At 32.2% G+C, this 72089-nt stretch overlaps 4 protein-coding genes across 4 annotated transcripts; all 4 read right to left on the reverse strand.

Annotated features, from left to right (window-relative positions):
- Window positions 1–1076: 1076 nt before the first annotated feature.
- LOC127123104 (alpha-L-arabinofuranosidase 1-like) lies at window positions 1077–4673 on the reverse strand. Its single transcript, XM_051053360.1, has 15 exons — window positions 4506–4673; window positions 4350–4404; window positions 3968–4176; window positions 3759–3880; window positions 3479–3632; window positions 3305–3374; window positions 3025–3170; window positions 2845–2943; window positions 2473–2736; window positions 2256–2327; window positions 2031–2134; window positions 1880–1936; window positions 1588–1783; window positions 1359–1502; window positions 1077–1172 (listed from the first exon to the last, which is right to left on the reverse strand). Exons 1-15 carry the CDS (start codon window positions 4671–4673, stop codon window positions 1077–1079), a joined length of 1956 nt encoding a protein of 651 aa, XP_050909317.1.
- A 5266-nt stretch (window positions 4674–9939) lies between these two features.
- On the reverse strand, window positions 9940–13531 carry LOC127123105 (alpha-L-arabinofuranosidase 1-like). Its single transcript, XM_051053361.1, has 15 exons — window positions 13364–13531; window positions 13208–13262; window positions 12826–13034; window positions 12617–12738; window positions 12337–12490; window positions 12163–12232; window positions 11883–12028; window positions 11703–11801; window positions 11331–11594; window positions 11114–11185; window positions 10894–10997; window positions 10743–10799; window positions 10451–10646; window positions 10222–10365; window positions 9940–10035 (listed from the first exon to the last, which is right to left on the reverse strand). The coding sequence occupies exons 1-15, from the start codon at window positions 13529–13531 to the stop codon at window positions 9940–9942; spliced, it is 1956 nt and encodes a 651-aa protein (XP_050909318.1).
- Window positions 13532–18799: 5268 nt separating this feature from the next.
- LOC127123106 (alpha-L-arabinofuranosidase 1-like) lies at window positions 18800–22391 on the reverse strand. The gene is made up of 15 exons (XM_051053362.1): window positions 22224–22391; window positions 22068–22122; window positions 21686–21894; window positions 21477–21598; window positions 21197–21350; window positions 21023–21092; window positions 20743–20888; window positions 20563–20661; window positions 20191–20454; window positions 19974–20045; window positions 19754–19857; window positions 19603–19659; window positions 19311–19506; window positions 19082–19225; window positions 18800–18895 (listed from the first exon to the last, which is right to left on the reverse strand). The coding sequence occupies exons 1-15, from the start codon at window positions 22389–22391 to the stop codon at window positions 18800–18802; spliced, it is 1956 nt and encodes a 651-aa protein (XP_050909319.1).
- Window positions 22392–27657: 5266 nt separating this feature from the next.
- Window positions 27658–33965, reverse strand: LOC127123107 (alpha-L-arabinofuranosidase 1). The gene is made up of 17 exons (XM_051053363.1): window positions 33951–33965; window positions 33753–33825; window positions 31081–31205; window positions 30925–30979; window positions 30543–30751; window positions 30334–30455; window positions 30054–30207; window positions 29880–29949; window positions 29600–29745; window positions 29420–29518; window positions 29048–29311; window positions 28831–28902; window positions 28612–28715; window positions 28461–28517; window positions 28169–28364; window positions 27940–28083; window positions 27658–27753 (listed from the first exon to the last, which is right to left on the reverse strand). The coding sequence occupies exons 1-17, from the start codon at window positions 33963–33965 to the stop codon at window positions 27658–27660; spliced, it is 2001 nt and encodes a 666-aa protein (XP_050909320.1).
- Window positions 33966–72089: the final 38124 nt, after the last annotated feature.

The raw sequence follows: 72089 nt of genomic DNA on the forward strand, positions 1-72089 counted from the left end.
AAGGAATAGACGCAATTAACAAATATTGAGATACAAAATTCTAAAAAAGGTCCGATCGTTTTTAATATATCATATATTTAATCTTTTTATTTTATTTTCTATTAAAAACAAAACCTTTATAAAAATCCCCAATTTTTCATATTTTGTACAGTAATGTTGTTTTGTTGAGATTAAGCAATATTTATGGATACAAGTTTATATTACTTAAGAATGATTTAGGACATCCGATAAATTATCCATTAATATTTTTTTCTTCTCGTGAGTTCAGTTGGATTAAAATTTAACACGTGGATTCGCATAGGTGGTGATTTTTACTGTTTGTTTTTGAGTTGTATATAAGATTTTTCTCTTTCTTTTGTTGATTTGTTTCTTTTTATTGGATGCTTTTTCCTTTTGTTTTAGTATTGTCGAAAAAGAAAAAATAACACCAACTAAAGAAAGAAGACACCCAAAAACACTCAACAATACCAAACACACCATCACCAAAAGCAACAATCACAGTCAATATATTAAATTACACTTCATACATAGCATTTAAGTTACTTGGAAATTTTATTATTATTATAATTATTATTATTCAAAAATTATATTATTATTATTATTATTATTATTATTATCATCAATGTTATTATTATTATTATTCATATACATGTTATAAACAAAGGATTATTACTCTTGAAATTATTTCAACCAATGTATTTTACTAAATTTGTTTAGAGTTTTATATTTGACATAATTATAATTAGTAAAACACACGTATATTCTATATAAGTCCGATATCTACAGTTTTTGAAGGTAACAAAACTTTCCCTTTCTTTATTTTCAATAACCACATCTCTACGGGTCACCATATTTTAATTTTTATTATATATCTAAAGATTGCAATGTGTTGTTGTCTCCATTTAGTTTTAATGTATCAAACTTTTTTTTGGCTTAAGTACATTTTTTTATTGATTTTGATATTAAAATTCATAAATAAAAAGAAATAGAAATATATAAAATGCATATGGATGGTAAACCGAGAAATACTTTAGGTAATAGAAATAAAAATGTACATATTTATTTCATTTACTCCTTTAAATTAATAAATCAAATGATGTAACTGAATAAGGAGCAAGTTCAACATTCATGTCATTGCTTGCATTTTCAAGTGAAGCTCTTTTGGGTACAATCTGTACATATACAAAATGAAACAAAATCATGTATTAGAATTTTTTTATATATATAATCAATGTTGATTAACCTTAAATTTAAACAACTTATAAAAAATTTAAATTAAAACATAAAAAAATTCATTTCAAAATATTACAATATATATCTATGACAAACTACGTATTTTGTTTAAAAATAAAGTGTACCTTTGTTGGTTCGGTGAAAGAATTTTCATCCATTTTATTTAAAGATGTAAGCATCATTTTTGATGAACCAGATCGTTGCACATTTGATTTTAAATTATTTATTAAAATCTCTAAATTTTCAATTGAGCTTCCAAAGTTTACTACCTGCAATAAGTGCACAATCAAATAATTAATAATTAAATACTTTAAATCAAAATATATTCCTTATAAAAAATTTGAGTTATTTTACCTTGACTTTTAGATAATTTTTCCCATCTTGAGAATTTGTATACTGAATTGCAGAAGCAACAATCGAGCTAGAAGAATTGTAGAGAGTTGAATTAAGAAATATTGCTCCATTAGAATCAATGAAAAATTGTTGGAGCCAATAACTTGGAGTTCCATAATTTTGATAAGTGTTGAATACAATTGCATCTGGTATCCAACTGTTTCATATAAAAATATAAATTAAATAAATCATATATTTATTTACATACATAAATAATAAATAATAAATAAATGATAATAAATTAGAAAATTACTATTTGTCATTTGTGTTTACAAAGAGTGGTGCATAAGCAACCATGCTGACGACATCGCTGTAGAAAATTGAAAAATGATTAAAATTTAACTCAAAAAACACAAACTTTATAAATTAAATATCATAAAATTTTATATATAATAAAATCTAACCTATTTTTTTCAAGTCCAATAAGAAATGCAGCTTCAGCCACAGCTGCATAAAGGCTTCCATTGCCTGCATCTTCCTTCCAAACAGCATACTCACTAACATATGCCTATAAATTGTAATTAATAAAACATGAGCAAATTTATATATCAATAATATTTTACATGCCTATTTTACCTTCTAAAAAAATATAATCATTTTTAAATAAATAATTTTTTTAATAATAAAACCTTTGGACCGGATCGTGGTGCTTTATCGAATTTGGTATACTGGGAAAACATGTCCTTAGAATTTGTATAAATCTAACAATTGAAAAAAGTATTAGTAATAATGTAAGATACTCAACCTAAACTCAAATTTAATAATTATAAATAAATAATAATAATATTAATAGTAATAATAATAAATTGAAAAAACAATTAATAATTAAATCAGCAATATTATTACATGAAAATCATAAAGGTCTGCAGGATGATTTAATGGATATTGAGAACCATCACAATTTGAGATAATTTGAATATCAGGATATCTATCTTTTATAGCTTTATAGAACTCGAGATAATTTCCTTGATAGTTATGTTTACCACAATCTTCATTCCCAACTCCAACATATCTCAAATCAAATGACTTTGGATGTCCCATGGAAGCTCTAAGAGAACCCCATTTTGATTCTGGAGAACCTCTAGCAAACTCAATACCATCTAGAGCTTCCTAATAATTAATGATCAAAAAGTATAAATAACAATTAATTAATTAATTAATTAATTAAAAATATAAATATAATCTAGATAATAAAAAATAATATTAAGGAAATTATACTTGTACAAATGGTGAAATTGCAGACGTATTAATTTCATCATGATGACTAATACCATTATTAAACACCCATATTGGATATGCACCAAGATCCTCTGATAACTGTTTAACAAACAAAAAAATTATTAATTTTTAATTTAATAAAAATACAATTAATATTTAAAAATAGAAAAGAAAAATTACTTGAAGCCCTTCAAAATAACCAAATCCATCATCGGTCCAATACTTCCATATATCATTATAGTGGCCAGGTCTCTCTTCCCATGCTCCAACTGTATCTTTCCATCTAAATGCATATTTAAGGTAATCTCCTTCAACATAACAACCACCTATATAAAAAAATATAATATATATTTATCACTTAATAAAAAATTTAATAAAAAAAAGATGGAAAAGAATAAAAAAATTCCATTAAAAAAATAATTATTCGCAGTGATTCCAACTCAATATTATTGTATCATACCTGGGAATCTAAAAGTTTTTGGCTTTAAATCTGCCACCATTTGAAAAAGGTCATTTCGAAAACCATGACCCTGTTGTGTCCAATAATGATTAATGAGATAAATTCTTATAAAAGAGAAAAAATTAAATAATCTAAGAATAAATAAATATAAATATAATTTTATGCATAATATACCTTATATGTATCTAAAGGCATGGCTGAGATTTGATCTAACCATAATACTCCTTTTTTGTTTGTTGTTATTTGTAGGTTCGAATTGTGATTAGTGCTTTTGGCTTCAAGAATTATTTCCATCTTACTCCACTTTGTAGCATTAACTCCAGAAGCTCTGATGTTGATTCATTAATAACTTAATAATTAGTTTAATTTTGTTTCACAATAATAAAATTAATGAACTTTTATTAATGAACAAGACGTTGTTTCAAAAAATTAATTAAAGAAATAGAATTATAACCTTATTTTGGTTGAAGCTAATTTGACACCATTATCAGATCCAACAAATGAAATTTGTAAATTAATTCGACCAAGTGATCTAACATAGAATACTACTTTATATTTCTTCCCTTCCTCGATATTCTGATTATATAAAACATTGTAAAAAATATTATGAATACCTTTAATTTTTCATATGATAAATAAAATGTTGTATTAATTGATACTCACCATTCCCCAAAAACCAGGATTGGAAATACCAACACCACCACGTGGACAAGATTTTCTATGACAAAGAACATCCATACGTAATGCAATTTTATTACGCTCAAAACAAGAAGAATGTTCCGTTGATACAATAATGGATGATTGATTTTCTCCAATAATTGTCCACGGATAAATATTTGAGGTCCCATTAATGGAACCTTCTGCTTCAAAACCTGAAACATTAATTTACAAAAGATATAATATAATGCAATAGATCTAACAGTTGAAAAAATATTAAAATTGATAAAAAAAAACTAACATAAATTTTCAAAGAAAATACATGAAACTTGTCTCTTATTAGAAAAATAAATTCAAAGGTGAATTTTTTCTGTGAGAATATATATACCTCGATTATTCACAAGTTCTGCCCATAATCCTCCAGCTCCCGCATGATTAATCTCCTGAAAAATATATATTACATCAATGTATTATAAGATAACACTACCAGAGTACTTTATCTGGAATCATTAAATTTATTTAAGTATATTGAACTCTAGTTTACTTCAAAAAATGCTCCAAAAAATGTATCTGGAATAAGCCTTCCAGAACCAGCATCAATTACTAGTTTTGATGTGATCTCATTGGCATTAACACCATAGTGGCATGTAGAAATAACCAAAAACACGCCTAAATATAAAATAAAATAAGTGAGAGAACTTAAGAAAGACATTGTAAATTTGTAATGTATTTTTGTTAATCATTTTCACTCGTATTTATCAAGGAAGAACAATCTATAAATTGAAGATAGTGATAAGGATGATGAGTTGTTAACAATATAATATATAAGTTGGATGTTTTCTATTTTTAAATTAGATTGTTATGTACTAACGTGTAAAATATTCTCATCATACCTCATAATGGATTATTGTGCAACTCTGTCAATAAACAATTAATATATATTATTTTTACATCTATTGCATAAATGGGACATCTTTCCCCATCCATCACTTGTCTTTCAGGTATGAACACGGTACGAACTTAATTCACTATTGGAATATCTTTCCCCTCCTACTAACTCTAACATGTTCTAGACACGGGTCACTGAATCAATTATCGAATGGAACATCTCTCCACTTCCAATATCTCTTACATGAGCTAGACACTCTAATATATATTATATTTCCTTCCCTGGTCACCATTTATCATAGTCAGACTCGATTCATATATGCAAATGTCATTCACTCTCGACTATTTTTGAAAGCTTTGGGCATCTATAAAGCCATAATATTCCTCGCACAGTTCTAAAAAAAATTCCTTCAAAATCGATAGTTCGTCACATATACCAACTAGGGTATTCTCTAGTTCCCTAATATCACATTCTTTACTGACCATTTACAACACATACCGACTAGGGCTTCTATCGTGTCTGAATGTCATGTATCTAGGTTAATTCCCCTTTGTAAACCTAGTTTTATCTCACATTCTTTCACTAGCCTACTAGGGTTCGCATATTAACCAATTAGACCAATAAGAGTCTATACTTTCAAAGCTTATCTAATTATGGTGTATGCTTTTATCGACTTACCTATTAGGGCTTTATTCATGCATATAAATTTTAGTCACAATTAGTCGTGAATGAGGCATAAAAGTATGTTAACACATCCTAAGTACATGTCATTGCACCATAGCCACACAACTAAGGCATACAAGTGAAAATCATCAAAGTTACATAAGGTGTAGTCAGTTACACTAAAGGTGTTGCACTAACTCTTTGTCCTAAAAATATGCAAATTTTAGAGATGGTAACCGATTACACTTTTGGTGTAACCGGTTACACCAACTTGTTGTTTCATAAAAAAAATGAGTTTTCAGGGGTGGTAATTGAATACACCAATAGTGCAATCAGTTACACCTGCAAATGTTTTCTGAATTTCCCAAAATCCATCAATTTTTCATACAAACCACAACTAACATATTACATGCATTAATTCTCATCAATTATAATACATGAAAAATGTTTAGAGGTGAAAACTTGTCATCACTCAACAAGATCATATATTTCACACTCGAGATCTTTATTGCATATGCAAGCTTCATCTATGAACATATGGTGAACACCCTTAACACCTTAGGCCCATCAAGGATTCATGAAATTTTAGATTACCAACATAGATTGCAACAAATTCACAGTAATCATATTCTCCCACATACATGTATCTTTACAGTCTATCAATCCACGTTGCATGAAATTTCCCTAACCCTGACATGCAATTTCCTATAAAGGAATATTCCCCCAAAGTGATAACTACCTAGAACCCCACCTTTAAGCTAATGAAACCTTAGCTTTGAGATTGATGATGATGATCTTGGGTGTTAGAAACTTCCACTATTTTCCTTGCATTCAAGGTTCCAACCAAGATTCTCAAGAGTTTGATGAATTGTGGAAATGATGATGAAAATTTATGATTAAAAGTTTCCTTGTTGCTTTTTCTTCAAGAAACTACAATTTCTTCACATATGCAAGTTGAATTGAAGAAGTTGAGCAAGAACTTTTCCCGTTACTTCCTGAAGGAACTCGCCTCTCCCTCGTCTCTTTATCTATCTTTCTCAAAATTTGATTTAAAAGATAGAATGGAAGTAAAAAAATGAGGGATTCTTATTTCATTTTTCCATAGAGAGTTCACATGCACAAAGATTTAATTACCCTTGTAATCCATTATAATTCACTATTGACAATGTTGATATCTTAATCGTGGTTTAAAAAACTTCATTAGGGTTCATCTCCTCATTAACAAGAGATTAAACCAATAATAGACAATGATCATGTTATTATAGAATGTACGCCATTAAATCCTCCCCCTTAATTAAAATTTTTTCCTCAAATTTAGAGATTTACACGAACAAATGAAGGTACAAATCTTGCATCTCCGATTCCAGTTCCCACGTGGCCTCGTCCGGGTGTGATTCTTCCTAAAGGATTTTAACGATGTGGGTTTATTTCTTCCTTAACTCTTAGATGGCACAATCCATTATACTTCGTGGTTGAGGTTCGAAGAAGAGAACAAATTTTACTCAACCATGTACGGAAAAATAAGTAGAAGCGAATCCATAATGAATTAGGATGAATTGGTAACCCTCTCTTATGGACTTCCCTTATAATTGATCATCTCAAATAGGAATCATTTGGTACACAAATCCTCTAGTTAAATATGAGAATTACATCCATGTCTTGATTGAAACTAAAATAATCAAACCTAGATTGCAACTTCAAATCCAACAACTGACTTTGCCAAATCCTCTCCGTCATGTCACATGTAATACTCGGGTTGATAATTAGGATACAATGCTAATTATAAGTCCATGCAAACTAAAGATCAATATTTTGAAACCTTTCCAATAGCTCTAGCTCTAACACCATCAATTTAGCCATACACATTTCCTTCCTGGGTGGTACTTCAACTAGAAATCATAATTTTTCACATATTCCATCCATCTCCTTTGCCGCATATTCAATTACTTTTGAACAAAGAGCTATTTCAGGATCTTATGACCGGTGTACATTTCAAAATGAAACCCATACAAATAATGGAACCACATCTTGAGTGAAAAAAAATAACAGCTAACTCAAGATCGTGCGACTGATAGTTCTCTTTATGAGGCTTCAACTACTGAGACACATACACTACAACCTAACCATTTTTTATTAGGATACCTCTTTATCCCTCCTATGAAGCATTAGAAAATACTTCATAAGATTGATTAGGATTAGGAATTATTAGAACGGGAGTGGTGGTTTACTTCTTTTTTAACTTAATAAAACTCCGTTTGCACTCTGAATTCCAAGGAAACAAAATGCCTTTTCGAGTGAGTCTAGTCATTGGCAATTCCAATTGAGAAGAGCCTTTGATAAATCTCTGATAATATCCAGGCAGCCCTGAAAAGCTTCTCACCTGAGGAGCGCTCTTGGGTCTCTCCCAATTAATCACAACTTCCACTTTTTGAGAATCCACTACTACACCTCCTTTAGATATGACATGACCAAGAAACATCAATTTGGTCATCCATAAATCAAACTTGCTAACTTTTTCAACAAGTTACTTTTCCTGCAAAACTAATAGAACAATCCTTAAATGCTCCAAGTGGTCTCATGAAGTATGTAAGTAAATTCGGATATCGTTTATAAAGATTACCATAAAATGATTAAGATAACGTTGGAATATACGGTTCATGTAATCCATAAAGACGACGATAACATTAGTCACTCTGAATGGCTTTACAAGGAATTTTTAATGATCATATTGAGTCCTAATTGCATACTTCGGTGTATCAGAACTTTTCACTAAAATTTTATGTAACCCGACCGTAAATCAATCTTTAAGAGAATGCATGATCTTTTCAAGTGATCCTGAAAGTCATTGATCTTGGGTATGGGTATACTTGTTCTTGATGGTAACTTTGTTCAACTGAAGTTAGTCGATGCACAGATGCATCCCATCATCCTTCGTCTTCACGAACATGAACAGAGCTCCCCCCAAAGACACACTCGGCGGATGAAATCTTTATATAACAATCCTTCAAATTAACTCTTTAATTCTCAGAGCTCGATCGGCGACATACGCTACATGACAACAGAAACTAGAGTCGTTCCAAGAACTAGATCAATGGAGAATTCCACTTCTCTTTCAGGAGGTAGAGAAATGACATCCTCGGGGAATACTTCGAGAAAATCACAAACTACTGGAATTTGCAAGACATTCATCTTTTCACTCGAATCCATTGTGAGAATTAAGAGAAAGACTTTTTCTAACTCAAACAAACAATTTTCTAGGTTTACCGTACCTTCCCAAATAAAGAGTTATACCCCAATAGATTGAGTATAACTAATTTGTTAATTCGTCATAATACTAAATAAATAAATAATTTTAAGGAATAGACGCAATTAACAAATATTGAGATACAAAATTCTAAAAAAGGTCCGATCGTTTTTAATATATCATATATTTAATCTTTTTATTTTATTTTCTATTAAAAACAAAACCTTTATAAAAATCCCCAATTTTTCATATTTTGTACAGTAATGTTGTTTTGTTGAGATTAAGCAATATTTATGGATACAAGTTTATATTACTTAAGAATGATTTAGGACATCCGATAAATTATCCATTAATATTTTTTTCTTCTCGTGAGTTCAGTTGGATTAAAATTTAACACGTGGATTCGCATAGGTGGTGATTTTTACTGTTTGTTTTTGAGTTGTATATAAGATTTTTCTCTTTCTTTTGTTGATTTGTTTCTTTTTATTGGATGCTTTTTCCTTTTGTTTTAGTATTGTCGAAAAAGAAAAAATAACACCAACTAAAGAAAGAAGACACCCAAAAACACTCAACAATACCAAACACACCATCACCAAAAGCAACAATCACAGTCAATATATTAAATTACACTTCATACATAGCATTTAAGTTACTTGGAAATTTTATTATTATTATAATTATTATTATTCAAAAATTTATTATTATTATTATTATTATTATTATCATCAATGTTATTATTATTATTATTCATATACATGTTATAAACAAAGGATTATTACTCTTGAAATTATTTCAACCAATGTATTTTACTAAATTTGTTTAGAGTTTTATATTTGACATAATTATAATTAGTAAAACACACGTATATTCTATATAAGTCCGATATCTACAGTTTTTGAAGGTAACAAAACTTTCCCTTTCTTTATTTTCAATAACCACATCTCTACGGGTCACCATATTTTAATTTTTATTATATATCTAAAGATTGCAATGTGTTGTTGTCTCCATTTAGTTTTAATGTATCAAACTTTTTTTTGGCTTAAGTACATTTTTTTATTGATTTTGATATTAAAATTCATAAATAAAAAGAAATAGAAATATATAAAATGCATATGGATGGTAAACCGAGAAATACTTTAGGTAATAGAAATAAAAATGTACATATTTATTTCATTTACTCCTTTAAATTAATAAATCAAATGATGTAACTGAATAAGGAGCAAGTTCAACATTCATGTCATTGCTTGCATTTTCAAGTGAAGCTCTTTTGGGTACAATCTGTACATATACAAAATGAAACAAAATCATGTATTAGAATTTTTTTATATATATAATCAATGTTGATTAACCTTAAATTTAAACAACTTATAAAAAATTTAAATTAAAACATAAAAAAATTCATTTCAAAATATTACAATATATATCTATGACAAACTACGTATTTTGTTTAAAAATAAAGTGTACCTTTGTTGGTTCGGTGAAAGAATTTTCATCCATTTTATTTAAAGATGTAAGCATCATTTTTGATGAACCAGATCGTTGCACATTTGATTTTAAATTATTTATTAAAATCTCTAAATTTTCAATTGAGCTTCCAAAGTTTACTACCTGCAATAAGTGCACAATCAAATAATTAATAATTAAATACTTTAAATCAAAATATATTCCTTATAAAAAATTTGAGTTATTTTACCTTGACTTTTAGATAATTTTTCCCATCTTGAGAATTTGTATACTGAATTGCAGAAGCAACAATCGAGCTAGAAGAATTGTAGAGAGTTGAATTAAGAAATATTGCTCCATTAGAATCAATGAAAAATTGTTGGAGCCAATAACTTGGAGTTCCATAATTTTGATAAGTGTTGAATACAATTGCATCTGGTATCCAACTGTTTCATATAAAAATATAAATTAAATAAATCATATATTTATTTACATACATAAATAATAAATAATAAATAAATGATAATAAATTAGAAAATTACTATTTGTCATTTGTGTTTACAAAGAGTGGTGCATAAGCAACCATGCTGACGACATCGCTGTAGAAAATTGAAAAATGATTAAAATTTAACTCAAAAAACACAAACTTTATAAATTAAATATCATAAAATTTTATATATAATAAAATCTAACCTATTTTTTTCAAGTCCAATAAGAAATGCAGCTTCAGCCACAGCTGCATAAAGGCTTCCATTGCCTGCATCTTCCTTCCAAACAGCATACTCACTAACATATGCCTATAAATTGTAATTAATAAAACATGAGCAAATTTATATATCAATAATATTTTACATGCCTATTTTACCTTCTAAATTAATCATTTTTAAATAAATAATTTTTTTAATAATAAAACCTTTGGACCGGATCGTGGTGCTTTATCGAATTTGGTATACTGGGAAAACATGTCCTTAGAATTTGTATAAATCTAACAATTGAAAAAAGTATTAGTAATAATGTAAGATACTCAACCTAAACTCAAATTTAATAATTATAAATAAATAATAATAATATTAATAGTAATAATAATAAATTGAAAAAACAATTAATAATTAAATCAGCAATATTATTACATGAAAATCATAAAGGTCTGCAGGATGATTTAATGGATATTGAGAACCATCACAATTTGAGATAATTTGAATATCAGGATATCTATCTTTTATAGCTTTATAGAACTCGAGATAATTTCCTTGATAGTTATGTTTACCACAATCTTCATTCCCAACTCCAACATATCTCAAATCAAATGACTTTGGATGTCCCATGGAAGCTCTAAGAGAACCCCATTTTGATTCTGGAGAACCTCTAGCAAACTCAATACCATCTAGAGCTTCCTAATAATTAATGATCAAAAAGTATAAATAACAATTAATTAATTAATTAATTAATTAAAAATATAAATATAATCTAGATAATAAAAAATAATATTAAGGAAATTATACTTGTACAAATGGTGAAATTGCAGACGTATTAATTTCATCATGATGACTAATACCATTATTAAACACCCATATTGGATATGCACCAAGATCCTCTGATAACTGTTTAACAAACAAAAAAATTATTAATTTTTAATTTAATAAAAATACAATTAATATTTAAAAATAGAAAAGAAAAATTACTTGAAGCCCTTCAAAATAACCAAATCCATCATCGGTCCAATACTTCCATATATCATTATAGTGGCCAGGTCTCTCTTCCCATGCTCCAACTGTATCTTTCCATCTAAATGCATATTTAAGGTAATCTCCTTCAACATAACAACCACCTATATAAAAAAATATAATATATATTTATCACTTAATAAAAAATTTAATAAAAAAAAGATGGAAAAGAATAAAAAAATTCCATTAAAAAAATAATTATTCGCAGTGATTCCAACTCAATATTATTGTATCATACCTGGGAATCTAAAAGTTTTTGGCTTTAAATCTGCCACCATTTGAAAAAGGTCATTTCGAAAACCATGACCCTGTTGTGTCCAATAATGATTAATGAGATAAATTCTTATAAAAGAGAAAAAATTAAATAATCTAAGAATAAATAAATATAAATATAATTTTATGCATAATATACCTTATATGTATCTAAAGGCATGGCTGAGATTTGATCTAACCATAATACTCCTTTTTTGTTTGTTGTTATTTGTAGGTTCGAATTGTGATTAGTGCTTTTGGCTTCAAGAATTATTTCCATCTTACTCCACTTTGTAGCATTAACTCCAGAAGCTCTGATGTTGATTCATTAATAACTTAATAATTAGTTTAATTTTGTTTCACAATAATAAAATTAATGAACTTTTATTAATGAACAAGACGTTGTTTCAAAAAATTAATTAAAGAAATAGAATTATAACCTTATTTTGGTTGAAGCTAATTTGACACCATTATCAGATCCAACAAATGAAATTTGTAAATTAATTCGACCAAGTGATCTAACATAGAATACTACTTTATATTTCTTCCCTTCCTCGATATTCTGATTATATAAAACATTGTAAAAAATATTATGAATACCTTTAATTTTTCATATGATAAATAAAATGTTGTATTAATTGATACTCACCATTCCCCAAAAACCAGGATTGGAAATACCAACACCACCACGTGGACAAGATTTTCTATGACAAAGAACATCCATACGTAATGCAATTTTATTACGCTCAAAACAAGAAGAATGTTCCGTTGATACAATAATGGATGATTGATTTTCTCCAATAATTGTCCACGGATAAATATTTGAGGTCCCATTAATGGAACCTTCTGCTTCAAAACCTGAAACATTAATTTACAAAAGATATAATATAATGCAATAGATCTAACAGTTGAAAAAATATTAAAATTGATAAAAAAAAACTAACATAAATTTTCAAAGAAAATACATGAAACTTGTCTCTTATTAGAAAAAAAAATTCAAAGGTGAATTTTTTCTGTGAGAATATATATACCTCGATTATTCACAAGTTCTGCCCATAATCCTCCAGCTCCCGCATGATTAATCTCCTGAAAAATATATATTACATCAATGTATTATAAGATAACACTACCAGAGTACTTTATCTGGAATCATTAAATTTATTTAAGTATATTGAACTCTAGTTTACTTCAAAAAATGCTCCAAAAAATGTATCTGGAATAAGCCTTCCAGAACCAGCATCAATTACTAGTTTTGATGTGATCTCATTGGCATTAACACCATAGTGGCATGTAGAAATAACCAAAAACACGCCTAAATATAAAATAAAATAAGTGAGAGAACTTAAGAAAGACATTGTAAATTTGTAATGTATTTTTGTTAATCATTTTCACTCGTATTTATCAAGGAAGAACAATCTATAAATTGAAGATAGTGATAAGGATGATGAGTTGTTAACAATATAATATATAAGTTGGATGTTTTCTATTTTTAAATTAGATTGTTATGTACTAACGTGTAAAATATTCTCATCATACCTCATAATGGATTATTGTGCAACTCTGTCAATAAACAATTAATATATATTATTTTTACATCTATTGCATAAATGGGACATCTTTCCCCATCCATCACTTGTCTTTCAGGTATGAACACGGTACGAACTTAATTCACTATTGGAATATCTTTCCCCTCCTACTAACTCTAACATGTTCTAGACACGGGTCACTGAATCAATTATCGAATGGAACATCTCTCCACTTCCAATATCTCTTACATGAGCTAGACACTCTAATATATATTATATTTCCTTCCCTGGTCACCATTTATCATAGTCAGACTCGATTCATATATGCAAATGTCATTCACTCTCGACTATTTTTGAAAGCTTTGGGCATCTATAAAGCCATAATATTCCTCGCACAGTTCTAAAAAAAATTCCTTCAAAATCGATAGTTCGTCACATATACCAACTAGGGTATTCTCTAGTTCCCTAATATCACATTCTTTACTGACCATTTACAACACATACCGACTAGGGCTTCTATCGTGTCTGAATGTCATGTATCTAGGTTAATTCCCCTTTGTAAACCTAGTTTTATCTCACATTCTTTCACTAGCCTACTAGGGTTCGCATATTAACCAATTAGACCAATAAGAGTCTATACTTTCAAAGCTTATCTAATTATGGTGTATGCTTTTATCGACTTACCTATTAGGGCTTTATTCATGCATATAAATTTTAGTCACAATTAGTCGTGAATGAGGCATAAAAGTATGTTAACACATCCTAAGTACATGTCATTGCACCATAGCCACACAACTAAGGCATACAAGTGAAAATCATCAAAGTTACATAAGGTGTAGTCAGTTACACTAAAGGTGTTGCACTAACTCTTTGTCCTAAAAATATGCAAATTTTAGAGATGGTAACCGATTACACTTTTGGTGTAACCGGTTACACCAACTTGTTGTTTCATAAAAAAAATGAGTTTTCAGGGGTGGTAATTGAATACACCAATAGTGCAATCAGTTACACCTGCAAATGTTTTCTGAATTTCCCAAAATCCATCAATTTTTCATACAAACCACAACTAACATATTACATGCATTAATTCTCATCAATTATAATACATGAAAAATGTTTAGAGGTGAAAACTTGTCATCACTCAACAAGATCATATATTTCACACTCGAGATCTTTATTGCATATGCAAGCTTCATCTATGAACATATGGTGAACACCCTTAACACCTTAGGCCCATCAAGGATTCATGAAATTTTAGATTACCAACATAGATTGCAACAAATTCACAGTAATCATATTCTCCCACATACATGTATCTTTACAGTCTATCAATCCACGTTGCATGAAATTTCCCTAACCCTGACATGCAATTTCCTATAAAGGAATATTCCCCCAAAGTGATAACTACCTAGAACCCCACCTTTAAGCTAATGAAACCTTAGCTTTGAGATTGATGATGATGATCTTGGGTGTTAGAAACTTCCACTATTTTCCTTGCATTCAAGGTTCCAACCAAGATTCTCAAGAGTTTGATGAATTGTGGAAATGATGATGAAAATTTATGATTAAAAGTTTCCTTGTTGCTTTTTCTTCAAGAAACTACAATTTCTTCACATATGCAAGTTGAATTGAAGAAGTTGAGCAAGAACTTTTCCCGTTACTTCCTGAAGGAACTCGCCTCTCCCTCGTCTCTTTATCTATCTTTCTCAAAATTTGATTTAAAAGATAGAATGGAAGTAAAAAAATGAGGGATTCTTATTTCATTTTTCCATAGAGAGTTCACATGCACAAAGATTTAATTACCCTTGTAATCCATTATAATTCACTATTGACAATGTTGATATCTTAATCGTGGTTTAAAAAACTTCATTAGGGTTCATCTCCTCATTAACAAGAGATTAAACCAATAATAGACAATGATCATGTTATTATAGAATGTACGCCATTAAATCCTCCCCCTTAATTAAAATTTTTTCCTCAAATTTAGAGATTTACACGAACAAATGAAGGTACAAATCTTGCATCTCCGATTCCAGTTCCCACGTGGCCTCGTCCGGGTGTGATTCTTCCTAAAGGATTTTAACGATGTGGGTTTATTTCTTCCTTAACTCTTAGATGGCACAATCCATTATACTTCGTGGTTGAGGTTCGAAGAAGAGAACAAATTTTACTCAACCATGTACGGAAAAATAAGTAGAAGCGAATCCATAATGAATTAGGATGAATTGGTAACCCTCTCTTATGGACTTCCCTTATAATTGATCATCTCAAATAGGAATCATTTGGTACACAAATCCTCTAGTTAAATATGAGAATTACATCCATGTCTTGATTGAAACTAAAATAATCAAACCTAGATTGCAACTTCAAATCCAACAACTGACTTTGCCAAATCCTCTCCGTCATGTCACATGTAATACTCGGGTTGATAATTAGGATACAATGCTAATTATAAGTCCATGCAAACTAAAGATCAATATTTTGAAACCTTTCCAATAGCTCTAGCTCTAACACCATCAATTTAGCCATACACATTTCCTTCCTGGGTGGTACTTCAACTAGAAATCATAATTTTTCACATATTCCATCCATCTCCTTTGCCGCATATTCAATTACTTTTGAACAAAGAGCTATTTCAGGATCTTATGACCGGTGTACATTTCAAAATGAAACCCATACAAATAATGGAACCACATCTTGAGTGAAAAAATAATAACAGCTAACTCAAGATCGTGCGACTGATAGTTCTCTTTATGAGGCTTCAACTACTGAGACACATACACTACAACCTAACCATTTTTTATTAGGATACCTCTTTATCCCTCCTATGAAGCATTAGAAAATACTTCATAAGATTGATTAGGATTAGGAATTATTAGAACGGGAGTGGTGGTTTACTTCTTTTTTAACTTAATAAAACTCCGTTTGCACTCTGAATTCCAAGGAAACAAAATGCCTTTTCGAGTGAGTCTAGTCATTGGCAATTCCAATTGAGAAGAGCCTTTGATAAATCTCTGATAATATCCAGGCAGCCCTGAAAAGCTTCTCACCTGAGGAGCGCTCTTGGGTCTCTCCCAATTAATCACAACTTCCACTTTTTGAGAATCCACTACTACACCTCCTTTAGATATGACATGACCAAGAAACATCAATTTGGTCATCCATAAATCAAACTTGCTAACTTTTTCAACAAGTTACTTTTCCTGCAAAACTAATAGAACAATCCTTAAATGCTCCAAGTGGTCTCATGAAGTATGTAAGTAAATTCGGATATCGTTTATAAAGATTACCATAAAATGATTAAGATAACGTTGGAATATACGGTTCATGTAATCCATAAAGACGACGATAACATTAGTCACTCTGAATGGCTTTACAAGGAATTTTTAATGATCATATTGAGTCCTAATTGCATACTTCGGTGTATCAGAACTTTTCACTAAAATTTTATGTAACCCGACCGTAAATCAATCTTTAAGAGAATGCATGATCTTTTCAAGTGATCCTGAAAGTCATTGATCTTGGGTATGGGTATACTTGTTCTTGATGGTAACTTTGTTCAACTGAAGTTAGTCGATGCACAGATGCATCCCATCATCCTTCGTCTTCACGAACATGAACAGAGCTCCCCCCAAAGACACACTCGGCGGATGAAATCTTTATATAACAATCCTTCAAATTAACTCTTTAATTCTCAGAGCTCGATCGGCGACATACGCTACATGACAACAGAAACTAGAGTCGTTCCAAGAACTAGATCAATGGAGAATTCCACTTCTCTTTCAGGAGGTAGAGAAATGACATCCTCGGGGAATACTTCGAGAAAATCACAAACTACTGGAATTTGCAAGACATTCATCTTTTCACTCGAATCCATTGTGAGAATTAAGAGAAAGACTTTTTCTAACTCAAACAAACAATTTTCTAGGTTTACCGTACCTTCCCAAATAAAGAGTTATACCCCAATAGATTGAGTATAACTAATTTGTTAATTCGTCATAATACTAAATAAATAAATAATTTTAAGGAATAGACGCAATTAACAAATATTGAGATACAAAATTCTAAAAAAGGTCCGATCGTTTTTAATATATCATATATTTAATCTTTTTATTTTATTTTCTATTAAAAACAAAACCTTTATAAAAATCCCCAATTTTTCATATTTTGTACAGTAATGTTGTTTTGTTGAGATTAAGCAATATTTATGGATACAAGTTTATATTACTTAAGAATGATTTAGGACATCCGATAAATTATCCATTAATATTTTTTTCTTCTCGTGAGTTCAGTTGGATTAAAATTTAACACGTGGATTCGCATAGGTGGTGATTTTTACTGTTTGTTTTTGAGTTGTATATAAGATTTTTCTCTTTCTTTTGTTGATTTGTTTCTTTTTATTGGATGCTTTTTCCTTTTGTTTTAGTATTGTCGAAAAAGAAAAAATAACACCAACTAAAGAAAGAAGACACCCAAAAACACTCAACAATACCAAACACACCATCACCAAAAGCAACAATCACAGTCAATATATTAAATTACACTTCATACATAGCATTTAAGTTACTTGGAAATTTTATTATTATTATAATTATTATTATTCAAAAATTATATTATTATTATTATTATTATTATTATCATCAATGTTATTATTATTATTATTCATATACATGTTATAAACAAAGGATTATTACTCTTGAAATTATTTCAACCAATGTATTTTACTAAATTTGTTTAGAGTTTTATATTTGACATAATTATAATTAGTAAAACACACGTATATTCTATATAAGTCCGATATCTACAGTTTTTGAAGGTAACAAAACTTTCCCTTTCTTTATTTTCAATAACCACATCTCTACGGGTCACCATATTTTAATTTTTATTATATATCTAAAGATTGCAATGTGTTGTTGTCTCCATTTAGTTTTAATGTATCAAACTTTTTTTTGGCTTAAGTACATTTTTTTATTGATTTTGATATTAAAATTCATAAATAAAAAGAAATAGAAATATATAAAATGCATATGGATGGTAAACCGAGAAATACTTTAGGTAATAGAAATAAAAATGTACATATTTATTTCATTTACTCCTTTAAATTAATAAATCAAATGATGTAACTGAATAAGGAGCAAGTTCAACATTCATGTCATTGCTTGCATTTTCAAGTGAAGCTCTTTTGGGTACAATCTGTACATATACAAAATGAAACAAAATCATGTATTAGAATTTTTTTATATATATAATCAATGTTGATTAACCTTAAATTTAAACAACTTATAAAAAATTTAAATTAAAACATAAAAAAATTCATTTCAAAATATTACAATATATATCTATGACAAACTACGTATTTTGTTTAAAAATAAAGTGTACCTTTGTTGGTTCGGTGAAAGAATTTTCATCCATTTTATTTAAAGATGTAAGCATCATTTTTGATGAACCAGATCGTTGCACATTTGATTTTAAATTATTTATTAAAATCTCTAAATTTTCAATTGAGCTTCCAAAGTTTACTACCTGCAATAAGTGCACAATCAAATAATTAATAATTAAATACTTTAAATCAAAATATATTCCTTATAAAAAATTTGAGTTATTTTACCTTGACTTTTAGATAATTTTTCCCATCTTGAGAATTTGTATACTGAATTGCAGAAGCAACAATCGAGCTAGAAGAATTGTAGAGAGTTGAATTAAGAAATATTGCTCCATTAGAATCAATGAAAAATTGTTGGAGCCAATAACTTGGAGTTCCATAATTTTGATAAGTGTTGAATACAATTGCATCTGGTATCCAACTGTTTCATATAAAAATATAAATTAAATAAATCATATATTTATTTACATACATAAATAATAAATAATAAATAAATGATAATAAATTAGAAAATTACTATTTGTCATTTGTGTTTACAAAGAGTGGTGCATAAGCAACCATGCTGACGACATCGCTGTAGAAAATTGAAAAATGATTAAAATTTAACTCAAAAAACACAAACTTTATAAATTAAATATCATAAAATTTTATATATAATAAAATCTAACCTATTTTTTTCAAGTCCAATAAGAAATGCAGCTTCAGCCACAGCTGCATAAAGGCTTCCATTGCCTGCATCTTCCTTCCAAACAGCATACTCACTAACATATGCCTATAAATTGTAATTAATAAAACATGAGCAAATTTATATATCAATAATATTTTACATGCCTATTTTACCTTCTAAATTAATCATTTTTAAATAAATAATTTTTTTAATAATAAAACCTTTGGACCGGATCGTGGTGCTTTATCGAATTTGGTATACTGGGAAAACATGTCCTTAGAATTTGTATAAATCTAACAATTGAAAAAAGTATTAGTAATAATGTAAGATACTCAACCTAAACTCAAATTTAATAATTATAAATAAATAATAATAATATTAATAGTAATAATAATAAATTGAAAAAACAATTAATAATTAAATCAGCAATATTATTACATGAAAATCATAAAGGTCTGCAGGATGATTTAATGGATATTGAGAACCATCACAATTTGAGATAATTTGAATATCAGGATATCTATCTTTTATAGCTTTATAGAACTCGAGATAATTTCCTTGATAGTTATGTTTACCACAATCTTCATTCCCAACTCCAACATATCTCAAATCAAATGACTTTGGATGTCCCATGGAAGCTCTAAGAGAACCCCATTTTGATTCTGGAGAACCTCTAGCAAACTCAATACCATCTAGAGCTTCCTAATAATTAATGATCAAAAAGTATAAATAACAATTAATTAATTAATTAATTAATTAAAAATATAAATATAATCTAGATAATAAAAAATAATATTAAGGAAATTATACTTGTACAAATGGTGAAATTGCAGACGTATTAATTTCATCATGATGACTAATACCATTATTAAACACCCATATTGGATATGCACCAAGATCCTCTGATAACTGTTTAACAAACAAAAAAATTATTAATTTTTAATTTAATAAAAATACAATTAATATTTAAAAATAGAAAAGAAAAATTACTTGAAGCCCTTCAAAATAACCAAATCCATCATCGGTCCAATACTTCCATATATCATTATAGTGGCCAGGTCTCTCTTCCCATGCTCCAACTGTATCTTTCCATCTAAATGCATATTTAAGGTAATCTCCTTCAACATAACAACCACCTATATAAAAAAATATAATATATATTTATCACTTAATAAAAAATTTAATAAAAAAAAGATGGAAAAGAATAAAAAAATTCCATTAAAAAAATAATTATTCGCAGTGATTCCAACTCAATATTATTGTATCATACCTGGGAATCTAAAAGTTTTTGGCTTTAAATCTGCCACCATTTGAAAAAGGTCATTTCGAAAACCATGACCCTGTTGTGTCCAATAATGATTAATGAGATAAATTCTTATAAAAGAGAAAAAATTAAATAATCTAAGAATAAATAAATATAAATATAATTTTATGCATAATATACCTTATATGTATCTAAAGGCATGGCTGAGATTTGATCTAACCATAATACTCCTTTTTTGTTTGTTGTTATTTGTAGGTTCGAATTGTGATTAGTGCTTTTGGCTTCAAGAATTATTTCCATCTTACTCCACTTTGTAGCATTAACTCCAGAAGCTCTGATGTTGATTCATTAATAACTTAATAATTAGTTTAATTTTGTTTCACAATAATAAAATTAATGAACTTTTATTAATGAACAAGACGTTGTTTCAAAAAATTAATTAAAGAAATAGAATTATAACCTTATTTTGGTTGAAGCTAATTTGACACCATTATCAGATCCAACAAATGAAATTTGTAAATTAATTCGACCAAGTGATCTAACATAGAATACTACTTTATATTTCTTCCCTTCCTCGATATTCTGATTATATAAAACATTGTAAAAAATATTATGAATACCTTTAATTTTTCATATGATAAATAAAATGTTGTATTAATTGATACTCACCATTCCCCAAAAACCAGGATTGGAAATACCAACACCACCACGTGGACAAGATTTTCTATGACAAAGAACATCCATACGTAATGCAATTTTATTACGCTCAAAACAAGAAGAATGTTCCGTTGATACAATAATGGATGATTGATTTTCTCCAATAATTGTCCACGGATAAATATTTGAGGTCCCATTAATGGAACCTTCTGCTTCAAAACCTGAAACATTAATTTACAAAAGATATAATATAATGCAATAGATCTAACAGTTGAAAAAATATTAAAATTGATAAAAAAAAACTAACATAAATTTTCAAAGAAAATACATGAAACTTGTCTCTTATTAGAAAAAAAAATTCAAAGGTGAATTTTTTCTGTGAGAATATATATACCTCGATTATTCACAAGTTCTGCCCATAATCCTCCAGCTCCCGCATGATTAATCTCCTGAAAAATATATATTACATCAATGTATTATAAGATAACACTACCAGAGTACTTTATCTGGAATCATTAAATTTATTTAAGTATATTGAACTCTAGTTTACTTCAAAAAATGCTCCAAAAAATGTATCTGGAATAAGCCTTCCAGAACCAGCATCAATTACTAGTTTTGATGTGATCTCATTGGCATTAACACCATAGTGGCATGTAGAAATAACCAAAAACACGCCTAAATATAAAATAAAATAAGTGAGAGAACTTAAGAAAGACATTGTAAATTTGTAATGTATTTTTGTTAATCATTTTCACTCGTATTTATCAAGGAAGAACAATCTATAAATTGAAGATAGTGATAAGGATGATGAGTTGTTAACAATATAATATATAAGTTGGATGTTTTCTATTTTTAAATTAGATTGTTATGTACTAACGTGTAAAATATTCTCATCATACCTCATAATGGATTATTGTGCAACTCTGTCAATAAACAATTAATATATATTATTTTTACATCTATTGCATAAATGGGACATCTTTCCCCATCCATCACTTGTCTTTCAGGTATGAACACGGTACGAACTTAATTCACTATTGGAATATCTTTCCCCTCCTACTAACTCTAACATGTTCTAGACACGGGTCACTGAATCAATTATCGAATGGAACATCTCTCCACTTCCAATATCTCTTACATGAGCTAGACACTCTAATATATATTATATTTCCTTCCCTGGTCACCATTTATCATAGTCAGACTCGATTCATATATGCAAATGTCATTCACTCTCGACTATTTTTGAAAGCTTTGGGCATCTATAAAGCCATAATATTCCTCGCACAGTTCTAAAAAAAATTCCTTCAAAATCGATAGTTCGTCACATATACCAACTAGGGTATTCTCTAGTTCCCTAATATCACATTCTTTACTGACCATTTACAACACATACCGACTAGGGCTTCTATCGTGTCTGAATGTCATGTATCTAGGTTAATTCCCCTTTGTAAACCTAGTTTTATCTCACATTCTTTCACTAGCCTACTAGGGTTCGCATATTAACCAATTAGACCAATAAGAGTCTATACTTTCAAAGCTTATCTAATTATGGTGTATGCTTTTATCGACTTACCTATTAGGGCTTTATTCATGCATATAAATTTTAGTCACAATTAGTCGTGAATGAGGCATAAAAGTATGTTAACACATCCTAAGTACATGTCATTGCACCATAGCCACACAACTAAGGCATACAAGTGAAAATCATCAAAGTTACATAAGGTGTAGTCAGTTACACTAAAGGTGTTGCACTAACTCTTTGTCCTAAAAATATGCAAATTTTAGAGATGGTAACCGATTACACTTTTGGTGTAACCGGTTACACCAACTTGTTGTTTCATAAAAAAAATGAGTTTTCAGGGGTGGTAATTGAATACACCAATAGTGCAATCAGTTACACCTGCAAATGTTTTCTGAATTTCCCAAAATCCATCAATTTTTCATACAAACCACAACTAACATATTACATGCATTAATTCTCATCAATTATAATACATGAAAAATGTTTAGAGGTGAAAACTTGTCATCACTCAACAAGATCATATATTTCACACTCGAGATCTTTATTGCATATGCAAGCTTCATCTATGAACATATGGTGAACACCCTTAACACCTTAGGCCCATCAAGGATTCATGAAATTTTAGATTACCAACATAGATTGCAACAAATTCACAGTAATCATATTCTCCCACATACATGTATCTTTACAGTCTATCAATCCACGTTGCATGAAATTTCCCTAACCCTGACATGCAATTTCCTATAAAGGAATATTCCCCCAAAGTGATAACTACCTAGAACCCCACCTTTAAGCTAATGAAACCTTAGCTTTGAGATTGATGATGATGATCTTGGGTGTTAGAAACTTCCACTATTTTCCTTGCATTCAAGGTTCCAACCAAGATTCTCAAGAGTTTGATGAATTGTGGAAATGATGATGAAAATTTATGATTAAAAGTTTCCTTGTTGCTTTTTCTTCAAGAAACTACAATTTCTTCACATATGCAAGTTGAATTGAAGAAGTTGAGCAAGAACTTTTCCCGTTACTTCCTGAAGGAACTCGCCTCTCCCTCGTCTCTTTATCTATCTTTCTCAAAATTTGATTTAAAAGATAGAATGGAAGTAAAAAAATGAGGGATTCTTATTTCATTTTTCCATAGAGAGTTCACATGCACAAAGATTTAATTACCCTTGTAATCCATTATAATTCACTATTGACAATGTTGATATCTTAATCGTGGTTTAAAAAACTTCATTAGGGTTCATCTCCTCATTAACAAGAGATTAAACCAATAATAGACAATGATCATGTTATTATAGAATGTACGCCATTAAATCCTCCCCCTTAATTAAAATTTTTTCCTCAAATTTAGAGATTTACACGAACAAATGAAGGTACAAATCTTGCATCTCCGATTCCAGTTCCCACGTGGCCTCGTCCGGGTGTGATTCTTCCTAAAGGATTTTAACGATGTGGGTTTATTTCTTCCTTAACTCTTAGATGGCACAATCCATTATACTTCGTGGTTGAGGTTCGAAGAAGAGAACAAATTTTACTCAACCATGTACGGAAAAATAAGTAGAAGCGAATCCATAATGAATTAGGATGAATTGGTAACCCTCTCTTATGGACTTCCCTTATAATTGATCATCTCAAATAGGAATCATTTGGTACACAAATCCTCTAGTTAAATATGAGAATTACATCCATGTCTTGATTGAAACTAAAATAATCAAACCTAGATTGCAACTTCAAATCCAACAACTGACTTTGCCAAATCCTCTCCGTCATGTCACATGTAATACTCGGGTTGATAATTAGGATACAATGCTAATTATAAGTCCATGCAAACTAAAGATCAATATTTTGAAACCTTTCCAATAGCTCTAGCTCTAACACCATCAATTTAGCCATACACATTTCCTTCCTGGGTGGTACTTCAACTAGAAATCATAATTTTTCACATATTCCATCCATCTCCTTTGCCGCATATTCAATTACTTTTGAACAAAGAGCTATTTCAGGATCTTATGACCGGTGTACATTTCAAAATGAAACCCATACAAATAATGGAACCACATCTTGAGTGAAAAAATAATAACAGCTAACTCAAGATCGTGCGACTGATAGTTCTCTTTATGAGGCTTCAACTACTGAGACACATACACTACAACCTAACCATTTTTTATTAGGATACCTCTTTATCCCTCCTATGAAGCATTAGAAAATACTTCATAAGATTGATTAGGATTAGGAATTATTAGAACGGGAGTGGTGGTTTACTTCTTTTTTAACTTAATAAAACTCCGTTTGCACTCTGAATTCCAAGGAAACAAAATGCCTTTTCGAGTGAGTCTAGTCATTGGCAATTCCAATTGAGAAGAGCCTTTGATAAATCTCTGATAATATCCAGGCAGCCCTGAAAAGCTTCTCACCTGAGGAGCGCTCTTGGGTCTCTCCCAATTAATCACAACTTCCACTTTTTGAGAATCCACTACTACACCTCCTTTAGATATGACATGACCAAGAAACATCAATTTGGTCATCCATAAATCAAACTTGCTAACTTTTTCAACAAGTTACTTTTCCTGCAAAACTAATAGAACAATCCTTAAATGCTCCAAGTGGTCTCATGAAGTATGTAAGTAAATTCGGATATCGTTTATAAAGATTACCATAAAATGATTAAGATAACGTTGGAATATACGGTTCATGTAATCCATAAAGACGACGATAACATTAGTCACTCTGAATGGCTTTACAAGGAATTTTTAATGATCATATTGAGTCCTAATTGCATACTTCGGTGTATCAGAACTTTTCACTAAAATTTTATGTAACCCGACCGTAAATCAATCTTTAAGAGAATGCATGATCTTTTCAAGTGATCCTGAAAGTCATTGATCTTGGGTATGGGTATACTTGTTCTTGATGGTAACTTTGTTCAACTGAAGTTAGTCGATGCACAGATGCATCCCATCATCCTTCGTCTTCACGAACATGAACAGAGCTCCCCCCAAAGACACACTCGGCGGATGAAATCTTTATATAACAATCCTTCAAATTAACTCTTTAATTCTCAGAGCTCGATCGGCGACATACGCTACATGACAACAGAAACTAGAGTCGTTCCAAGAACTAGATCAATGGAGAATTCCACTTCTCTTTCAGGAGGTAGAGAAATGACATCCTCGGGGAATACTTCGAGAAAATCACAAACTACTGGAATTTGCAAGACATTCATCTTTTCACTCGAATCCATTGTGAGAATTAAGAGAAAGACTTTTTCTAACTCAAACAAACAATTTTCTAGGTTTACCGTACCTTCCCAAATAAAGAGTTATACCCCAATAGATTGAGTATAACTAATTTGTTAATTCGTCATAATACTAAATAAATAAATAATTTTAAGGAATAGACGCAATTAACAAATATTGAGATACAAAATTCTAAAAAAGGTCCGATCGTTTTTAATATATCATATATTTAATCTTTTTATTTTATTTTCTATTAAAAACAAAACCTTTATAAAAATCCCCAATTTTTCATATTTTGTACAGTAATGTTGTTTTGTTGAGATTAAGCAATATTTATGGATACAAGTTTATATTACTTAAGAATGATTTAGGACATCCGATAAATTATCCATTAATATTTTTTTCTTCTCGTGAGTTCAGTTGGATTAAAATTTAACACGTGGCTTCGCATAGGTGGTGATTTTTACTGTTTGTTTTTGAGTTGTATATAAGATTTTTCTCTTTCTTTTGTTGATTTGTTTCTTTTTATTGGATGCTTTTTCCTTTTGTTTTAGTATTGTCGAAAAAGAAAAAATAACACCAACTAAAGAAAGAAGACACCCAAAAACACTCAACAATACCAAACACACCATCACCAAAAGCAACAATCACAGTCAATATATTAAATTACACTTCATACATAGCATTTAAGTTACTTGGAAATTTTATTATTATTATAATTATTATTATTCAAAAATTCTATATTATTATTATTATTATTATTATCATCAATGTTATTATTATTATTATTCATATACATGTTATAAACAAAGGATTATTACTCTTGAAATTATTTCAACCAATGTATTTTACTAAATTTGTTTAGAGTTTTATATTTGACATAATTATAATTAGTAAAACACACGTATATTCTATATAAGTCCGATATCTACAGTTTTTGAAGGTAACAAAACTTTCCCTTTCTTTATTTTCAATAACCACATCTCTACGGGTCACCATATTTTAATTTTTATTATATATCTAAAGATTGCAATGTGTTGTTGTCTCCATTTAGTTTTAATGTATCAAACTTTTTTTGGCTTAAGTACATTTTTTTATTGATTTTGATATTAAAATTCATAAATAAAAAGAAATAGAAATATATAAAATGCATATGGATGGTAAACCGAGAAATACTTTAGGTAATAGAAATAAAAATGTACATATTTATTTCATTTACTCCTTTAAATTAATAAATCAAATGATGTAACTGAATAAGGAGCAAGTTCAACATTCATGTCATTGCTTGCATTTTCAAGTGAAGCTCTTTTGGGTACAATCTGTACATATACAAAATGAAACAAAATCATGTATTAGAATTTTTTTATATATATAATCAATGTTGATTAACCTTAAATTTAAACAACTTATAAAAAATTTAAATTAAAACATAAAAAAATTCATTTCAAAATATTACAATATATATCTATGACAAACTACGTATTTTGTTTAAAAATAAAGTGTACCTTTGTTGGTTCGGAGAAAGAATTTTCATCCATTTTATTTAAAGATGTAAGCATCATTTTTGATGAACCAGATCGTTGCACATTTGATTTTAAATTATTTATTAAAATCTCTAAATTTTCAATTGAGCTTCCAAAGTTTACTACCTGCAATAAGTGCACAATCAAATAATTAATAATTAAATACTTTAAATCAAAATATATTCCTTATAAAAAATTTGAGTTATTTTACCTTGACTTTTAGATAATTTTTCCCATCTTGAGAATTTGTATACTGAATTGCAGAAGCAACAATCGAGCTAGAAGAATTGTAGAGAGTTGAATTAAGAAATATTGCTCCATTAGAATCAATGAAAAATTGTTGGAGCCAATAACTTGGAGTTCCATAATTTTGATAAGTGTTGAATACAATTGCATCTGGTATCCAACTGTTTCATATAAAAATATAAATTAAATAAATCATATATTTATTTACATACATAAATAATAAATAATAAATAAATGATAAGAAATTAGAAAATTACTATTTGTCATTTGTGTTTACAAAGAGTGGTGCATAAGCAACCATGCTGACGACATCGCTGTAGAAAATTGAAAAATGATTAAAATTTAACTCAAAAAACACAAACTTTATAAATTAAATATCATAAAATTTTATATATAATAAAATCTAACCTATTTTTTTCAAGTCCAATAAGAAATGCAGCTTCAGCCACAGCTGCATAAAGGCTTCCATTGCCTGCATCTTCCTTCCAAACAGCATACTCACTAACATATGCCTATAAATTGTAATTAATAAAACATGAGCAAATTTATATATCAATAATATTTTACATGCCTATTTTACCTTCTAAATAATCATTTTTAAATAAATAATTTTTTTAATAATAAAACCTTTGGACCGGATCGTGGTGCTTTATCGAATTTGGTATACTGGGAAAACATGTCCTTAGAATTTGTATAAATCTAACAATTGAAAAAAGTATTAGTAATAATGTAAGATACTCAACCTAAACTCAAATTTAATAATTATAAATAAATAATAATAATATTAATAGTAATAATAATAAATTGAAAAAACAATTAATAATTAAATCAGCAATATTATTACATGAAAATCATAAAGGTCTGCAGGATGATTTAATGGATATTGAGAACCATCACAATTTGAGATAATTTGAATATCAGGATATCTATCTTTTATAGCTTTATAGAACTCGAGATAATTTCCTTGATAGTTATGTTTACCACAATCTTCATTCCCAACTCCAACATATCTCAAATCAAATGACTTTGGATGTCCCATGGAAGCTCTAAGAGAACCCCATTTTGATTCTGGAGAACCTCTAGCAAACTCAATACCATCTAGAGCTTCCTAATAATTAATGATCAAAAAGTATAAATAACAATTAATTAATTAATTAATTAATTAAAAATATAAATATAATCTAGATAATAAAAAATAATATTAAGGAAATTATACTTGTACAAATGGTGAAATTGCAGACGTATTAATTTCATCATGATGACTAATACCATTATTAAACACCCATATTGGATATGCACCAAGATCCTCTGATAACTGTTTAACAAACAAAAAAATTATTAATTTTTAATTTAATAAAAATACAATTAATATTTAAAAATAGAAAAGAAAAATTACTTGAAGCCCTTCAAAATAACCAAATCCATCATCGGTCCAATACTTCCATATATCATTATAGTGGCCAGGTCTCTCTTCCCATGCTCCAACTGTATCTTTCCATCTAAATGCATATTTAAGGTAATCTCCTTCAACATAACAACCACCTATATAAAAAAAATATAATATATATTTATCACTTAATAAAAAATTTAATGAAAAAAGATGGAAAAGAATAAAAAAATTCCATTAAAAAAATAATTATTCGCAGTGATTCCAACTCAATATTATTGTATCATACCTGGGAATCTAAAAGTTTTTGGCTTTAAATCTGCCACCATTTGAAAAAGGTCATTTCGAAAACCATGACCCTGTTGTGTCCAATAATGATTAATGAGATAAATTCTTATAAAAGAGAAAAAATTAAATAATCTAAGAATAAATAAATATAAATATAATTTTATGCATAACATACCTTATATGTATCTAAAGGCATGGCTGAGATTTGATCTAACCATAATACTCCTTTGTTGTTTGTTGTTATTTGTAGGTTCGAATTGTGATTAGTGCTTTTGGCTTCAAGAATTATTTCCATCTTACTCCACTTTGTAGCATTAACTCCAGAAGCTCTGATTTTGATTCATTAATAACTTACTAATTAGTTTAATTTTGTTTCACAATAATAAAATTAATGAACTTTTATTAATGAACAAGACGTTTTTTCAAAAAATTAATTAAAGAAATAGAATTATAACCTTATTGTGGTTGAAGCTAATTTGACACCATTATCAGATCCAACAAATGAAATTTGTAAATTAATTCGACCAAGTGATCTAACATAGAATACTACTTTATATTTCTTCCCTTCCTCGATATTCTGATTATATAAAACATTGTAAAAAATATTATGAATACCTTTAATTTTTCATATGATAAATAAAATGTTGTATTAATTGATACTCACCATTCCCCAAAAACCAGGATTGGAAATACCAACACCACCACGTGGACAAGATTTTCTATGACAAAGAACATCCTTACGTAATGCAATTTTTATACGCTCAAAACAAGAAGAACGTTCCGTTGATACAATAATGGATGATTGATTTTCTCCAATAATTGTCCACGGATAAATATTTGAGGTCCCATTAATGGAACCTTCTGCTTCAAAACCTGAAACATTAATTTACAAAAGATATAATATAATGCAATGGATCTAACAGTTGAAAAAATATTAAAATGGAAAAAAAATTACTAACATAAATTTTCAAAGAAAATACATGAAATTTGTCTCTTATTAGAAAAATAAATTCAAAGGTGAATTTTTTCTGTGAGAATATATATACCTCGATTATTCACAAGTTCTGCCCATAATCCTCCAGCTCCCGCATGATTAATCTCCTGAAAAATATATATTACATCAATGTATTATAAGATAACACTACCAGAGTACTTTATCTGGAATCATTAAATTTATTAAAGTATATTGAACTGTAGTTTACTTCAAAAAATGCTCCAAAAAATGTATCTGGAATAAGCCTTCCAGAACCAGCATCAATTACTAGTTTTGATGTGATCTCATTGGCATTAACACCATAGTGCCATGTAGAAATAACCAAAAACACGCCTAAATATAAATTAAAATAAGTGAGAGAACTTAAGAAAGACATTGTAAATTTGTAATGTATTTTTGTTAATCATTTTCACTCGTATTTATCATGGAAGAACAATCTATAAATTGAAGATAGTGATAAGGATAATGAGTTGTTAACAATATAATATATAAGTTGGATGTTTTCTATTTTTAAATTAGATTGTTATGTACTAACGTGTAAAATATTCTCATCATACCTCATAATGGATTATTGTGCAACTCTGTCAATAAACAATTAATATATATTATTTTTACATCTATTGCATAAATGGGACATCTTTCCCCATCCATCACTTGTCTTTCAGGTATGAACACGGTACGAACTTAATTCACTATTGGAATATCTTTCCCCTCCTACTACCTCTAACATGTTCTAGACACGGGTCACTGAATCAATTATCGAATGGAACATCTCTCCACTTCCAATATCTCTTACATGAGCTTGACACTCTAATATATATTATATTTCCTTCCTTGGTCACCATTTATCATAGTCAGACTCGATTCATATATGCAAATGTCATTCACTCTCGACTATTTTTGAAAGCTTTGGGCATCTATAAAGCCATAATATTCCTCGCACAGTTCTAAAAAAAATTCTTTAAAATCGATAGTTCGTCACATATACCAACTAGGGTATTCTCTAGTTCCCTAATATCACATTCTTTACCGACCATTTACAACACATACCGACTAGGGCTTCTATCGTGTCTGAATGTCATGTATCTAGGTTAATTCCCCTTTGTAAACCTAGTTTTATCTCACATTCTTTCACTAGCCTACTAGGGTTCGCATATTAACCAATTAGACCAATAAGAGTCTATACTTTCAAAGCTTATCTAATTTTGGTGTATGCTTTTATCGACTTACCTATTAGGGCTTTATTCATGCATATAAATTTTAGTCACAATTAGTCGTGAATGAGGCATAAAAGTATGTTAACACATCCTAAGTACATGTCATTGCACCATAGCCACACAACTAAGGCATACAAGTGAAAATCATCAAAGTTACATAAGGTGTAGTCAGTTACACTAAAGGTGTTGCACTAACTCTTTGTCCCAAAAATATGCAAATTTTAGAGATGGTAACCGATTACACTTTTGGTGTATCCGGTTACACCAACTTGATGTTTCATAAAAAAAAATGAGTTTTCAGGGGTGGTAATTGAATACACCAATAGTGCAATCAGTTACACCTGCAAATGTTTTCTAAATTTCCCAAAATCCATCAATTTTTCATACAAACCACAACTAACATATTACATGCATTAATTCTCATCAATTATAATACATGAAAAATGTTTAGAGGTGAAAACTTGTCATCACTCAACAAGATCATATATTTCACACTCGAGATCTTTATTGCATATGCAAGCTTCATCTATGAACATATGGTGAACACCCTTAACACCTTAGGCCCATCAAGGATTCATGAAATTTTAGATTAACAACATAGATTGCAACAAATTCACAGTAATCATATTCTCCCACATACATGCATCTTTACAGTCTATCAATCCACGTTCCATGAAATTTCCCTAACCCTGACATGCAATTTCCTATAAAGGAATATTCCCCCAAAGTGATAACTACCTAGAACCCCACCTTTAAGTTAATGAAACCTTAGCTTTGAGATTGATGATGATGATCTTGGGTGTTAGAAACTTCCACTATTTTCCTTGCATTCAAGGTTCCAACCAAGATTCTCAAGAGTTTGATGAATTGTGGAAATGATGATGGAAATTTATGATTAAAAGTTTCCTTGTTGCTTTTTCTTCAAGAAACTACAATTTCTTCACATATACAATTTCTTTGAAAATTTATGATTAGTGCTTTTGGCTTCAAGAATTATTTCCATCTTACTCCACTTTTTAGCATTAACTCCAGAAGCTCTGATGTTGATTCATTAATAACTTAATAATTAGTTTAATTTTGTTTCACAATAATAAAATTAATGAACTTTTATTAATGAACAAGACGTTGTTTCAAAAAATTAATTAAAGAAATAGAATTTTAACCTTATTTTGGGTGAAGCTAATTTGACACCATTATCAGATCCAACAAATGAAATTTGTAAATTAATTTGACCAAGTGATCTAACATAGAATACTACTTTATATTTCTTCCCTTCCTCGATATTCTGATTATATAAAACATTGTAAAAAATATTATGAATACCTTTAATTTTTCATATGATAAATAAAATGTTGTATTAACTGATACTCACCATTCCCCAAAAACCAGGATTGGAAATACCAACACCACCACGTGGACAAGATTTTCTATGACAAAGAACATCCATACGTAATGCAATTTTATTACGCTCTAAGTAAGAAGAACGTTTCGTTGATACAATAATGGATGATTGATTTTCTCCAATAGTTGTCCACGGATAAATATTTGAGGTCCCATTAATGGATCCTTCTGCTTCAAAACCTGAAACATTAATTTACAAAAGATATAATATAATGAAATAGATCTAACAGTTGAAAAAATATTAAAATGGAAAAAAACTTACTAACATAAATTTTCAAAGAAAATACATGAAATTTGTCTCTTATTAGAAAAATAAATTCAAAGGTAAATTTTTTCTGTGAGAATATATATACCTCGATTATTCACAAGTTCTGCCCATAATCCTCCAGCTCCCGCATGATTAATCTCCTAAAAAATATATATTACATCAATGTATTATAAGATAACACTACCATAGTACTTTATCTGGAATCATTAAATTTATTAAAGTATATTGAACTGTAGTTTACTTCAAAAAATCTCCAAAAAATATATCTGGAATAAGCCTTTCAGAACCAGCATCAGTTACTAGTTTTGATGTGATCTCAATGGCATTAACACTATAGTGACATGTAGAAATGACCAAAAACACACCTAAATATAAAATAAAATAAGTGAGAGAACTTAAGAAAGACATTTGTAAATTTATAATATATTTTTGTTAATCATTTTCACTCGTATTTATCAAGGAAGAACAATCTATAAATTAAAGATAGTGAGAAGGATGATGAGTTGTTAACGACATAATATATATAATTAATAAGTTAGATGTTTTCTATTTTTAAATTAGATTGTTATGTACTAACGTATAATATATTCTCATCATACCTCATAATGGATTATTGTGCAACTCTATCAATAAACAATTAATATATATTATTTTTACATCTATTGCATAAAAGATATCATTGTTATTTAAGGATAAACACTAATCATATTTATATAAGCTATACATGGAAAACTATAAAGCATATATACATTTACGCTAAGTGTTTGCCCGTTTTTGGCATACTATTTAACTAAGTGTTAAATATACGGTTTACTTTTTTTTTGTCTTTAAGAACAATTAATTGTCCTCTTTTTCCTATAAAAAGAGTACAATTAATTCTCTTCATGCATCAATCATTCTTACATGATTTTATGCATTAGAGCCACGAGCATTGTTTTTTTTAAATTCAACTCAACTAGTGAAAATATCTATAAAGGGTACAAAAGGTTCAAAGCTACAAATTAAGCTCAAAGAAAGCACAAGTAGTGCACAAAAAGTCCAAGACAAACAAACCAAAGCAATAGTAAAATACAAAATCAGGGAGAGATATAAAAATTAAAATCATTGAGAACCATTAGGATCACTAGAATAGCTAGATTAGAGCCTATGAAATATAACCACCATCAACAAAGCAACATATCCAAATCATTATTGACTCAGACAAATAATTGTTTTGCTACATAGTAAGAAAAATAACATGAATAAGTCGGTGATCTATCTAGATACAATTTGCATTCAAGAGAGATACTTGTATCTTTCATATCCTTGTTGTTTATATGCAAACCTGAAAAAATGAAGTCATTCCAAATAGTCGGCACCACCGTATGTCAAATCATGATAAGTTCATATGTAATCCTAACCAAACCCCAAAGGAAGAAAAAAATTCCAAAAATTAGATGATATATATTGGTTTAATCATGCTCTTTATTATTACACTACATTCATGGGCTTAATCATCTCCCCTTTATATTTTCATGCATATATTATTAAACACTATTGTTCCGTACTGGAACAATAAATGGAGTGAGGATCATATCTAATGGAAGATATGAGCTTCCTATGTGGTAGAGAGGGGACTCCCCTATAAGGTTAGCATTCTAACTATAATATTATAACGTAATATTATCTAGAGTCATATCACGTCAAGTGTTAAACTAGTACTGAGATCATCCATAAGTGTCTAGTTGACACATTGATACATGTAGAAATAAATTTTTCCAGGACAATCGGTACATAAATATCAACATACGTCCATACGAAATACTACTGAGCAATACACTACAACAGAAAAACAAATAAATATCATCATCACGATTCTTCAGATCATCTTGCTCTTACTTTAACTTTCCTTAAACTACTTGAAACCTACAACAGGAATTGACCGATATACTATATCTGAATGGAGTTCTATATCTTATGGGTCCACTCAGCTCTAAAGGATTCATACCCTACACACTCCACATGATTTCTATCTTTACTTTGTACATTGGCAAGTTTCGGATCTGAAATCACATTGATCTTTTATGGTGTATGAATATCTTAAACTAGGTTAGAAACTGTAAGACCCCAATTTTGACCCTAAGATCCCTCATGTTATCTCATCATATGCATTAGCATTGGGATCGCAACTTGGCATCCTCCTCACCCCTCATTCATTGGGTTTGCATTGGGAGAGATCATCAAGCACATTTGATTGTATCATAGTTCATTTTTCTTTGTTTACTAACCAAAATACCAAAAATATATCATTGTATAATTTTACTCTTTTGTAGGTAGTGTGTATGCTCACCTATGATCTATCAAGCTCATATCTAGGGTTTAAGACTTTCATTGCAACGAGCTCAATCAAGAATTGGTCTATATTGGATCTAATTATCATATATGGATCCCCATGATCTTCACATATTATTTTTGATCAAGAAATCATCAAGAGTTTGGAGTTAGTTTGCCTTGGAAACCCTAATTCATTTGGGTATCTTATGTGACTTCTTCAACAGGTTTCTTTAGAAATTAATCAAATATTTCAAGGGAAATTCAAAATTTCATCATCTTATGCATATATGATCCTCCATGAGTCCCAAAAGTCAAGATAATGTCAAGATAGCAAGACGGTTCATGGTGGTTGATCAGAGGAAATCAACTGGTAAAAAGTGGCGTTCCCTAGACCCTATCTCCTACAATTTTTGTCATATGAAAATTATTCCAAGAGAAACGTTACTCTAAATGACATTACAAACAACTTTCATGTTAAGGTCAAGATCTAGTTTTGCTTGTAAAGTCATTTTTTATGGTGAAAGATTATAGGTCATTTTGTCTAAACCCTAATTTGGAGATCAACTTCCCAAGATTATAACTTGCTCAATTTTTATGATATGAAAGCAATTCATAGTACATGATTAATTTCAAGATGTCCACTTAAACTTTTATGTTTGGAGGAAGTGAAAATTCAACTTTCAAATGCATGTGCCAAGTGAAAACATTATAGGTCATTTTGGGTCAATACCATTGAACAAGTGATTTTCCCCAACTTCTAAAACGAATAACACCTTCATTCCAAATCCAAATTGGGACAAATTTGTGACCAAATTAAAGAGGTTTGAAAGAGCTATAACTTTGATGAAGGAACTTTTCTCATTTGAAATTCATAGAAAAAGTTATTTAAGGTGGAAGAATTGAACATATGGCTTGGTACTTAGATTTTTTTTTAATATGTTTGATTTCCCAAACTTACACCTCAAAATTCATCAAGATCCAAGCTTCAAATGAAAAAGTGTCCAACATGAAAGTTGTTCCCCTTGATCTCACCTTTCCAAAAAAATCCAAAATCATCTCATTTGGATAAAGTATAAGGTACTTACGCATGGGTGAAAGTTGAAGCACCATTTGGATATTTTCAAGGTCCAATTTCCATTCACACTTGCATGAGCTTCCAAGTTGATTTCAGTACATTGCACATTGGTTTATGGATCAGATGTCAGCATTTCATGGGCCTCATGCACACCCATGCAACCATGCAAAGAAGATTTTCAAATTTTTGCCAAAATTGGAAGTGTGCAAATATCATTCTCTATGGCTATAAATAGAACCTCTCTTGCTCAGGGTTGAGGACCTCATGCCCAAGCTTTGATTCAGAAACCCTAAACCTTCACCATAAAAGGATGATAAGCTTGAAGATTTTCTTTGAAAATCAAGTTTCAAATCTCCAGCTGTTTTGAGATTGAAACTCCAAGAGTCCATCCCTTTCTTTGATCTATTTCTCTTCCATCGAGCATCTGAAGCAAGGCCAGGCATAATTGGAAGCAAGACCATGCCAATCTGAAGATCCATTGAAGGTGAATTTTCAGATTTTTTATCTCTTCGATTCTCACTCAATTCTCCACTATTCTTGTTGATTTTTGGTTGTCTGAAGTCCTACCAATGTAGGCAAGAAGATTGAGTTACTTTGAGGTTAAATTGAAGCAACTCAGTCCATGATCCTCAAAATTCAACTCCATGTGTCTTCTCGTATACTTGGAGTTAGACAAAATTGAGGCCAGATTCGAGTTCCTGAGCATTTTTTCTTCAAAATAGTGTACTCATTTTCCATTTTTCTTTGAGTTGAACTTAGACCAGTCCGGTGGTCCTCACCGGAGAAGATGGCAAGAGCCAGGGCTTCGGTGGTGTGTTGGCTTGTCTTGAACCCTTTGATCTGAGTCCCACGTTCTAATCTCAACCATTCAGACTGATTACCACGCGTGCTTCTCAGTTGACTAGAGTCCATGTGAAATGCGCACGCTAAACCATCTGATCTGCCACCTCAATTAATGAGGAAGATCATATGGTCCACGTATTTTTGAATTTTTGAATTTTCATTTTAATTGCTTTATTTTCATTAATTCATATTAATTTTATTATTGATCCAAAAAATATGGGACTTTCACAAAAAAAAAAATATTTTCCTCTTTCATTTTCTAAATTAAAATAATTTTTTGGATCGATATTGATATTTTTCATGATTTAATTATTTTTGTGCATCTTTTTAATTGTTTAAAAATACTTCTGACTTTTCAAAAATAGTGAAAATTTTTCTCCAAGGTCAGTTGACCTTGTTTGACCTATGATAATACTCTTGGCCATTTATTTGGTGTTTTGAAGAGGTTTTAGGTTTTTGATAAAACATAATTTAATATAATGCATTTTTTAATTTGATTAATTGAAAATAATTTGTGTTGAGCCATTTTTACTGACTTGTGAGGTTTGACTATTGTGTTTGGGCTTTGGTCAAGGTTGATTTGACTTTTGTTGGATTAAAATCATTGGATTTAGGGTATTGATGAAATGTATATTTCATCTCCCAAAATGAATTAATGATTTTAATTTGATAAAATTCCTCCCATGATCAATTTGTGTTTGTCTCATTTCCCCTTCCTCTTCATCTTCAATCCCTTTCTATCCGACTCCTCTCATTGGCCAATGACATCTCAATATCCTAAGGCTAATTGGTTCATGAACTAATACAAGTATGGATGAGATTAGATCTGCCCTTTGTTTATTTTCTTTTTGTGTGTGGTGTGTTTTAGGAGTATGGTTCATTATACCATATCTCTAACATGCATTAACACCAAAAGTTTCACTGCCCGGTCTCAGATAGTTGTGACTTCTATATAAGTCCAATTACGATTTCTTAACATAGCGCTTAATTTTGACCCAAAAGCATAGCATTCTAGTAAGTGAGATTGTAAGTCTCCCCCCTTTCATGGTATTGTGTGGAAACTTGGCTTTTTTTCCTTCCTTTGGAAGATGTCTAAGTTCAAGGATCCATGCTTGTGAATAGAGGGTTGAGTGTTCTCTAAAGAATGACTTAAACAATAAAAAAGGAAAAACTACACTAACTTCTAATCAACTAACATTTGACTAACTTTTAATTTCAAGTCATTTACTTTAGGAAATTTAAATTCAAGCTGTTTATCATTTGCCATTATACATATCATTTGACTTGTTTATGTTTATGTCACTTTCACTTTGCTCACTTGAGCCATATATTGTGTTTGTACATACTTGTTTGTGTATCTTATTTGTGATTGTGCTCTTAAGACCTTAAAGTACATAATAAACAACAAAAACCTTTAAAAAAATATTTGTGTGGACTGTTGGATTTGATCTGAGCTTTGGACTTAGAATTAGGCAACACTCCCTATGCAAAAGGACTTGGCCAATGCCAACTTTTATGAAACCAAGTCATTGTGAATTGAACTTTCATCTGATGCAAGTATTAAAATCCCTCTGAGTTTATCTGCTACATGGTCTTGATGCAAATGTTACTTTGAACTTGTGTCTAATGCCTTATTTTGAGCCATTCAAGGAGTATTTCATCTGATACACATGGAAGATTATGAAGAAGACTATAAAGTTTATAGCTTGGATATGGCTATATTTATTTGATGCCTTACTCTTCATCTTGCTTGCTTATTGATTTTGCTTGATTTTGAAGTCCAAAGGAAAAAGTGGGTTTCTATATGACATTCATGTCTATTGGATTGCATTCTATTGGTCAGATCTTTTCAACTCTTAACTTTTAAATTTTTGCTCAGGATTAGTCTCTTCATCTCCTCCTATTTCTTAAATTTCAAATCTCTCTCCCCTTTCAAAATCTTCTCTGCTTGTGATTTCTAAACTTAGACTTTATTACAAACTAGAAACTTTGGCCTTATGCCATTGCATTTTTGAACTCCTTTTCTTAATCAACTTGCAAATGAACTTAATCATATTGACTTAAAACTTTAAAAGACAAAAATAACTAACACACATTCAAACTCTTTTAGGCCCTTTTGTGCCTCTTTTAAACTTAAAATTTTTATTCAAAGCAATTCACTCACTTTGAAATTGATACCACTAACTACAAGGTTTTGATCCCTCATTTTTATGTTGGTACGTAGGCACAAGTCCGAAGGTCTTGTCAAACACAAAAAATATAATTAATGAATTCTTTTCTCATCCCCATACTCTATTTATTGCAAACATCATTTTATACCAAAACACATACACACATAAAAAAGGGCTCCCTAGGAGTACCTAGGACACTTTGGGTGCTAACACCTTCCCTCTGTGTAACCAACCCCCTTACTTGTAATCTCTGGCATTTTATTAGTTTTGATTTGAAAACTTCTTATCTTTGGGTTTTGTTCGTACTTTTCCCTTTTCCTTTGGAAACAATAAAAGCGTGGTGGTCATGAATTTATTGACGTTAAGTTTATCCATATCTTGATGGTCATGAATTTACCGCTACAGAAACCCACAATCTACCTCCAGAAAGAGCAACACAAATGGGACATATTTCCCCATCCATGACTTGTCTTTCAGGTATGGATATGGTACGAACTTAATTAACTATTGGAACATCTCTCCCCTCATACTACCTCTTACATGTTCCAGACACGGGTCACATAAATCCATTATTGGATGTAACATATCTCCATGTCTTATATCTCTTACATGAGCCAGACACTATGTAACACTCATATATAATAAATATCTAGAATTACATATTATACATAGTTATAATGTTGGTACTAAAATACATAAGTTCCTTGTGGTAACATTGTACATATTACATGCCCAAAATGAACACAAGCATGACACAATATATACAAGGGTGCCCAAAATTATAAAATAGCAACTAGATCATTATAGAATGATCTCAAAAGAGATATCTACACAGTGGAAAAGGCCATCCAAAACATCGAACAAGTGAAGACATCAATTTATCTTGTCCTTACCCTTCACCTGCTCAAAACTTCCTGAGAAATAATCAACCACATGGGGTGAGATAATAATCCTAGTGGATTCCCTATCTTATGGATCCACTAGACTGTACAAGGTTCTTATCAACATCCTAACTCATGTCACGAAGGGGAAGAATACTTGGGCTCACAAAACTTGCAATTTATGGAAACATGCCGCTTGAGTTCATCAACTCAAACAATCACTAATCAGAAAACATCTCAAGGTATCTTTCCTTGGAAAGCCCAATGTATAGGGTCATCGACACGGGTAACGGGTCCTTGTAACATAGGTATCTTTCCACGGTAAGCCCTACATATAGGGTTGGTTATCGACACGGATCACAGATTCTATCACATACTTTAACATATGCATGGGTTTTGGATTCTAAGGGATAATTTCCACCATAAGAATTGTGGCTTCCTTTGGGACTCTAAACACATTTCAAGCCTTTTACCTATATGGGATTTCCACCCACCATGAGATCCACCACTTTTAGGATTCAAACCCAGGTCATTCAAGTATCGGGGCGTAAATCCCAATTCTTACTCTACATAAGCATCGCAACTTGGGATGGCACAATCAAGGGGCTGCTTCCGACTACATGATTAGATAAAACACAACATGATTGTATTTGACAACCACAAGGTGATCACATTCACCATGACATTCACAACAACAACACATATTTCATACAATGTCTATCATTCCTAGTTAAACAACTACTTGTTCATGACACATACTTAGGTATCATTGTGTACAAGCATTTATATCTAAGTCATTCATCATGCCCTAATTATCATTCTTAATTCAATCAATTAGTCTTTCTCCTAAGGTTTAATCACCAATCATTATGAATTTCAAATCATATCATCTCATTCAAACACCAACTAAGTCATAATACATTCATCATGCTATCATATATGAATTATAGTTGAATCCGTGATAATTCCATGCCTACATATCACAGAAAAAGTTACGTGACCCTTAGGATAGCTTAGGAACCATATAAAACATGATTTTTGCAAAAACCAAAGGCTACAATCGATTGCACTAAGTTCTAGAACTCTCTGTTTCTGATTTTGAAAAGAATAATCAATTGTCAACACAGTGCAATCGATTGCACTGCTTCTGAAACACGATTTTCATCTTTTTTGTGAAGGTGCAATTGATTGTAAGACAGTGACAATCGATTGTCATAGTGAGTTCTGTCAAAAATACATGTTGAAACATGTTTCTATCCATTCCTAACCATCCCTAAGTTCATCTAACAACAACCATCCATGAGACACAAGAATTTCATGGTATAATACACAAAAATCCATCATTCTAACAACAACAACAACAAAACTCAATCATATTCAACAGCAACAATCATAGAAATTTCACATGAATAATGGAAGAAAACATAACAACATGTCAAGAATCATCAATTTCTATCCTGTTTCTACACACCCTAACTTCTATAATCATATATTTTCTACCTAGAGCCCACCTTGCTAAAGAGATTAAGAAGTTGTTGAGAAATGATGAGATGAAATGATGATGAAAATCCAAGCTCTAAGTTCTTCCAAGTTTCTTCTTCTTCTTCTTCTTTTCCACATGTTCCTTCTCTTTCTCTCTATGTTTCCTTTTCCTCTTTCTAATGTTTACTGATACATTGCAATTGGATTTGTACAAGTAGCATGACATGAGAAAGTTGGTATAAGTTATGTGGTTGGAAACATGTGCTCATAATTGGATAATAGAATTGTATGGTCAACAAGGAATTACAAAAGTAGTAACATATATATTAAGTGGTACAATACTTAATATTTGTTCTACTATAGAAAATGAATCATTATTAATGTTATCAAAATGTCCTAATTAATAAAAGGTCTGGTTCAAATAATTTTAATTAAGTCAATCTGAGTTCACTAGTTACACTATTTATCCCAACTGATAACTTCAGAGTACATAGTAACTCAGTTAATCTCAACTTATATGAATTGGAGTATTTAAGGAAACACATGGTATTACATACGTGTCACTGAAGTCCAATATATATTCTATTTCCTTCCTCGGTCACCATTTATCATAGTCAGTCTCGATTCACATATGCAAATACCATTAACTCTCGACTATGGTTGAAAGTTTTTGGCATGTCCAAACCCTTGATACTCCTCACATAGTTATAAATTAGTTTTCCTTCGAAAATCAATAGTTTGTGACATATACCAAGTAGGGTATGCTCCAGTTCCCAAATATCCCATTATTTCCCGACCCTTCGCTACACATACCGATTAGGGCGTTTATCGTATCTAAATGTCAAGGTTAATTCCCCTTTTTCAACCTAGGTTTACCTCATATTCTTTCACTAGCCTACTAGGGTTTGCGTATTAACCAATTAGACCAACAAGGGTATAGAGATACCTTCAGAGCTTAACTAGTTATGGTTTATGCTTTTATCAACTAATCGACTAGGGCTTTAATCATGCATACAAATTTTAGTTACAATTAATCATGAATTAGGCATACAAATGTGTTAACACATCCATAGTACATGTTATAGCACCCCAAGCCATACAACTAAGGCATACAAGTGAAAATTATCAAAAGTTACAGAAGGTATAGTCGGTTACACTAAAGGTGTAATCTGTTACACCAACTCTTTGTCCCAAGAATAAGCAAATTTTCAGGGTGGTAACCAATTACACTTTTGGTGTAACCGGTTACACCAACTTGTTGTTTCATAAAAAAAATGAGTTTTTAGGGGTGGTAATTGAATACACCAAAAGTGAAACCTGTTAAACCTGCAAATGTTTCCTTAATTTCCCAAAATTCATCAACCTTTTCATACTAAAACACATACAAACCACAACTAATATATTACATGCATTAATTCTCATCAATTATAGTAGATGAAACATGTTTGGAGGTGAAAACTTAACATCACTCAACATGATCATATATTGCACATTCAAGATCTTTATTTTACATGCATTAATTCTCATCAATTATAGTACACGAAACATGTTTCGAGCTCCAACGTCAAGCTTGAGACAATTACCGGTCACCAACATCGAAACTTCTAATCGCCTTTTTCACAATGGTTCCAATTATGAACCAGGTTCCTATCAACTGCGAAATCGTGAGCCCCACGCCAAGCTCCTAGCAACAAAATCAAACTTAAGACAATTACAGGTCACCAAAATCAAAACATGTAATCGCCTCTTTCACAACAGCAACAACTCATGATGGATGAATGAATGTATGCCTCGTCACGACAACTCAACAATACAAAAGGTATCACATCATTCTCATAATTTCCTGTACAACATTAATAGGATAGTTTCACATCGAAACTACACATCTCAACTCAACATGTTATCATTATCTAAATAATAATTCATCTTATAATCACATCAACACTATCACAACAATTGCAACAACACAAACGTATCACATCAACCACATGATTTCCTATACAATATCAACAAGATAGGTTCACATGGAAACTACACATCTCAACTCAACATATCATCAAAATAAAATAATCAAATAGCCTGCAATTATATTAGCAATTTACCACATTAATTCATCAACAACGGAAACTAAACATTTTGCTAAGCGGTTCTTCATATCATCTTGAAAACCACAACAACCTTACACATATAATCCTAGTTTAATAATCCCAACTCTCACTACCACTATTTAGTTCAGCGTGTTATCTTTTCAACACTTTTTACGACAACTAAATCGGACTTACGGAATGAAAGTTATAACCAAAATCATCGGGATATGTCAACCAATTCATTAACCGAACATATGAACAAACATTTCACCAACACAGTAGGCATACGAATAATACTAAAAAAATTCACTTATAGCAACTATGTTATATTTGTGAGTGTTATCTTTCTAACGCTTCAAAAAGGATATCATTTGGATGCACGGTTACAAAGTTATGACGTAAAACGTCAAAGCATGTTACAGTCGCGAGACAAAAAAAATCTAAAGATACTACAACAACAATCGATTATCACTGGATAACAACCAATTTTCATCGACTCCCAGGCCAAAAATTATGTTTTAAAAGCATAACAATTTATTGTTACCTAGGTACAATCGATTGTTATGAGTATATTTTTCAAAATTCTTACTCCTACAATCAGTTCTCATTTGGGAACAACCGATTGTCACTATGTATTTTTTCAAAAGTCCCAGTTTCCTCTATTATGTGAATCTCCCCAAGTTCACCCTTTTTCACCTAAAATTAGTCTCAAATGCAACAGTCCAAATCATCTCCAATTACACTAAAATAATATCAAACACATCCATCCAAATTTATTAGACATAAACACATCAAAATTCTCATGAATTGATCATTAAGATTTACACATAGGATCACCCAAATTCATATCACAACTCAAAAAATCAATCACCTATCAACACATAACATTGCAATTTCAAATCAAAGCATACAACAATAATCTATTAACATATATGATCAGTCATACTCATCAAAATTTCATGACTTAGCACCCATAGATGAACAATTCCCCCCCCCCCCCTCTTTACCTGAAGTTTCCAACAAAAGGTGAGCGTTCTTTGAGTTTTATCCCTTAGGTCTCCTCTTCTCCCTTGCCCTAGCCTTCTTTCTCTTTTTTCCAAATTTTTACGAATGATGCAAAAACTCCTTCTTTCTCCCAATTCTCTCTTTTTTTAGTAAACTCATTTCTCTCATTAGGTTTTCCCTATAATACCCTTAACCTAACCTTATAATTACAACTGTGCCCTCAAAATCCCTACACACTCCATTTTTTCTTAATATTTTAATATTCCAATATTATTTACTCAATTTAATTAAATAAGTTCATATTATTTAATTACCAAGATAACCGTAAATAATTCTAACCTATTCTAATTAACCTTTGCACCCCACATATTATAATCAAATAAAATACACCAATTCATAATTAATTCATGGATAAATCAATTAAACGATTATATTTAAAATGGGGTGTTACATTACTCGTGCACTTCTCATTCAATCTAACCTCCCCAAAATTTTCTGGTCCTACGCTTTATCTTATGTTATTCATCTTATTAACATATTATCTTTTAAGTTGCTTGCTTATAAATGTCCTTTTACATTGCTTTATCATGACATTCCTGCCAATTCCATTATTAAAACTTTTGGGTGTTTAGTATATGAGTGTAGTCAAAATGTCCATGGAACTAAGTTATATTCTAGGTCTCACAAATACATTTACTTAGGCATTAAAAATGGTGGTTAAAGGTTCCATTTTCTAGAACATTAAAAGTAGGACTATTTTTGTTTCTAGAGACAGCATCTTTTATGAACAACACTTTCCTTATAAAACTCCTACACCTACACCTTACCAAACTCCTCAACCTCTTCATTACCCTCACAAAGATAAACCTTCTTGACTATGGTTCTCAACGTATTCCTAACTCCCTTTCATCTTTACCTGATACATAACACACTAACAATCTTCCCACCAGCCCACCTTGCCAACATACTCAACCATCTCAACATAACAATACACTTTCTCAACCTAACCCCCCAACTCCACCGGACATCACCACAGCTCACCCATCTACTTCCATTATAAAATCTTGAAGACTCTCTAAACCACCATCATATTTACAAGATATCATTGTTCTCTCTTTCAAGGTACCATGTCTTCCTCTCCTACATCTAATTCAAGCTTGAATTCCCATCCTCAATTAAAACATAACTTTTATGAAAGAGCCTAGCTCTTATGCTTTGATCATCATTGACCGACATTGGCAACAAGCCATTTAATTTGAACTTCAATCTCCCAATAATACTAATACGTAGGATGTCACAATGTTTCCTCCTAACAAAAAAGTCATTGGATGTAAATGGATTTTCAAACTCAAAAAGTTTATATATATATATATATATATATATATATATATATATATATATAAGGCTCAACTTGTTGCTAATGGATTTCATCAAACCGAAGGTCTTCATTATATTGAGACATTCAGCCATATCATTAAAATGACCATCATACGATTATTTTACTCTCTCTTTACTAAGTATACTTCTGACTATTTCACTATTGTTTTGGTATACGTAGACGATTTAATTGTTGCAGGTACAAAAGATTCTGACATCAATAACATCAAAAAAATTCTAGATGAGAAATTCAGTATTAAAGATCTGGGACACTTGCGAAATTTCTTAGGTTTTGAAATAGCTGGCTCCTCAAAAGGCATCACATTGTGTCAACACAAGTATTTCCTCGACCACCTCCAAGACACGTGTCTCTTAGGAGCAAAGCGTGCCTCCACACCCATGGACCTGAGCCACAAATTTGATGATCCAACTGATTCAACTCTTCAAGACCCTTATGAATTCAAAAGTATCATTGGTAAGCTTCTCTACCTTACCCATTCTAGCCCTTATATTATGTTTTCTATTTTTAGGATGAGCCAACATCTAGCAAAGCTAACACAAACACATCTTACTACTACCCACATAATCATTTGATACTTGAAAAATGAACCAGCTTTGGGATCTCTTTTCAAGCGCCAATCGTCATTCAAACTCAACGGCTTTGCAGATTCTGATTGGGGCGCTTGTCACCTCACCAGAAGATCCACAATTGGGTTTTACTTCTTTCTTGGTGATAGCCCCATAAGCTAGAAAACCAAGAAAAAAATGGCTTTGTCAAGATTTTCATCAGTAGAGGAGTAACGTGCCCTTACCAATACATCTTGCCAGGCATAATGTTTCTTATTTATACTTCAGGATTTTAGAATTCCACATCCCATCATGTCACTCTCTTCCACGACAACCAAAGTGCAATATACATTGCCACAAACCCTATCTTCCACTAATGTATAAAGCACATCGAAATGGACTGCCACTTAGTTCGGGATAAGCTCTAAGAAAAAATTATTCACCTCATGCCTATAAAAACTACTCTTTTTTGCTTACTGGTTCATATATCTTACAACTCTAGATGTTTATTTAAAGTGATGGCTTCAATATTCTTTTTAATAGCAATGGCTATTGTAAAACTAGTTGAGCCGCTAACATCTGTATCGGTTAACAATTTATTTTTTAGACAGAGTCCATTACGAAAAAAATTCATTTGTTATGTTTGATCTAAGTTATGAGTGTGTCACATAACTAGATCTTTTTTAAGTATCGCCCAGTCATTCAACTTCAACTTCTTTTTGTATGAAGTTAATGATCTTGTATTGCTTATTGACAAAAACTTATGCACATAAGTACTCATTTAAGAATGTTGTCTCCATCTCTTCCAATGTTGTGATACAATCGGTTAGAAGTGTATAAAAACACACTTCAACATCTTCTACTAAGGTGAAATGAAACATTCTAAGTCTTTTTCTTTCTTCTGTATGCCCTTATATTTTCAAAGTTAAACTCATAGTAGGGAACCTTTGTAGATCTTTGTTGACATCTTTATTAATTTTACATAAAAATGGTTTCTTTTCTAGCTGGCAAAGCATTGTTCGGTTAAATGGAAAGTATGACACGTCCATTTGTTGATTAATTATTGTCAGCCTATTTCCTTGTGCATTTTGTCCTCCATAGTCTCCTAGAAGTTCTTCAATTGTTGGTGGTGCATCTTAAGCCATTTTTACTTTTAGTTCCTATTCCATCTCTGTATATGATGTTTGGTGATTTGTTCTTTCTTTTTATTCATGTTTTATTAATTGAGTTTCCTTACACCTATCACGTATCATTCTCTCGATTTTTGCATTAAAAAAAATTAGTTGAAGGTTCACCTCGCATACAAATGTCAAACAGAAGTTAGTTAAAATAAAATAAAATAATTCATAAATAAAAGTTTTTTTGCAAAAATAAATATTCAACTAATCTCGAAACTTAAAACTCTATAACTATTGGCAATCCCCCAACAACAATGTTAAAACTCATTGATAATTTCACAAGTGTACTAAGTCATCCAATATAGAAATAACGGGATGCCATAAATTTCCCATTATGATACAATGTATTACTATAGGGTTTGTATAAAGTTTTAGTTGAATAAAGGGATATTATGGTTCCTTTTGATTGGTTGCATTAGGTTAAACAAAATGGATAGTACAAGATGTATTTTGGTAAAGGTACAACATACGGGACAAGATATTCCAGCATATATGCAGTATCTGGCCTTTGTCAGCAGGAAAAGGTTTGTGAGTTAGTTTGAGTGAGATTATGTTTACTTCCAAGAAGATTTGTTGTTGTATCTTTTAGCAACATGTTATTTAGTAATTTTTTCTAAAACTATTTAATAAGATCAAATCCAATTATATGAAGATTTCAAATGAATGAAAACCAATTCAAATCAAATCTTTTGGTGGATGTTTTTGAAAAGCAAATCAAATCTGCATCTAGGTCAAATCTAATTGTTATTAAATCTAATTCCCATTAGAGAAAATCCCAACTGATGATTTTCTATTTAAGGAGACTCATTCCTACCTTTGAAGACACGATTAAGAGTAAAGGGTGATGAAGAGGTTAAGGAGTTTGGTAAGGTAGTCATAGAGTGTTAGGGTTTTTTCTTTAAGTCTTTGTAATTTGTTATTATTGTAAACCTCTATAAGAAGCCTAAAATGAATATTTAAGGCATGTATATTGATTGTTAGTTGAGTTGTAATTCAACATCTTTAATTTGTTGAAAGCATAGATCACTGGGGTAGTGGTTGAGAGAAAGTGAAAGGGGTTCTCATATTTAGGGGGAGTCCTAAATAGAAAGACACGAGTAGTATTAAGAAGAGGGTCATTGAACAATGGATGTTCATCTAAGACACTTTGTGCTAATACTATTGAGAATGATTTTTCTTTCTTGGGTTGGAAGCCCCTCAGACGTATATGATGTTGCACTAAATTGGGTTACCAATTCTATTATGTTAGTTATTGTTTTATGTTTCAGTTCTTTAGTAAGTCATTTTGTTTCAATTTGTGACTATATATGGTACACATTGCCTAAGAAATTGTGTACAACATTTGTCCAGCGAAGAACATAATTTCAATTGGCATCAGAGTAGGCACCATGTTCTGTTTGAGTGAGCTCCAAGGAAATTATATATTGTTCTAATAGAAAAGACCAAGTAAGTAGGTTCAGTCAATAGACCACCTGTCTTGGATGAAATCAACTATTATTATTGGAAGGCCAAAATGATTTCATTCCTAAAATTCATGGGGAAAAAACATAGAAGGAGATAATAAAAGTTTGGAAACACTCTATGACTACCTCTCAAGATGGAACATCAATTTTAAAGCCATAAGCTGAGTGGTCCAATGTTGAAGATGATGAAGCACTTGGAAACTCCAAAGCCTTGAATGTTATTTTCAATGGTGTGGACATGAGCATCTTTAGATTGACCAACATGTGTACTGAAGCCAAAGAGGCACATGAGATTCTCAAAACTGCACATGTAGGCACATTCAAAGTTCGTATGTCAAGGTTACAGCTCCTCATAGTAAAGTTTGAGAATTTGAGAATGAAGAGAGTTGAATCCATCTCTGACTTTAACATCATACTGCATGACATTTCTAAGACTTATTTTGCATTTAGAGAGGGGATGTCTAAAGAAAAGATAGCCTGAAAAATCCTCAAATCACTACCTAAGAAGTTTTATATGAAGGTTACAATTACTGAAGCCCAAGACTTAAGCAACATCAAATTTTATGAACAGATTGGTTCTCTATAAACCTTTGAGATGACTATAAATTATAGGTATGAAAAGAAGAACAAGAGTATAAGATTTGTATCCAACACTTAAGGTGAAAGTGAAGAAAGTATATCAGATGCTATAGCTATTATTAATAGTGAGTTTAACAAAGCATTGAAGAGATTGTATATAAGATGGAGGATAAACGTTGAAGAAAAAGTGTCAAACTTCAAGAACATTGGTCACATTAAAGTTGAATGTCATGATTGTGAAGGTTTTGGTCACATTAAAGTTGAATGTCCCACGTTTTTAAAGAATGAGAAAAAGGGTATGTCAGTCACATGGCCTGATTCTGGTGATGAGAGCGAGGAAGAAAAAACTAATAAGTTAATGACTTTTAATAGAAAATATGAATCTGGTATTGAATCTTATGAAGAAGAAATCTTTGATGAAGAATTAGTTGCAAATTACAAACTTTTATTAACCAAGTGGGAGGAAGCATGCATGGTAAGAAAGAAACATAAGATAACTATAAGTGCTCTCCTTCAAGAAAAAGAGAAACTTGTTTCAACCATCATTGGTATAGAAGAGGAACTAACTCTATTAAACTCCAAGCTTGAAAATATGATAAAATTTGTTTGTATGTTGAACAATGGTTCAGACATGTTAGATGAAATCTTGGAAGTTAGGAAGATGTCTAGGAGTATGAAGCGAATGACTATAGCTCCATGAAAAAATAAATCAAAGCTCCTACTAAGAAGTTTGTTCCCACTGAGAAGAAAATTGAGTTTCTAATGGTGAACCATATGTCTAAATAACCTACTCGACATATGTACCCTCAAAATAGAGGCTACAAGAGATCATCTTGGAGATGTCACCACTATGGAAGATTTTGTCATATAAAACCATTTTTCTATAGACTATATGGATGTCCTCGGTCCTATAGTCAGCCAAGGCTTAACAGAAACAAAGGAAGGAAGGTGTGGAAGCACAAAGTAACATAGCTCATAGATCTCTTAGAGTTTCCTCAAGTGAAGATTAGTATTTTGATAGTGGATGTTCCAGGGACATGAGTGCAGAAAAAGAACTATATAGAAGAGTTAAGATCATACTCCAATAGTTATAATTAATATTAGTGATGGAGCAAGAGGAAAATCAAAGGTATATGTAAAATGATCTATCTAGGTCTCTGTAGCCTTGATGATGTGTTATTGGTAGAAATATTAACTACTAACTTGATCAGCATAAGTAAATTATGTAATTAAGGTTTAAATGTGAGCTTCAACAAATCAGAATGCATTGTTTCCAATAACAGTCAAGAAGTGTTAATGAAAGGTTCAAGTCCAAATATAATAACTACTTATGGGTATCTCAAAACAAAAGTCATCCCTCAACATGCCTGATATCCAAGATAGATGAGACCAAACTATGGCAGTAAAAAACTGGGTCATCTCAACATTAAGAGTATGAAGAAGATCATGTCTGAAGATAGTATCAAGGGACTACCAAATCTCAATATTAAAAAAGTAAAAATTTATGGATATTGTCAAATAGGCAAGAAGACCAAGATGTCCCACAAGAAGCTCCAGCATCTTACCACCCCAAAAGTTCTTGAGTTACTTCATATGGACCTCGTTGGGTCTATGCAAGTAGAAAGCCTGGATGGAAAAATATATGTCTTTGTATGTGTGGATGATTACTCAATATACACTTTGGTTAACTTTACTAAAGAAAAATCTGACACTTTTGATGTTTTCAAAGATCTACGTCAACGTCTCCAAAGAGAAAAAGGTTGTCAAATAGTGAAAATAAGAAGTGGCAATGACAAATAATTTGAGAACTCTAAATTCTATAAGTTTTGTTCCTCTAAAGGGATTGGTCATGAATTTTAAGCACCAATCACACCTCAGTAGAATGGAGTGGTGAAGAGAAAGAATGGAACCTTGAAAGAATCAACTAGAGTCATATTGCATGCTAAGAACCTACTTTACTATTTTTGGGCTGAAGCCATGAACACAACATGTCATATCCACGATTGTGTGACCATAAGATCTAGAACCAAATTAACTTAGTATGAGCTTTGGAAATGGATAAAAGCATATGTTAAATATTTTCATATGTTTGGTAGCAAGTGTTATATCCTGGAAAATTGTGAACAAAGAGCGATGAAGGGATATTCCTAGGTTACTCCACCAATAGTAGAGCATACATGGTATATAAAAAACATACCAAGACAATGATGGAATCTTTAAATGTTGTCATTGTTAATACTCCTAAAGATAAGAAAGAACTTGAAGATAAAGATGAAGATGATGTATCTCCTAAACAAACGGATGTCCCAATAGATATCCCACACAAGGAACTGACATTGAATTTGGAAGCATAAAAGTTGAAAACCCTCAAATATGTGAATGTCATTAGTACCAAATTGATTTTCAAGGATCTGCGTCAATTCAAAAGAAACAAAGTTTGGGAATTGATTCCAAGACCTGAAGATGTGAATGTCATTCGTACCAAATTGATTTTCAAGAACAAATATGATGAAGGAGTAGATTTTGATGAGACATTTTCTCTAGTTGCTAGGTGTCATACCCTAATTTTGTCCCTACCATTTTCATATCAATCTGATACTAGGATTAGGGGTACCTAAGTCATGGTTTCATTCATTAGTCTTTTTTTTCATAAGCATGCATCTCATGGTCATCGGAGCTCATTTTCATAAAATAAAGTCAAAGTCAACAAAGACCAAAGTCAATAAAAAGTCAACCATTGGTATAATTGTTTAATTTGGTGGTGGTCCATTCATTTCATTCACTTTGTTTTCAATACTTTTCTTTCCAATTTTACTTCACTTCATTCATTGTCATGTCATTCATCATTTCCCTTAATTAAAAAAGTAAATGTCAACATAAAGGACTAAAAGTCAACATTTGGTTTTGAAGGATTTTCTTTCTAATTTCAATCCATCTTATTCATTCATTTCATCATCATCGTATTATTTCAAAATAAATAAAAAATACACATACAAACAAAATTTCCAAGGAAGTTCAAGCTTGAATTCCATACATAGTACCATTCATTCATTCATGTTTAGCGTAACATATATACGAATTCAAAACAAAAACAAAAATTAATTTAATTGCAAAGTATGTGATTTCATTCATTGTGTATTTTTTATTATACTATGGTATGGTGAATCATTCACAAATAACCTAAAATTGAACTACATGGTACAAGTTTGAATTCTAGTCATCATGTACACGTGCTTTTCATCATCTATACATCAAGAAGAAAGTACAAAAAATTGCATTCACAAGTAAACCAAAATTTGTATTACACAAGAGACAAAATTGGAATTCATGTTCATTACATACCAACATACAGATTTTACACCCTGAATCCCACAAAATCAGCTAACTGAAAAATACACATGCTCACTGTAACCACCTCATACGAATTCAACATTTCACTCATTTGTCACATAAAACTATCTCACTCCTCACACACTTACAACAATTCACACACTCACCAAATTAAACCTGATTTCTCCTATAAATTCTAAGCTCCAATTCATTACTAAGCAACCACGATTCACCCTGAGAAAGCTCAAATTCACAACACTCGAATTTTCAAGAAAACTTACATTAAAACTCCTATCTCATAGCCATTAGAGCTTCTCCTTGAAGCTCTAATTAGACTGAGCTTAAGCCTCCATCCACCTTATTCCAATAGCTCAGTAGCAGTAGCACATCACGTAAAGAATTTGAAGAAGAAAGTAAGAAACAACAAGAATAGAAAAATGAAGGAAGAAGGAATTAGTATAAAGAAGGTAGAAATAGTATAGAAAAAGGAAGGAATGGGCAAGAAAGACGCGTTACCAGAACTTTTTACTTCACGAGAATTCTCGCCGAAGAATCTTTTTTTTGCTATTGTCGCACCCCAATTTTTCCCATCAATCAATAAATCAATGCATTCACAAGACATTTGTATCAACTGCATATCATAACATTCATTTATTTCCACATAATGCTTAAAAAGTTGACCAGAATAAAATTTCGATTTTATAGACAAACTTGTTGAATCGATTTTCAAATGCGTCTAAAATTAGCAGGCGGAAAATTTCAAGATCGTGCCTGCAACTGTCAGTTTTATTTTTCTATGATTCACGTAGTTTAATCTAGAATGCTCGTTCAATTTTTTAGATCCCGTTTGCAGTTGCATTTTGATCATCCTGAGCCTTTTCAACCAGAGATTTTTTTGTCCTGATTTTTATTCGTTTTAGTTCCTTTTATTTTGTTCTTTTATGAAAATGTTAAGACAAAATAAATAGAGAAAAATAATTAATCTATTTGATTTTGTGGAAAAAAGATTTATTTTATGCTTTGATCTGATCTTTAACTCACAAAAATATTTAAAAATATATAGGGGTATTTTAGACATTTAATTAATTTATAAACCCTAAATGACATCCTATTTAAACATTAATTGGCCAATGCAAAAAAGTCACAACCAATAGAAACCAATCAGCAAAACACCTATAACGACGCCCCTTTATTCCCCAACGGCTCTGTCTGCTTAGAACAGAAATGAAAAAAAGGAGAAAAATGCAGTGAGATAAAATAGAGAGGATTTTTGCCATCATCTTCACTCAACACGCTAACTCTCTCCTTCATGTGACTATACAACATAATCCACATCCATACATTTCTTTCATTTCTTCAACAAACATTAACACTCCATTACACAAACATCAGACCTTCCATACAAAATATCACTTCCTCAACGTGAAAACCTACAACAATATTTAAAACCTCCATCCACTCTTTTATCCTCTTCATATCTCCTTCCAGGATACACAACAAAAATCATTTATTTTGCGTGTAACTCTCACCGTGAAAACATAACCATATAACTTCGCATCAACAACTCACAATAAGTCTGCATGCCCAGCCTTCCTTGTTATTATCATCATATGATAACCGAAACACGTGTTGGTGTAATCCCTAGAGGCCAATACTTTTGGTACTTGTATCGAATTATTTATTAGTAATAAAATACTTTTTCTTTAGTATGTTTGTTTAATAAAGTCCCTAGAACAGCTAGTCCGTTTAATGTATCAAGTGTGACTTAATCATGAGATCACATTAAACATAAGGACATTATTCTTAAAGTACCCGTAGTCGAGCTTTATTGTGAAGTGGGATAACATTAAAGCATTAAGACTATTATGTATATAGACTGATGATCACATCTCATGGATCATGGATAAGGAGTTATCAAGTCTTAAATATAGGTATGAATATTAAGAGTAATATTTATACTGGATTGACCCGCTATGAGAATACTATATAGAATGTTATGCAAAGTGTCATAAGTTATTCTCATGGTGATAATGGTGTATACCACCCTTCAACCTGAAACCAGTATGGACCCTAGATGTAGGGTCGAGTGCCTTATTGCTGATCAAACATTGTCCGTAACTGGATGACCATAAAGACAGTTGATGGGTACTCCACGAAGCATGCCGAGGGACATGAGTGACCTAGATGGAATTTGCCCATCCTGCGTAACAGTATAAATGTCTATGGGCCCAATATTGAAATGGACAAGGATAACACGGTCTATGCCCTGTTGTAGCGGGGTATTCGTTAACTTTAGATTTATTGACTAAATCAAAAGTAAACCATACAAGTCGAGTCGACACCGCACTTCTATTTATCCAAAGGAAAGGTTAGAAAGCAAACAAAAACCAGGAAGTTTTATCGAATCAAAAACTAATAAAAATATCAGAGATCGGGGTAAGGGGGTTGGTTATGCAATGGGAAGGTGTTAAGCACCCAAAACATCCTAGGTACTCCTAGGGATCCCTTTTCACACTTGTTGTAAGGTTGGTATTTTTGTGGAAATTTGTTTGTGCAAGCATGATTGGGGAGATGAGAAGAGAATATACAAGTTATTTACAATTTTGTGTTTGAATGGATAAACGCATTGCCTACGTACCATCTTAAAAAAGATTAGGATCGAAACCTCGTAGTTTGGGGTAAAAATCTTAAAACAAGTTGGTGAATTGATTTGGTCCAAAAGCCTTAAGGTCTTTTGTTATCCAAGGGAGAAAACTCAACCTAAAAACCATAAATCCACCATGTGAGGATAGCTTCAACATGCTAGTGAGGGGTTAACCCTATAATAAGCATGGAAGACTCATTGTCCATCACTAAGGATATAGGTGAGCATTACATCTACCTCAAGGATAACTCAAACCTAATAGTTATCGGTTATGAAAAAGTTTTTGATAAGAAAGTGGCCATTGAAACCACAAAAGCATTTGAATGAGTTATATTTACCAATGAAAAGTATTTACAAAGTATGGTCAAAGTTGACTTAAATATTTAATTCAAAATAAGTGTTATAAAAAGAAGTTTGAAAATCAAAAGCATAATGCTTAGGTTTCTAATGTTTGAAAAGAAGTGTTAATGTTTGCACAAAAGTTTTGGCTTGGGTTAGAGTGGAGGGATGAAGAAGAATGGCTAAGTCCTAATCATAAAAGAGATGAAGGAGAAGAAATAAGACCACAAATGGAGTTCCCTTCTTGAGATCATAGTGATGATCCAAGTAGCTCCCATCCTTTGGAATAAGCAAGCAAATAAGTGTAAACTCAATCAATCAATCAATCAAACAAGCTCTTAGAAGATCCCCAATGGCTCTTAGATCTCTCTCTTTAGAAGCTCATGACAATGGTTCTTCTTAGGCTCAATCTTGGAATCCCTAGCACAAGAACACACACATCAAAAAGTTCTATCAAGCAAACAAAGAATGAACAAGAAGGAGTTTATAAATTGGTCCTTTCAAAGTTTTCTTCAACATTTATAACACTCTAAAGGCCCAATGCCTAGTTGCTCTTTGACTTTTATAGCACTCTAAAGGCCCAATGCCTAGTTGCTCTTTGACTCCAATTTTGCATAGGGAATATCCTAAAGTCTAAGTCCTTTTTGTCCATTTTGGCATTTAGTTCACAACAATCAAACAAAACACAAGCACAAAAGTATATACACAATTATGTGCTCAAGTGAGCAAAAGGCAAATTGCATTAACATAAACATGTGCTCAAATGAGCAAAGGAAAAAGAAAATGAATAATATGTATAAGAATAGTAAATTGCATAAATGTAAAGTGCAGGAATTAAATGTTAATGGTTAATGGTTAGTATTAGTGTTCCATAAGGCAATTTAGCGCTATGTTAAGCAATCATAATTGGACTTATGTAGAAGTCACAACTATCTGAGGCTTATCAATAATAATGTAGGCAACAACACAAGTTAGAGATCTTGATTAGTGAATCAAGCTCCTACAACTTGTCATGCCAAAAGAAGAAGAAAAATGATCTTGTATTAATTTAGGTTCTTTGCTTGATTAGGAAGCAACCTATCCTTAATGCAAATCCATTCACTTGATCCATGATCAAGTTGAATTGGATTTGAACCAAGGAAGGTTAAACCTCCCATGTATCAAGGTTAACCACCAATCTTTAACTCATGGATCAAAAAGACAAAAGAAGAAGAAGAAGAAGAAGATGAATAATAAAATGCATTAATGGAAATGACATGAAATAATCAATAAGCATTGACCAAAGGTAGAGGTGATCAAGGTCAAACAATAGTAAACAGAAGCAAAATGAAGATTAGAAGTCAAGAAACAAATAAAATATTTTTTGTTATTTTTCAAAAGTAAAATAATACTTGAATTAAAATAATAAAGAAAGGTCAAACTTCAAACTCACTTCAAATCAACTTTGAAAAGTCTAAGTGAATTATCCTAAGTTGAAAAGGTCAACCAAAGTTTGACAAAAAATTTCAGCATTTTTAGAAGTAAGAAACTATTTTTTAATCAATTAAAATGCATAAAAATAACCTAATTGAATTAAAATCTCAAATAAATCTCAAATCAATTAATAAATTGATAAGAATATTTTTCATAGATCTATCATCATTCAAAGAGGTTGGAAAAATATTTTTGTATTTTTTGAATATCAAAAACTATTTAAAATGAATTAAAAATAAGCAGAAAAGAGAAAATTCTTAAAAAATATCAAATGATAAAATAAAAATATTAAAAAATCCTTTTTAGAAACTAGAAATTAAAAGAAGAATAATGCAATTGGTCCCACATTTTTTGGACCAATAATGAAGCAGATATGAATTTTTGAAATGAAATGGAATTAATGAAATAAAAAGAAAATTAAAATCAGAATTTAAAAATAGCAAAAAGCGTGGAACGTTGGATGCAGAGCTTATTAATTGAGCTGGAAAATCGTGTGGCTCCTGAGCGCGTGCCTACCAAACAACTCAGTCAATGCATCACACATGGCCAATTAAAAAGTCATAACAATGAGTGGATGGGATCTGATCTGGAAACACAAATGCACGGTCCAGATTTGATCTGGAGACCAGACGGTGGTGTATACCACCGTCTTCTCCGGCCAACCTCCGGCGACGGCCAAAGTTGCAGAGAAATAAATGTTCACCAAAAGCCACGATCTTGGTACCAAATGAAAGCTGGGGTGATGTACATCACCCCTGTGCCAACCAAATCCACTCTAGATTTCTATTGAGAGAGAAATCAGAGGTTGAATTTTATGGAGTTCAACTGAAACTTGTTGGATTTTGAAAATTCAAAGCATGAAATGATTGCCTCTATGAAGAGGACTTCATACAACACAGCAACAACAAGAAACAAGCAATATATGAGTAGATTTGAAGAAAATAAAATCTGAAGTGAACCTCTGAATTGCAGATCTTGAGAGCACAATCACTTGGTCTTGATGCTTGCAGTTTGTTCTATGGATCAAGATGAGCGAGGCTTAGGAGCTTTAGATCTAAAAATCAATCAATGAAATTGAAGTTTAGATCTGAAAAATTGGGAGAAAATGGTGAGTTCCTTTGAGTATGTGTGAGGAGTAATTCGTGCAGCATGTAAGGCGCCCTTAGGTTGCTGAAATGAGAGGCCTGGAGCACTTATTTATAGCAAAAGCATGGTTGAGTTCATGATCATTTCATGTGCATGGATGGAAAGGGCCTCCATGCATGGGCCTGTACAGGTGCATGGAGGGCCCAATTCCACTTGGATTTGTAAGCTGAACAATAGCAGATGTAATTTGAACATGCAGATAGTGTGAAATCAAATCATGCAATGCATTTTCAAATGGTTTCCAAAATTGTACCAATTTGTTTAGCTCTTCGAAAATGGCATTTCCCAAACTGAAGCATAACCTTATGGGTAATGGTTGGAAAGCTTTTTGCATGAGGATAATTTGATATATTGACCAAAACTTCATTTGCAATTTGGAAATTGGTGAAAAGTGATCATGAAGTGTAGGGTGCAAAACATGTACATGTGAGAATTTCAAAAATGGTCAAACTTCAAGCCCTTCTGTTTCAGTGGTGCAAGCTCCAAATGACAAAATCTTCAACATCAAAGTTGTAGATCTTTTCAAGAAAATCAATTTGGACTTACATTTTGCATCATTTGGATTTTTGATGAAGACGTTATGGGCACTTGAAGTTGGACTTTTTCACATTTCAATGCTTTTGGTCCAAAGTGACCTATAATGTTTTGCATTATCACATGTATTTCTTTTAGGATTTTGAAAATTTGTTCAACATAACATTTTAAGTAGAAAACTTAATATTTCCAATTCATTTGATCCCATCTCAAAATCATGAAAAATGAATGAGTTATGTCCTTGGGAAGTTGACCTAAAATTAGGGTTTCACTCAAAATGACCTATAATGTCTTGAAATGGATGATGGCCTTCCAAGCTTCAAATCAATTTTTGATGAACATGAAAGTTGTTCATATGGTTATTAAGAACACTTTTTCTCTTGGGGTCATCCCTATTTTAAAAACAAATTAAAATTTAGGTCTCAGTGTACTTCAAAATAGTTAGATGAATTGACTTATTAACTTCTCAAGTCTATACCTCATATCTTGATGACTTGATGATTGAGGACACTTAAATAAGCTCAAATATGCATGAAATGATTAATTAAAGAACTTCCCTTGATTGCATTTGATCATGGGTTGAGGTTGCTTCATGAGCAAGGCACGGTTGATGAACAGATGAATTAGGGTTTCCTTGGGAAACAAACCTCAAACCCTTTAGTTTTCTTTGATCAAAATGATGAATTGAGATACTTGGGAGGCATATTTGATGGATGAGAGCTTTGGGAACCATTTCCATGCTTGCTTTCATTTTCACTTGACCATATCAATGCACCTAGGGTCTCCTAGAAGCTTTGGATGTTTTGACTGCTCAAGCTACAAACAAAAGATGTTAGTGACATATTTTTGTGCTTTTGGTTAGTAAATAAAATGAGAAAAGCAATAATTATAAAATTCAAGCATGCTTGGTGATCTCAAACCAACTCAAAAAAGTTCCCACCCTAGGGTAAAAGCCAAGATGCTTATGATCCTTGAGGCAAGATACAAATGCAAAGTTATGATGCCATGAGGGATCTTAGGGTCAAAATTGGGGTCTTACAGATACCCCTATTTAAGGTCATTCTAGCCGGAGATATGAAGGTTAAAATCTTCTTCTCGACGAGGTATAATGGGCTTAAATAATAACAAAGAGACGAATTTTGGTCCCTAAGAGACCTCATGATGCAAATGTATGTATGTGTCCACAAAGAAGAAAGGAAATCAAAAGAAACTGAAAATCCTCATGAGTAATACACTCATAAATGGGACAGAGACTCTAGGGGCTCTTATGGGGATAAGAAAGGGAATAAAATGCGTGAGCAGGTCACGACTTAAGACTTACTGAGAGACACGGGAGGAATTCCATGAAAATAAATCAATGGAAGAACTCGAGCTGACTCAAAGATGCATGTATTGGGGAATATGCCAATACAGCAAGATTATCACAAAGGATACTTCGGATAAAAATCCGGACTCAAAATGGGGAAAATCCACTAAGGGACCTCGCTGGGGAATTTCCAAAGAGGACTCAGCTGAGGAAACAACAAAATGAGGTATTACCGGTTACTAGGTAATAAGCTCAAGGAGACATGTGATCAAAACATCGGTATGAGGGTGAGAGAACAGCGCGCTCGGGGAGAATGAATATCTAAGACCGGTATGAGGGTGATAGATATCATACATCCAAAATCATTTGAGGAAGACCTAAAAGGGTATACTTCGACTAAGGAAATCTGACTCCACAAGGGACGAACAGTCATAATAAGGAGTAGAGAAGAAAGGAACACCAGGGATACCGGTTACTAGGCATATAATAGGTGACCAACCAAGCGTGAATTGGGGAATATTTCCAAGACACTCATCATCCAGAAGGAGAGCTGACAAAGCAAACCCGATTACAGGATGGACATTTGATTCCATAGGGAAATACGAATCTTACTCGACTAGGGAAGAAAAAGACTTCGACTGAAGAGCGCATGAGATATATTATCTATTACCGTCAGAACATAGATAATATACTCGCATGGAAGATTATCCACAATCGGTTATTGGGTTAATAAAGGATAAATCGACCGAAAGGAAAGGACTTCGGGATACCGAATACTAGGTATAAAATGATGACGAACCCAAGGGAGAAACAATCATTACCAACAAAGGGTAAATGAAAGATGACTCGCCGGGGATAAATTGCTTTATCAGAGCAATTACCAAAAGATGAAGGAATATCAATACTGAATATTTGATAAAGATAACCGATAAAGAAAGGATTATATCTACCAGATACTAGGTAGAAAACCACAGAAGAGTAACCGCCATCGGTTAGGATGAACAAAATAAGGTTGAATATGCAAAGGGATAAAAATGGGATTTACAACTACCGGTATGAGGGTAGAAAACCACAAACTCCGTCGGGAAAAGATGGATAATTACTAGTTACTGAGCAATCATTCATCTAAACTACGGGGAAGTGCAGGGGAATAACAAGAGCAGTCAGTCTAGGAACAAACTAGAGAGACCCACTGAAACAAGACTCAACCCAATGAGGATATAACTTAGGGGAGTAATTTCATCCCAATACATATTTTGGGAGGAAACTGAAATAACAGTCATCCACGAGGACATAACTCAGTGGGGAACATGGGAGATGTTGGTGTAAGCCCTAGAGGCCAATACATTTTGGTACTTGTATCGAATAATAAAAGGCATTCTCTTTATTATGGTTGATTAATAAAGTCCCTGGAATAGATAGTCCGTTTAATGTATTAAGTGTGACTTAATCATGAGAACACATTAAACATAAGGACACTATTCCTAAAGTATCCGTAGTCGAGCTTTAGTGTGAAGTGGGATAACATTAAAGCATTAAGACTATTATGTTTGTAGACTGATGATCACATCTCATGGATCATGGATAAAGAGTTATCAAGTCTTAAACATAGGTATGAATATTAGGAGTAATATTTATACCGGATTGACCCGCTATGAGAATACTATATAGAAAGTTATGCAAGGTGTCATAAGTTATTCTCATGGTGATAATAGTGTATTCCACTCTTCGACCTGAAACCACTATGGATCCTAGGTGTGGAGTCGAGTGCTTTATTGCTGATCCAACGTTGTCCGTAACTGGATAACCATAAAGACAGTTGATGGGTACTCCACAAAGCATGCTGAGGGACATGAGTGACCTAGATGGAATTTGCCCATCCTGCATAACAGGATAAATGTCTATGGGCCCGATATTGAACTGGACAAGGATGACACGGTCTATGCCTTGTGTTCAATATAGACATAAGGGCAAAAGGGTAATTATACACATAAGTATTATCACAGAAGGTTTTGTCAGATCACTTGACATTTTCGTGTCTTGGGTAGCAGTGATGTGTTGCTAGATACCTCTCACTGTTTATTATATTAAATGCGTGATTTAATATAATTGCCAACGTCACGAAAACCTACAGGGTCACACACAAAGGACGGTTTGATGAGAGATAGAGTAACTAAGGAATACCGTAAGGTACGGTGCCCTTAAGTAAGTTATAGAGCATCGTAAGGTACGATGTACTTGAGTAGAATACGAAATATGGTAAGGTACCATGGGCTTAAGTGATTTTGGGCATATTATAAGATATGGGCCAAAATACACTTAAGTGGGCTTTTTAGCTTGAAGCCCACACAAGTGGTTCTATAAATAGAACCCTTGTGCAGAAGCAAAAATTTGCGGTTGCATTCTTTTCGTTTTCACTCTCTCTCTCTCTCTCTCACTCAAAGCCTTCATTCGTACCAGCTAGCACTGAGATTGAAGGAAACCGTTCGTGTGGACTGAGTAGAGACGTTGTCATCGTTCAACGTTCGTGATCGTTTAGTGGATCTGCATCAAAGGGTTTGATCGTCACAAGAGATCTGCATCAAAGGGTTTTGATCGTCAGAAGAGATCTTCACCAAAGGTTTCAACCGTCATAAGAGGTAAATATTCTATCACTGATCATGACCATTCGTAAGGATCTCTAAAGGAGAAAATTTTAATTTCCGCTGCGCTTTGGGTCGCAATTCTCCTTCAGTGGTATCAGAGCCACTTACGAAACCATGAATCGGATAGCTGTTTATTTTCTGTATTAATATGATTAAAAGACAGAATGAATCAATTAATTAAAAGAGTAATTAAATTTGGCATCATGAGTGTATAAGTTGGATGATTGATGTTGACTATGCTTCGGAATCCGACATTAGTATGGTGAAGCAGCGATACATCGATCGTCCATAGGTTACGCAATTGAGACCGATCAACTTATATATGATATAAGTAATCCTAATGCAAAATACGGTATATGTGATATACTGTTTCTGTTTCGTTCATTCGAACACTAAATGATTGTTTTCCTTTGAGCGATCAATGGTCATTTGCTTCGGAATCCGACATTAGTATGGTGAAGCAATGACCTGTTGATCAATCATACTGAATCAACAATCGAGGTGTGTTTGACGGTCTGAAATTGGCGCATTAGGGTTGGTGACGGCGCAAGGGTTGTGCCGTCAAGGAGTTGTGAATTTAGGGCTTTTTGGAAGAGGTCCGTAGACTGTTTCAAAGTCCTATTATTTTGGCTGCGTGAAGCTCGTGTGACGAGCGTGTTGACTGTTTCAAAGTTTGTTACTTTGGCTGCGTGAGGCTCGTGTGACGACCGTAACAAGCGTAACAAACTGGATGTGTGACGGTCGTAACACACCCATGACGGTCGTCACACTCACAGAATTTTAGGCTTTTCTGTTTTTGACCTGTGACGGTCGTAACGTGCCCTGTGACGCTCGTCACACTCACATGGCCTGTGACGCTCGTCACACGCCTGTGACGGTCGTCACACGCCTGTGACGGTCGTCACACTCCCAGAGTCAAAATTTTGGGGTTTCTGATTTTGTGCCTACGCAAGAGTTGTGTTGATGCAAAAACAATGTCCATTCCAAATGAATTGTTCATTAAAATTTTGGTCGCCGAACGCTGACCGGGCAGCGGAACCCCCGGCTAACTCTGCGTAGTGTGATCGGTCGCCGAAATTTAATTTGGTTTTAATTAATTAAAGGAATTAAGATTAATAATAATAATAATGTGTTTATTATTGTTGCCTTGTTGTGATCAGTTATGGCCTTAGTCTTTCTTTATTTTATTTTGGGTTTTTAAATACGACCTGCGTGTCGTGCCTCTCCTTTTGATCTCTTAATGTAACTTCTTTTCTCATCTAAATCCCTCGTATGAAAACGAGTTTCTTCTGTAATGTAATGATATGAAGAAAGAGAAGAATTCAATATCAAAGGAGAATAATGATATGAAGAAAGAGAAGAATTCAAGATCAAAGGAGGACAACCTTGAAGGTCTTGCTTGGAGAAGCTTAGAGAAGAATTCAATATTAAAGGATGACAACCTTGAAGATCTTGCTTGGAGAAGCTTAGATCGTTATTAGGTTAGCTTAGGTTCTCTCATTGGCTTGGGAGAACAATTGCGCTAGGGGCCATAACTGTTTCATTGTGTATGTATGTTGATGCATGTGAATGTATGTTGGTGCATGTGAGAGACGAGTTATATGATAAACAAGCCGGTGAGATCATAACAATTGCAATTCCCTCAAACTAAAATATTAAGTTTATGCTTTCCAAGTTTTAGCACTCATCAAGACTAGTATCGAATAATGTAGGTTTCGCCAAAGCGAGGTGCATGTTTTATATTGGTATGGTGCGATGGGATAATTGTAATATCCAACTGCTAAGACAATGGGTCAAACTTAACTAAACAAATTATGAGAATATTATATATGTTTGCTTTCCAAGTTTTAGCACTCATCAAGACTAGTATCGAATAATGTAGGTTTCGCCAAAGCGAGGTGCATGTTCTATATTGGTAAGGTGCGATGGGATAATTGTAATATCCAACTGCTAAAACAATGGGTCAAACTTGATTATAATTTTCTTATATATGTTTAGAAGCAAGAGTTGGGAATGATCCATATGATGGATTGGAATAAGGAGTTATTCACCCAACTGAAATTTCGAGAGTTGTATGAGATACAATTGGAAGGAGTTCCTACCTAAATAACCTAGTTTTGTGTAATCCGCCTACGCGGACTTAGAACGAAGTGAAATATGGATCTCGACCCACTAGAAAATCTTCCAACGGGATTTTCCGAATCAAATGATGAGGGTCATTTGTTTTGAGTAAAATAGTGGGAGCATATTTGATTAAAGGCCTAATTAAATATGTCAATGATACTTATATTTTCTTAATCCTTATGTAGATAACCATGACAGCAAACACCTCTAACAACATCTTGCGATCAATCCTTGACAAGGAAAAATTGTCTGGGACAAATTTTCTGGATTGGCACCGAAACCTGAGGATTGTCCTCAAACATGATAAAAAGCTGTATGTCTTGGAGACACCTGTTCCTGAAGAGGAACCTCCTAGTTCTGCGCCTAAGGCAGAAAGAGATGCTTACAAGAAGCATGTCGATGATGCCAATGAAACTGCTTGTCTCATGCTAGCTACCATGAACTCAGAATTGCAAAAGCAACATGAGAACATGTCAGCGTTCGATATGATCGAACACCTGAAGTTGCTCTATCAAGAGCAAGCAAGGCATGAGAGGTTTGAAGTTTCAAAAGCCCTTTTCCAAAGCAAGTTAGCAGAGGGAGCCCCTGTAGGTCCCCATGTACTCAAGATGATTGGGTATGTGGAAAACCTTGAGAGATTGGGCTTTCCCCTCGAAAAGGAACTTGCGACTGATTTGATCTTGCAATCGTTGCCAGATGGATTCAGTCAATTTGTCCTAAATTTCAATATGAATGATATGGACAAATCTCTTCCTGAACTGCTAGCCATGTTAAGAACTGCTGAGCAGAATCTGAAGTCAAAAGGGAAGTCCATTCTGATGATCGGAAATGGAAAGAGGCAGAACAAAAGGCCCACTAAGCAGAGTGATAAGGGGAAGGGCAAGGAAGTTGCAAATCCCAGACCCACTGCTGCTTTGAAGCCTAGTGGAGGCATAGCAAAAGAAGGCACCTGCTTCCATTGCGGTAAGACCGGACACTGGAAGAGAAACTGCCCAAAGTACCTGGAAGATAAGAAGAATGGAGTAGAGACTTCAACTTCAGGTATTTTTGTTATTAATTCATCTACTTATGCATCATGAGTATTAGATACTGGATGCGGTTCTCACACTTGTACAAATGTGCAGGGGCTGAAAGGGAGTAGAGATTTGGCAAAAGGTGAAGTTGACCTACGAGTTGGCAATGGAGCAAAGGTTGCTACTTTAGCCGTAGGATCTTATGTATTGACTTTACCGAGTGGTTTTATAATTCAGTTAGAGAACTGTTATTATGTATCTGCAATTAGCAGGAATATTATTTCCATTTCTTGTTTGGACAAGTTTGGTTTTTCATTTATAATAAAGAACAATTGTTGCTCAATTTATTTGAATGATATATTCTATGCTACTGCACAAATGAGCAATGGACTATATGTCCTTGATCTCATAATGCCAACTTATAACATTAATACTAAAAGGATGAAACCTAATGAGTTAAATCCATGATGAGTCACGTTGATCTTCCAAACTCCATTTGCGGACATGCACTATTGACAACAGCTTACACACTTAACCGTATTCCATCCAAAAGGTTAATAAGACACCATATGAGATATGGAGTGGTAAGAAACCACATATCTCATGAAGATTTGGGGTTGCGAGGTTTATGTGAAACGACAAATTTCAACTAAGCTTGAGCCCAAATCTGACAAATGCTTATTTGTGGGGTATCCTAAAGAAACAAGAGGATATTATTTCTACAATCCTTCTGAGGGCAAAATGTTTGTCGCTCGAACTTGAGTTTTCCTAGAAAGGGATTTTATTTCCAAAGGAATCAGTGGGAGGAAAGTAGAACTTGAAGAAATTCAAGAATCACAAAGTATCGATACACCTATGGAGGAATTAGAGCAGGAAACACAAGTAGTTGTGTAAGAGCAACCTGCTCAAGTAGAACAAGACCAGCGTAGGTCAGGCAGGATACGTCACCTGACTAAGATATATGGATATCTGATCTAGGTGATGTATTACTCATGGATCAATATGAGCCTGTGACCTACTCATGGAATCTTCGTTTTGATGAAATAGTAAAATAATATGGATTCATCAAGAACGAAGATGAGCCTTGTGTCTACAAGAAGGTTAGTGGGAGCATGATCGTATTCCTGGTATTATATGTAGATGACATATTACTTATTGGAAACGATATCCCTACCCTGCAACAAGCAAAGTCTTGGTTGGGGAAATGCTTTTCTATGAGGGACCTAGGTGAAGCAGCCTATATATTAGGAATTAGAATCTATAGATCATAAAATGCTCGGCCTGAGTCAGAGTACATAGACAAGGTGCTGAGACGCTTTAATATGAATGATTCCAATGGTTATGTGTTTTGCTTAAATGGTGGCGCTGTGAGCTTGAAAAGTTCAAAGCAAGATACAGTTGCTGATTCTACAACCGAGGCCGAGTATATTGTTGCCTCAAGTGCAGCAAAAGAAGTTGTTTGGATCAAAAAGTTCATTAGTGAACTTGGCATAGTCCCTAGCATTGTGGATCCCATTGGTATCTATTATGATAACAATGGTGCTATCGCACAAGCTAAGAAGCCTAGATCTCACCGACGATCCAAACACATACTTAGACGTTGTGTGAGAATATGCAGAGTACCTACACTTGACAATATAGTTGACCCACTGACAAAGCCTCTTGCGCAGCAGAAGCATGATGGCCATACTAGATCAATGGGCATACGGGGTATGCCTGATTGGCTCTAGTGCTAGTGGGAGATTGTTGGTGTAAGCCCTAGAGGCCAATACATTTTGGTACTTGTATCGAATAATAAAAGGCATTCTCTTTATTATGGTTGATTAATAAAGTCCCTGGAATAGATAGTCCGTTTAATGTATTAAGTGTGACTTAATCATGAGAACACATTAAACATAAGGACACTATTCCTAAAGTATCCGTAGTCGAGCTTTAGTGTGAAGTGGGATAACATTAAAGCATTAAGACTATTATGTTTGTAGACTGATGATCACATCTCATGGATCATGGATAAAGAGTTATCAAGTCTTAAACATAGGTATGAATATTAGGAGTAATATTTATACCGGATTGACCCGCTATGAGAATACTATATAGAAAGTTATGCAAGGTGTCATAAGTTATTCTCATGGTGATAATAGTGTATTCCACTCTTCGACCTGAAACCACTATGGATCCTAGGTGTGGAGTCGAGTGCTTTATTGCTGATCCAACGTTGTCCGTAACTGGATAACCATAAAGACAGTTGATGGGTACTCCACAAAGCATGCTGAGGGACATGAGTGACCTAGATGGAATTTGCCCATCCTGCATAACAGGATAAATGTCTATGGGCCCGATATTGAACTGGACAAGGATGACACGGTCTATGCCTTGTGTTCAATATAGACATAAGGGCAAAAGGGTAATTATACACATAAGTATTATCACAGAAGGTTTTGTCAGATCACTTGACATTTTCGTGTCTTGGGTAGCAGTGATGTGTTGCTAGATACCTCTCACTGTTTATTATATTAAATGCGTGATTTAATATAATTGCCAACGTCACGAAAACCTACAGGGTCACACACAAAGGACGGTTTGATGAGAGATAGAGTAACTAAGGAATACCGTAAGGTACGGTGCCCTTAAGTAAGTTATAGAGCATCGTAAGGTACGATGTACTTGAGTAGAATACGAAATATGGTAAGGTACCATGGGCTTAAGTGATTTTGGGCATATTATAAGATATGGGCCAAAATACACTTAAGTGGGCTTTTTAGCTTGAAGCCCACACAAGTGGTTCTATAAATAGAACCCTTGTGCAGAAGCAAAAATTTGCGGTTGCATTCTTTTCGTTTTCACTCTCTCTCTCTCTCTCTCACTCAAAGCCTTCATTCGTACCAGCTAGCACTGAGATTGAAGGAAACCGTTCGTGTGGACTGAGTAGAGACGTTGTCATCGTTCAACGTTCGTGATCGTTTAGTGGATCTGCATCAAAGGGTTTGATCGTCACAAGAGATCTGCATCAAAGGGTTTTGATCGTCAGAAGAGATCTTCACCAAAGGTTTCAACCGTCATAAGAGGTAAATATTCTATCACTGATCATGACCATTCGTAAGGATCTCTAAAGGAGAAAATTTTAATTTCCGCTGCGCTTTGGGTCGCAATTCTCCTTCAGGAGAAAGGGTACACACTTTCTGCCTATGGGACTGACTTCTATATGGAGAGATCAGACACAAACATCTGCTTGGGGAAATATGTATCACCAAATAGCAGGAGACAACAATCAAAGATATATATGGCAAAAAATGCAACATGAATATCTGAATGTTAAGAATATGCATGCATATGCGTGGTTTATGTATGATGAATGCTGACGAACAGACATATCTAACACGACCAGGTCCAAGCATTAATGGACAAACGTCTGGTACTACATCTCAAAAGAGAAAGCCATGCCCACTGGAGAACATCCCATATGATGGGGGCAACAAATACCAGGAAATAAAGATCTTTGCAGGGAAAGGAGAACCAGTCACTTCTGCTGGGGAAGGGATCAACACATTTTCCTGCAATCAGGTAAAGTCTTGGCTAGGGAATCTAACCACGGATAAAATCCGTCGTAGAAGTAACTCTACTGGGGAAATTATCAAAAAGAGAAATGAAACTCTGTGGGGAATGACCACCAATCAAAAGTTCCAAAACCTGCAAAATTCCTTGCACTGCTGGATAAATCATTCTTGCCAAGGAGAAAAGAACACTACTCCGCTGGTGATGGAGAGATAAACATCTTCATCAACCACTCTGCTCGGGAGGAAAACACAAACGGGCTCTGATCAGACAATTCCACTGGGGAAGCATTGCTGATGATCGAACCGGGGAGTAAAAAATGGGATCAACCCTGCTGATGATGGTCGAGGATCAAACCTGCTAGAGATAAAAGTAGACAAGTCCGTAGGGGAAAGGCTACAAACCAATCTTAATGATAATTTTGCTTATGCTGGGGATTTCCCGCTCACTCTAACAGAGAGATTTCTAACTCGAAGTGAGGGAAAACCAACTCCTTCGGAAAGATCAACGTATTCAATTTATCAATCTATAAGGGATTTTAGGTCAATCCACGCAAGGGATGAAAACCATATAATTGATAACACAAATGCTGAATCCAGATTTACAGGGGAATTAGAAGATTGAGACCGTATTCAAAACTCCAAACTCTCTGGGGATTTGGTGGGAGATACAACTTTCTTCTATGCTCGCAGAGGAGACAACCTGAAAGATAAATGAGGATACAAGTATGTTGGGAATATGAACAAATGTGTTACCCTTTTGGAGATCATACTATCCTTGGGAGAGCACTGAAGATGTCCCGAGTATCCTTTTTGTCATTGTGAATGTTCACTTTGTTTAAAACAATTTATGAAAAAATAAATTTAAACAATGATATTTATCAATTAAAAAATGCAAAATATTTGTTGAATAGAAAGAAATAAGAGTGCAAAGAATTGGATAAAGGCTTAAATTTATTTGATGGAATGGTAGTCTACAAATGGCAAGACTCCATGGATCTTTACAAATTTGAAATTGGTGATATATACTAGAAAATGGCTACGTTGAACATAATGACCATTTCTCCACCAACTTTGAATCTGGTGTATTTGAAGCTTCAGTTGACGATGACTGGGCGAGAATCTTTGACAGATGACAGTTGTAGAACAAAGTCTTGTCAGGATGTTATTACTTGCCAAATCCCTAATTTTTGCCTAGATTTCCC

This window comes from Lathyrus oleraceus, chromosome 2 (assembly GCF_024323335.1).
Source record: "Lathyrus oleraceus cultivar Zhongwan6 chromosome 2, CAAS_Psat_ZW6_1.0, whole genome shotgun sequence".
NCBI lineage: Eukaryota > Viridiplantae > Streptophyta > Magnoliopsida > Fabales > Fabaceae > Lathyrus > Lathyrus oleraceus.

Bases quoted from the DNA above. Each gene is read 5' to 3' on its own strand.
- LOC127123104 (XM_051053360.1), bottom strand. From the start codon at position 4,673: ATGTCTTTCTTAAGTTCTCTCACTTATTTTATTTTATATTTAGGCGTG. The intron at 2,944-3,024 runs GTAATTTTTCTT...TTTGTTAAACAG, and splicing joins GTTATTTTGAAGGGCTTCAA to TTATCAGAGGATCTTGGTGC. The intron at 2,737-2,844 runs GTATAATTTCCT...ATTAATTATTAG, and splicing joins CAATTTCACCATTTGTACAA to GAAGCTCTAGATGGTATTGA.
- LOC127123105 (XM_051053361.1), bottom strand. From the start codon at position 13,531: ATGTCTTTCTTAAGTTCTCTCACTTATTTTATTTTATATTTAGGCGTG. The intron at 11,802-11,882 runs GTAATTTTTCTT...TTTGTTAAACAG, and splicing joins GTTATTTTGAAGGGCTTCAA to TTATCAGAGGATCTTGGTGC. The intron at 10,366-10,450 runs GTAAAATAACTC...CACTTATTGCAG, and splicing joins AAAATTATCTAAAAGTCAAG to GTAGTAAACTTTGGAAGCTC.
- LOC127123107 (XM_051053363.1), bottom strand. The intron at 30,208-30,333 runs GTTATAATTCTA...AATCAAAATCAG, and splicing joins TTAGCTTCAACCACAATAAG to AGCTTCTGGAGTTAATGCTA. The intron at 29,519-29,599 runs GTAATTTTTCTT...TTTGTTAAACAG, and splicing joins GTTATTTTGAAGGGCTTCAA to TTATCAGAGGATCTTGGTGC.
- LOC127123106 (XM_051053362.1), bottom strand. From the start codon at position 22,391: ATGTCTTTCTTAAGTTCTCTCACTTATTTTATTTTATATTTAGGCGTG. The intron at 22,123-22,223 runs GTAAACTAGAGT...TATATTTTTCAG, and splicing joins TTTTTGGAGCATTTTTTGAA to GAGATTAATCATGCGGGAGC. The intron at 21,351-21,476 runs GTTATAATTCTA...AATCAACATCAG, and splicing joins TTAGCTTCAACCAAAATAAG to AGCTTCTGGAGTTAATGCTA.